Source organism: Alligator sinensis, unplaced genomic scaffold, assembly GCF_000455745.1.
Source record: "Alligator sinensis unplaced genomic scaffold, ASM45574v1 scaffold166_1, whole genome shotgun sequence".
Taxonomy (NCBI): domain Eukaryota; kingdom Metazoa; phylum Chordata; order Crocodylia; family Alligatoridae; genus Alligator; species Alligator sinensis.
In genome coordinates, this window is record NW_005842098.1 from 1,128,671 (window position 1) to 1,190,102 (window position 61,432).

Here is a 61,432-nt window from a genome sequence, read left to right on the forward strand (position 1 = left end):
GGCTAGTAAAGCGACCAAAACGCTGGCTTGCATCCATAGATGCTTCTCAAACAAATCCCGGGACGTCATTCTCCCCTTGTACTCGGACTTGGTGAGGCTGCAGCTGGAGTACTGCGTCCAGTTTTGGGCTCCACAATTCAAAAAGGATGTGGAGAAGCTTGAGAGAGTCCAGAGAAGAGCCACACGCATGATCAGAGGTCAGGGAAGCAGACCCTACGATGACAGGCTGAGAGCCCTGGGGCTCTTTAGCCTGGAAAAGCGCAGGCTCAGGGGTGATTTGATGGCCACCTACAAGTTTATCAGGGGTGACCACTAGTATCTGGGGGAACGTTTATTCACCAGAGCGCCCGAAGGGATGACAACTAGGTTGAATGGTCATAAACTACTACAAGATCGTTTCAGGCTGGACATAAGGAAAAATTTCTTTACTGTCCGAGCCCCCAAGGTCTGGAACAGCCTGCCACCGGAGGTGGTTCAAGCGCCTACATTGAACACCTTCAAGAGCGAACTGGATGCTTATCTTGCTGGGATCCTGTGACCCCAGCTGACTTCCTGCACTTTGGGCAGGGGGCTGGACTTGATGATCTTCCGAGGTCCCTTCCAGCCCTAATGTCTATGAAATCTATGAAATATATGAAATACAGCCAGGAACCTATGCGAGTGGTCAGACCTAGCTGTCTGCTCTTCCCAGGAAATGCCTGGGTAGTTTAGGTCACCCATGACAATAACATCCCTTGACCTAACCGCCTCCATAAGCTGACTGGAGAAGCCCTGGTCCAGCTCTTCCCCCTGGTTGGGTGGTCTGTAGTAGACACCCACCGTAAGGTCCCTTTCGCCACGCCCCCCTTGTAGTTTGACCCATAGCGTCTCTGCCCGACCCTCTTCTAACCCAAAGTTAATCCTGATGATGTGAGGTGCTCTTTGACATAGAATGTAACCCCTGACCTTTCCTCTCTGTCTTGTCTCTTCTATATAGGGTGTATCCCTGAATGCCCACCACCCAGTCGTAGGTAGGGTCCCACCAGGTTTCTGTGAGCCCTACTAAGTCTGGGTTCTTACTCGCAATCAGGAGGCACAGTTCCTCCTGCTTACTCCCCATACTATGAGCATTAGTGTAGAGGCACCTGAGGCCTCCTGAGGGTGCATGTGCCTCCCTCCCACTCCCAGGACAGCTGTGGCTGCCTACTCCCAAGACGTTGATGCTTACCTGGGCTTCCCTTCCTCGTGTCACCCTGCTTGCTGGTGAAGCATCCTCTCCACTCGAAGCGGCCCCTTCCCCCAGCAAAGCTAGTTTAAAGCCCGCCGTATGAGATCAGCCAACCTAGAGGAAAAGATATGTCTGCCCTTAGGGGAGAGGTGAAGCCCATCCCACCCCAGCATGCCCTCCTTACAAAAACGTGGGTCATTGTCAAAAAACCCGAAGCCTGCCTTGTGGCACCAGCTCTGAAGCCGCCAGTTAACCACGTCAATGCAGGCCTCATGACACCTACCCCGTCCACTTACTGGGAGAATGGAGGAAAATACCACCTGGGCTCCCGGCTTCTTCAGTTGGTGTCCCAAGGCCTTGTAGTCCTTCATGATATTATCCGGCTTGCCCTCAGATGCATCATTTGTACCCACACTGGCCACAACCAGTGAGTATAGTAGTCAGAGGGCTTGATTATTTTAGGGATGGTCTCTGTGATGTTGCTAATCCTCGCTCCGGGCATGCAGCAGACCTGCTGTGACCAGGGCTCTGAGCAACAAATTGGACCATCGGTTCCCCTCAGGATTCCCCTTTGTCCCATCATTTTTTAGCCCCTCATACTCTCCCCAGAAATCATGTCAGGATGTCCATTGTCAGTTTTGCATTCAATTCAGGGCAGCTTCATCCTCCACACTACCTAAAAAATAAAAGAGCACAGGTGATACTTTCCCTGTTTATAGGTCCTGTGCATGAACTTTGAGTCCAACTGTGGGGAAGGTTCAGTCCATACTTAGTACAAGAGGACTATTCATGGAAGTAAGCTAGAAGGCTCTAGCAAATCTCTGTTGATCATTTGCCAATGATTTTTTAAGGGCTTGTAACTTGGGCAGTTTTTATGGGGAAAACATAAGCCCCATGCCAGACAAAGAACATATTTCCCTAATCAATTTCACGTCCCTGTTCCAGTGCATTCAGATGCTGGAACTTCCAAATTATTTTTTTTAACATGGGAAAATAATGTATTTGTCCCTAGCTTCATTCTTCAAAAGGGTGGAACTATTTTGGCTGCAGTTTTTCAAAATAATTCTGTCTGGGGCAGATGTCCAGCATAGAAAGCATAGGCCAAAATGATTATAATTGGGAAAAGTTATAGGAAACTGAGAGCAGGGTCTTATAATGGGACATGTCAGACAACCTTGACATGCAATGCTAAAAGCCTTTCTCGTAATGTTAATGTAACATGTTAATGTAACGTGTGTAATATGTTATATGCATTGCATACAAAAATTTTAATAACTTATGTTTGGAAATAATTCAGGGAGTAAGACAATAGCAGAACTGGGGGCATCTGTGAAACCTTAATTTTGCCTTCCTGGTCAACTTGCCAACAGATTAGGGATGGTTGTGGTCAAAATACTGGACTGAAATTTAGAAAAAAATGGGGTTTTTCTCTACCTCATACTTTGTATGTGATGCTGAGCAAGTCATGTTGATCAAACTTTTCTGAAGTGCCCACTAATGAATTGTTTTTTAATTCTATTTTTTTAGCAGCATCCCAAAGTAGTGGACAACTTTCCAGATTTGGGGTTTCATCTATTTATAGCTTAGTCCCTCCCCTCCCTCTCCCACTCCCAAAATTGCTATAATAATATTTCTATGTCATTGGATGATTTGAAAATAAAAAGCCATTCATGTGTGGGAGCTGCTTAGATGTAATACTAATGGATGTAATAGCAGAAGAAAAAAACGGAAATAAAACATTCTATATTCAGTGCAGTGTTATGAGGGTGTTCAGTAAATAAGGCCACATAGCGAGTGATGAAGGTAAATAATGAACAGCTGCCTCATTCCTTGAACACTGTGCATCCTGTACACTGAATGAGATGGAGGTCCAGTGGAAAAAATAGTATGTGATCATGTACTGTAATTAAAATTATAAAGTATTCAGTATTTCTAGACTGCCCATTTGGTATACAACCAAAGGCAAATAATATATAACGTTTATTCTTGTCCCTCATGGGTTTAAGATCGAATTTACATGTAGAAAGGCATTTCCTGTCAGTTGTTGAATTTGGAATCATCCTATTCTGCAGCAGTTGCCAATGGAAACTGTTGATCTTTTGATACCTTTACATTATCTATAACTCCTTCCCAAGGTTCAAAAACTGGAATAAATGTGGGTGGTGTTTTGATTTTTATTTTTTTTCCCAAATGTGAATTACATTTCTGCAGTAGCCTTTTAAAAGGCAATAATTGTTTATGGAATTGAACATTAAAATAATGATAAACCTGATGCAAAGCATTTCCCAGTGGCTTTCTGATTCATAATGTAGACCTTTATCCTTTGAGCTAAAGTATAAATGTTATGAGCTGGTAGCAGCAGTAATCTGCTCCAGTGTACATATATATATCAACAGCCCCACTCAATAGGGGATGCAGCACTCACTTTGTCAGTGGGTTACACACTATTTTTAGACAGTGATGCAGTGCTAGAAATAAGGTTTTCTAGAATTTGTACTTAGATCATGAAGGGGAGTCTAGTCTAGCGATTAAAACAGGAATGAGAGACACTGTGCTGTGTTATTTTAGTAGTGCTTGGCATTTGTATTGTGCGTATTCATCTGTGGGTCTCTGAATACTTTGTGAATTTGAGTATGCAGAAGTAGGTCTATTTTGGTAGGCATAACCAAGCCTATAATTTTGGCAGATTCATTCTGAGAGGCAGACTTCATAAAACCTAGCTCTACAGTAGTATAGATCAGAATATTTGGGTTTCCAGCCAATAATACCTTCTACACCAAGGAGTATTTTGATGGAAGAGGTGGAAGATTATCTGGTTTGCCTGAATCTGAATTCACCGTGACTTGTCTTTTCAAACCAAAATCTGGCTGATGGCAGACAAAAGTAGAAACCAAGGGTACCTATGCAAATTCAGGGCAGGCATTTCCAAAGACACCGTAGCTTTTACTTAAAGTGCTTTAGGTACAGCACCCTAAAACTTAACAGAGATTCCATGGCTTAGTGTGAGTTTCCTGCTTGGCTAAAGTTCTGTAGAGTAGGAGGCAGGGGGTTCCAGACATTGCATAATGCAGCCTGAGGCCTTGGGCAAGTCCCAGTTAAATACATGCGCAATAAAGGCAAACTAGGTAGGCTGAGATGCACTACTGCAGTTCACCTTACATTTAAAACACATACAGCAAGATTTAATTAAGGCAACTTATACCAATTTAAAAACATTCTAAAATCACCCTCATGTATTAAGTGATGGTTTTAGAACACTTTAAATGGTAAAAAACCATCACACGTATAGGCATCCTAAATTCTCTTGCTTGCTCGTGATATTAGGAAAGCAAAAATAAACAGTTTTCCCCCTTACAGAGATCTCTCAAATACTCCTTATATTTTAAAAAAACTGAATATGGGCAGGAAAATTGAGTATACTCCCCCCTCCCACGTTTTCTTATGGTTAGCTTGAACATTTGTGTGCTAGCCACCCGCATGGTGCTAACTACCCACTGTCTCTGTCATGTGGTGTGTGAGATCTGATTCTGCAGCATGAAAAAGCATCAGGAAAGCAGACTTTCTTTTTAGTGCTATGAAAACAGAAATTAGTGAAGACCATATATACAGGTGCTGTAAATAAATAGTGTGCATTTACCATTAAAAGATAGTTGTAAATCTTTTAGTGGATACCTGGCAAAACATGACTGCTTTGATATTTTTTTTCTTTTTGGTTGCAGGGGGGGGGGGGGGGGGGGGGGCGGTTTACTGTGTACTTTTGAGATCTTCAATATGCATCTGAACTAGTTTTTCCAAACTTGGTTGATTAATCAAGATGCCCCCTCCCCTTATAGAGGTACAACATTAAAAAAATCACTCATTATTCACAGCTTTTGTTACCAGCTGTTTCATTTTGAAAACCAGGGCACTGATTTAGGTACCTACAATGTGTATTTGGGGACCAGAGTTTTGTAACCAATATATGAAAATGTTGATCTTGATCTTAAGAGGCTGAGAGAGGAGGGTCCTGTTTCCTTATGGCAATTGAATAGGGGTCATTTGTTGAGCTCAAGTAGACTTAGGTCACATGTTAATTTCTTAGCAATTATAAGGGATTGTGAAAGTAGGTGTTGGTCCTTCTTTTCTATGTTCACCTTTGTTTTTCTTCAGTGAAAGTAAGATTGGGATAAACATTCACTTTATTTTATATTTCATTTTAAAAACACTGGACAGCAGCAGCTGTCTAAAAGACATGAAATATATGTTATAAAGAAATAGTACTCTACTAAGAATATGTACTATCATCTGCATGGATTGTTCAGTCAATCCTGTTCAAGGCCTCCAAGAAACATTTATGAAATGTGATGTGTAAAACATCCTGGTGAGAAATATCAGTTATCTTCAATAATTTGCAGGTGAAAGTGTATCGGGTTCAAACCTCCAAATCCCAGATGCTTTTACTGAGCTGTAGGAATCTTGTAGGAAATTGTTAATCTTTTACTGACCTCTAGTGGCAATATATAAAACAGTGGTCTATAGATATGACCTTGATCAGATCAGAAAGTTGCACCATAGAAATCAGAGCCGGAAAAGACCTATTAGGTTCACACTGTTAGTTCAAAACCATTAGCTTCAAACTGAAGCCTTTGCACAATCCAGTACACTTTTCAGTAGTGTCAAGCAACTGTTTCTCGCTCTCTCTCTCTCTTTTTTTTCTTGTCACTGCCCTTGAGAAGCTATCATGCTGCCTAATCATAGAATCAGAGAAAAAGATGGTTGGAAGGGATCACAGGATGTCATTTAGTTCAGCCCCCTGCTCAAGGTGTTAGGTTTGACCTAGAAACCACTACACATAGCCCAAGCAAAAGTCTCTGTTCTGTAACTAATGCTCAATTGCAATGATAAGGAGAAGACAGTCTTAGATAAAGGAGACTTGAAAACAAAAACAGAATTAGTGGACTAGGGCAAAGAGCTGATTTAAATATTAAGATTCACACCCCTAGGTGGGGAGAAAGTATGCTAATGAAACATACGTGTATGGAAATGAGATACATAGCTAAAACACAGGTATAGAGACATGCTCAGTAAAGAACTCCTTGCGTCACTCCCTTATAACCAATTAGCAAACAAGAATGCTTATGAAGGTCCAATACTCCTGTATAAAAGATGCTCATAATTAAGAATCTGTGTGCTTGTTACGTGAAATTATTCCGCTTGCACCTTGTATTGCTAGCAATAAATCTTTATACTTTCACCCCTGGTATCTTTATTGGCTTTTGCATACCGGGCACGATCCCAGACTTGAGCTGGGGCTCAACAGTTTTTGGCGACCCAGATGGGACTGCCTTAGATAACTTTGCCCGGACTAGCTGGTGACCAGACACAGCTCTTCCTTATCAAATGTCAGGCGCGCCCCGGGATCTCTTTTCCCGGTGAGACTTTTGTTTCAGGGGGAGCTGGATTGCTGAGGCGGCAGTAGCCTAACGGTGCAAAGCCATAGAGTGAAAGTATCAGTAACAGGCACCTGGGTGAGAGGGTAGAAAGGGCATAAGGCCTACCGTCAGCACGCCTGCCTGGGATTATCTCTGTAAGTATTCTGTCTGGCCCGAGTCCAAGACCAGTGATTTTTCCCCTGTGAGGACGAGGACTAAGAACAGATCCCTGGATCCCAGGTAAGTCGGACGGTCAGGACCGGGAAGGCAGCCCTGAGATGGGTACTATTAACAGTAAGGTTAGGAAATGTACCCCCCTCTCTTGTGCATTGGGACATTGGGCAGAGTTTGGTGGAGATCCTATGACTAAGAAGAAAGCTAAATTCTTCTGTGAAACTGCATGGCCACGCTATCAGCTAGATGATCAAGAACATTGGCCTCCGGAGGGAAGTGTTAATTATAATACTATCTTACAATTGATTTTGTTCTGCCGGCAGAATGGTAAATGGGAGGAATTGATGTATGCGCAAGCGTTTATGTCTCTTTGTAGAAATAGAAAGGTTTTGGAGGAATGTGGACTGGGGGAGGGAGTTGGGGTCTGTGAGATGACTTTGGTAGCTAATAAATCCTGTCCTGGACTGTCCGGAGCCGGAGGCTCTTCCCCCTCTGCTGCCTTTACCATATTCTCTTCCTCTTCCTCCTCCTCCTCCTGATACATCGGATTCCTTGCTGGCATCTGCTCTTCCTGCTTCTTCCCCCCCACCCCCCGAGGCGGAGATTGAAAATACTCCCCGACCTAGGAATCTGGAACAGCACCAGCCCTGGCTGTCAGGTGTTTGGCAATCTCCAGATTCCCCGACTTCTCCTGATATAACCCCGGGAGGTGGGTGGAGAGTACAGTTAAGAGCAGACTCCGGGGTTAAGGGAAAACATCACAGGGAATCTGATCCTGGCCGTGGGAAGGGAAATGGGGTATTTCCCCTAAGAGAACAAGTGGTACCTGGGCCTCTAGAAGATGATGGGGAGCCAACCTACCGTCGAACCTTTGTGCACATTCCTTTCACTACATCAGATTTGTATAATTGGCGGAACAATACCCCCAGCTTGAGAGAAGGTACTGAAAAGGTACATAACCTGTTTAAAATGATTTTCAAAACCCATAACCCAACCTGGGCAGATGTTCAGTCTCTTTTAGATATCCTGTTGACACCAGAGGAGAGGAGAATGGTAGTGGGCAAAGCCCATGAGTACGTGGAAAAGGAGATTACTGCAGGGAACTTGCAAGGAAATAGGGACAATCATGTCCCCACCCAGGAGCCAGATTGGAAACCAGACCAAGATATGACCTCTATCCATGCCTATCGAGAATATATCCTCCAAGGATTGAGAGATGCTGTGAAAAAACCCCAGAATCTCAGTAAGGTGTATGAGGTCCGACAGGAGACAAATGAGACCCCGAGTGCTTTCTTGGAAAGAATTTACACTACTTTCAGACAATACACTCGTGAGAACCCGGAGGATACATCAAACGCTCGCATGGTAAATATGATTTTTATAGGTCAGAGTGCACCGGACATTAGAAAGAAATTGCAGAAGACAGACGGAGCAACAGGTATGCCTATTTCCCAACTAGTAGATATTGCTTACCAAGTATTTACTAACCGAGAAAGTGTTCAGGAAAAGCAACAGGACAAAAAAAGAGGAGAGAAAGATAAAAATGCAGGCAGCCCTACTGGCAGCTGCAATCACAAGAAAACCTAGAAATGAGGGATCCCGGAGACAGCCTCAGAGACGGGATCCATTAGAGAAAGATCAGTGTGCCTATTGCAAACAAAAAGGACATTGGAGGCGGGAATGCCCCCGTCGGAAAGTTGGGGAAGGTGAAAAGAAAAAAGAGGAGAGCAGTGGACTGTTTGCTTTTGGAAGGGATTCAGATTGAAGGACACCGGAGGCCCGGGAGGGAAAGATAACCCAGATCCCAGTGTCCCCTGATGAGCCTCTGGTTAAAATGCAACTAGGGGACAAAGATGAATTGGTAAATTTTCTCGTTGATACAGGTGCTGCCCATTCTGTCTTAACTCAAAAACTGAAACCTTTAAGTAAAAAGGCTGTGCCGGTGGTAGGGGTTACAGGGAAGGCAGTAACACGACCCTTTTTTACAGCCAATGACCTGTAATCTTGGGCAGACTGAAGTCACCCATCAATTTTTGTACATGCCAGACTGCCCTGTTCCCCTTTTAGGAAGAGACCTCCTCTGTAAACTGCATGCTATGTTGTCATTCCAGGATGGGCAAATGTTTTTAACAGTGCCTTCTGAAAAGGGGTGGCATTTGCAGGCTTGCCTTCTCGGCCTTCTCTGAGAGGAAAGTACACCGGATATCCCTCAAACCCTGCTCGATGCTGTTGTGCCATGGGTATGGGCAGGTCATCGACCCGGAAAGGCTAAAATGCTGACCCTGTAAAGATTCAACTTGTGCCAGGAGCCCAGCCTCCATGTGTGAAACAATATCCAATGCGGATGGAAGCCAGGAAAGGACTGAAGCCGTTAGTTGAACGGTTCCTGGAGTATGGCCTTCTCCGTGAATGCACATCAGCTTTTAACACACCCATCTTGCCTGTGAAGAAGCCTAAGAGTGATGAATATCGTTTCGTCCAAGACTTGAGAGCTGTAAATAAAGTGGTTGTGAGTATATACCCTGTGGTTCCTAACCCGTACACTCTGTTATCTGCCTTGAATCCAAATCATAACTGGTTTACGGTTATTGATTTAAAAGATGCTTTTTTCTGTATACCAGTAGAGAGGGGATCTCAGGAAATATTTGCATTTGAATGGGAAGACCCAGATACTAGCATCAAGACTCAGTTTTGCTGGACTGTCTTACCCCAAGGGTTTAAAAACAGCCCAACCCTATTCGGCACTGCATTAAGCAAGGATCTACGTAGGCTAAAACTGCCACCGTCCTGTGCTTTCTTGCAATACGTGGACGACTTGCTTTTAACAGCCACCACTGAAGCAAGCTGCTTGGAAGGAACAATTTGCCTCCTTAATTTTCTGGGACAGGAAGGATACCGGGTGTCCAAAAATAAAATGCAGCCCATATCCCAAAAGGTAATATACCTTGGATTTGAATTACAGCCTGGTCAGAGAGCCCTGTTGCCTGAAAGAAAAGAAGCTATATGCCGGCTAGCACCCCCAAAAACGAAGAGACAATTACGGGGCTTCTTAGGTACAGTAGGTTTTTGCAGGATTTGGATTCCAAATTTCGGGGTTATTGCAAAACCTCTGTATGGAGCTACACAAGGTGATAAAAAGGTGCTCGCCAGGAGAAGAATAGCAGGTGGATTTTACTGAGTTGCCCCGGCAACAAGAGATAAAATATCTCCTTGTCTTTGTGGACACTTTCTCTAATTGGGTTGAGTGCTTCCCATGTCGGACTGCCCAGGCCCGGGAGGTAGTCAAGACACTCCTACGAGAAATCATACCTCGCTTCGGACTTCCAAAAGGAATAGGGTCAGACAATGGCCCACATTTCATTGCACAAATTACTCAGAAGGTTTCTGAGTTCCTGGGAATCAGCTGGCATTTACACACCCCTTGGAGACCTCAGTCCAGTGGAAAGGTGGAACGTATGAATCAGACCTTAAAAAGACACCTTGCAAAGATTTGCCAAGAAGCTCGACTCAAATGGCCAGAGGCCCTACCCTTGGCCCTGTTACGAGTAAGGGTCGCACCACATTCTAAATTGGGATTAAGCCCGTTTGAAATAATGTATGGTAAGCCTTACCCTCTGAGTCTGCCCATGGGTACTGAACAACAGTTACATGTTTTAGGAGAGGGAATGATTAGAGAATATGTATGGTCCTTGGTTTCTGTTTTGTCTTCCATCCATCAGCAGGTACGGGACGTGCTGCAGACACAGGACCAGTATCCTGCCCTGGGAAATCGATTATTACCTGGGAGTTACGTCCTTGTGAAAGATTGGAACGAGGAACCACTTCGAGCCAGATGGAAAGGCCCATATAGGGTACTTCTAACGACCCCGACGGCCGCAAAGCTCGAAGGAATCAAGACTTGGATACATTCCAGTCGCCTAAAGCCGGTGGCTGGACCAGAACAAGAAGGAATCCCTGCAGACTCCGGGACCGGAGACAGAGAACAGTGGAAGGTGGAGCCAATAAGAGACTTGAAATTCCTATTCAAAAGAAAGGAACTTTGAATAATTTGACAATCTTTGATTAAGTTTTATAAGCCTTATTATGAAATTGTTCAAGGTTTTATTGTGGGGCACCCTGATCTGTCCACTCCTACTTATAGGAGGGGAAACCCTTTTACAACAAAAATTTGACCCTCAGGAAAATGTCTGGATTTATCTGGCCCGGGAAATTTTAAATAGAACGGACTTCTGCTTAGCGGGAGGGATCAATGCTCACCTGGTTTTTACCTCATGCTTAATCGCAGTACCAACCCCTTTAAAAATTTTACAAAATTATCCTATGCTGAAGAATGTAGAGAAGAAAAGTACATATCAGAATATATATAAGTGGGGGACTATTGTAAAAGAGAAGAATAGAGACATGTTTTCCGTACGGGTTCAGGCAACAGCTAATGCTTCTGAATGTTTCCTAATAGTTAATTGTACTAATAATTGCTTCAAATTGAACCAAGGTAGAAGAATCCTTTGTAACAAGACCAATCAAATATCCTATGTATACAATGTTCACCTGTCGTCTTATCTATCTTCAGACCTAAGGTGAATCAAATGATTTTACAAACGAAGAAAGCTGAGAATACTAGGTTTGTGTTGAAACAAATTGAGTGGAGCAATTATAATAAAAATAATTAAAAATGCTCCAGAGGGGGAAAATGTCAGGTTTGACCTAGAAACCACTACACATAGCCCAAGCAAAAGTCTCTGTTCTGTAACTAATGCTCAATTGCAATGATAAGGAGAAGACAGTCTTAGATAAAGGAGACTTGAAAACAAAAACAGAATTAGTGGACTAGGGCAAAGAGCTGATTTAAATATTAAGATTCACACCCCTAGGTGGGGAGAAAGTATGCTAATGAAACATACATGTATGGAAATGAGATACATAGCTAAAACACAGGTATAGAGACATGCTCAGTAAAGAACTCCTTGCGTCACTCCCTTATAACCAATTAGCAAACAAGAATGCTTATGAAGGTCCAATACTCCTGTATAAAAGATGCTCATAATTAAGAATCTGTGTGCTTGTTACGTGAAATTATTCCGCTTGCACCTTGTATTGCTAGCAATAAATCTTTATACTTTCACCCCTGGTATCTTTATTGGCTTTTGCATACCGGGCACGATCCCAGACTTGAGCTGGGGCTCAACAAAGGCAGGTTCATCCTTGCCTAAACCATCTAACAAATCTCAGCATTAGAAAATGTTTCCCCTGATGTTCAGACAATTTGCTTAATTTTATTCCATCATACTGGCTATATCCACTTTGATTATAGATTTCTGAAGTTTCCAACCTTGCCTTTCCTTTCTTATCTCCTCTCCTTGATTATGATCACTTCCAGGTACTTCATGATGTTTGTTCTGATCTCATTAGTCCAGTGATTCCCAAACTTTCTTAGGCAGTTGGCCATCATTATCCCTCAACATTTTTTGCAGACCACCATCAAGCCTTATCAAGCTTGTTATTGAAAAGGAAGGGGTAGGACACCGGGCTGTTGCCATGTGTGGACCAGTTGAAGACCACTGGTTGTGACTTTGGGGACTGCACTAGACATCTCTTCTGCCACCCTCCGTGGATCAAGCCCCACTATTACATTCAGTCCATCACCAGTGTGTGCAATCTAATTTGAAAGGTTTCCTTCATGATGTTGAGTAGTTGATCAGCAGTTCATCTTTCTGGTGGGCAGTGGAGTGGATTTTGAGGTCTGTATTAAACTGTGTATTTGGCAGACAGGACCTGACACATTTCAGAGACGGACTTGAGTACCTGTCTTCCTTGATTGGATTCCTTTTTCCCCCTGCAGCCCTCCTGTTTATACACTGCCTTTGAGCCCTTACTATTGCTGTCAGGGTGGCTTGAGTGTTTGATTTAACTGCTGTGTTGACAATCTACTGAGAAGCAGCTTGTCAGGGTGCATGGGTGAAACAGCCTCCCTCATTTTGAAGTCTCACTTCCTTCAAGCCCTTTCCCTCCAAAAGTCTGAAAAAACACATATTCAGATCACTATTACAGACTCTGCATTGCCTTGCCTCCACATACAACTGTACTGTAAATCTTTTGGCAGTAATTCTTTCATTCAACTCTGGGTGGTGAGTGCCTGTTGTAAGATGCTGAGTATCCTCTACTTCTGCTTATCTCGGTCAGACTTGCAAAGAACTCTGTCACTCATAAAGGGTGCTCTGTATCTCATGGGATGGAACTTTGTTTGTTTAACTAATTTGCATCTATTTGTGCACTGAGTGCTTGCTTACTGCAGTATGGAAACAATTTCATAATGTTGACTATAGACAGACATTGCACTGCTGTGGGACCAGTTATGCCACAACTTCTCCTACAATGGAGAAGTCTTGGGACTGGCATGTCCACACATTGCCCTTCCAATTGGGTTTAGAGTGGTTAAATGCACTGCAACCCTTCTGCCAGTAGGTGGCTAGATAGCACACATCCCAGCATGCCTTGCACTGGTAGAGTCTCGGCAGGTTCCCCTGACTTGTCAGCTCTGTTCAGAGCACTCACTGAATGTTCACATTATGGGTAGTGACATTTGTATGGGATGTTGGTGTGTATCAATGGGCAGCTAATGCTTCTAACCACCTGCCTGAATTTCAGCTGCATTTGTGTGGCCATTACTGACTGTGCCCCGTAGCTTCCATGACCATCAGTCTTTTTGGACCTGGATGTGGCTGTCAACTTGTGGCAGAGATGTAGTGAGTTCCTTCAGCACCTGGGATGGGTGAGAGGGAGGGGATTATGCAGACCACTGAAGGTGGGGGAGGACGGACAGGGTCTTACCTGCCCCTGCTCTCTGCACCCAAGTGGCAGCTGCTAATGCTGTGGATGCTGCTATAGCAGCATGTGCGCTTGGGCTGCTACTGCTGAGGGACAGGCTCACTGCACACCAGCTTCAGAAGCCCCCTGGTGCAGTACTCTGGTGCCCTGTATACTCCCCCTTCTGGCTCAGATATGCCACAGAGCATAGATCTGCCATGGCAAAGACTGAGATGATCTAGTTGGGAATGGTCCTGCATTGAGCAGGGGGTTGGATTAGATGACTTAACGTCCCTTCCAGCCTTCATTTTCTATGATTCTATTATTCTATGACTCAGTGGTGGGGGCAGGGGTGTCAGTCTGTTTGCCTCCTTGCCTCCCAGATGCACTACTTCATGACCGTCTGTGCCTGCCTGACTCCTATGGACAGGTGGCATTGGGCTGTTCCTGAGTGGCAAAGATTCTGGGGGTGAGAGGGATGAGTGATTTTGGTGCCCCTTCTAAGATGGTGCCTGGGGGCTGGTACCCTGCTCACCCCCCACGGTTATGCTACCAATCTGTGGACCTTGCTGGTCCAAGATCATAAACTCATAAGCAAGACTGATTGGAAAAGGAGATATTGGCATACTCTGGCTGCCATGATTTGTTCCATTCACTCCAAGGGTGTCAAAGCAGTACTTGCAGGTGAGAAATTCACATGTATACTTGGTGCCAAACAATAAGCAGTCTCTATCTACATCTGGCTCCTAATCCACAGGAGCAGCTACTACTGTGAAGATATTTTGGCCGCAGGTCAGCACACTGTGTTTAGGCAGAGTTGGGAGTGGTTCCAAACTGGGGAGTGGTGTTTCTGGGTCAATGCAACTGGTGGGAGTGATCATCATGGTCACTTTGGATGATGAGCAGTGTCACATGAACTTCTGTGTGTCCAGGAATATCTTCATGAAGATCTATGCTACTCCTGTCCCATACATATGGTGGCAGACAATGGCAATGCCAGTACCCTTAACCGTGGAGGATTGCGTTGCCATCTCTATATGAAAGCTCATGCCCCTGGACAGCCTCCAGTCTGTGACAAACCATTTTAGCATTGGCAAGTTGACAGCTGGAGAGGCAGTGCAGGAGATAGGTCTGGCAATTCATTGGGTGATGGCACCACGTGTGATAGCCTCACTGCCCTGGAAGGTCATGAATGGATTTGGCAGCCTTGAGTTCCCCAACTATGTGGGGCCATTGATGGTGCACACATAGCTATTCTTTTCCCCATGTACTGTGACCTTGAATTCATCAACTGGAAGGGCTATTTCTTGGTTGTGACTTATGCAGTGACTTATGTGGACCACCATGGCCATTTTACACATATAAATGCCAGTTGGTTGGTTGGGGTTCACCATTCCCTCCTCCCTGAGCTTATGGAGTGGAAGAAGTTTTCCCCTGGTGTGCTGGGCATCCAGAATGAGGGAGTGACTGTATCTTTGATACTAACTGAGAACTTTGCCTACCCGCTGCACCCCTGGCTGATGATACCCTTCACTGGATGCCCAGAAGTAGCTGTTTAACTGCCAGCTCAGCAGCTGCAGAATGCATGTAGAGTGTGCTTTTTGCTGTCTTAAGGCTCACTGGAGAGCACACAAATGGATGCCAGCCAGTACAACATACCCCAGTCCGCAGTCGCTGCATGTGCTGCACAGTATCTTCAAGGCCAAAGGAGAGACTCTACCCAAGCCCCTGCCAGTCAAAGTGGCATGGTCCCCAACTCCTTCAGGTGCTGTGCCTGCAAATGGTTAAATGGAGGCCGGTTGTCTGGCACTGCGTGTGCAAGATGCACTGGCAGATCACTTTGCCAGTCTCTGGGCAGAGGATCAGAACAGTGAATCGTAGAATGATGTAGTGTATACAATTAAATACTGTCAACAAACTCATGCCCCAGCATGGACAGAGGAGCATTGTGAAGAGGGGGTGTACATGGGAGGAACATTCAACCAGATGCTGAGCCATGCTTTTGGGGATATGGAAGTGAAGGAGCAAAGGAAGGGCATGAAAGCTTCGACTCTGCAAGATGGTGGGCTCCTTTGGACTTGGATGGAGGGAAGGGGGAGAGAAAGAAATGGGGAATGAGGAACAGCTTGGGCTTGCTGTGCATGGCTCCCCCCTGCCCTGCTTTTTTAATTGATTCTGGGCTGCCAAAGCAGCTCCTGGGTGGGAGGGAGGGAATGAGGAAAACAGCTGGTGCTGGGACAGGCAGGTGGCAGCACACTGAACAGCTGTTTTTTATTATTTTATTTATTTATTTATTGGCACTTTTCCTGCCCCCGAGCACTCCTGCCCCTACGTATGGTGAGTGCCACAGTCATAGGTTTGACAACAGGCAGCTCTTTTATTAAACAGCACAACAGAAATGTGAAAAGAGGAGGTCACCAGACCAGCAAACAAATGCAATGAAAAAAAACCCCAATAACCCTATAAACCTACACAGACAAAACCCATCACTTATGCCCCCATGCCCCCATGAATGTGAGCATGCCTTGAGTCTAGCACAGCCATAGCATGAGAAGAGCTATGTCCCCAGATGGTGGCAGCTGCCTCTGGACACCTGTTCAGGTCATGGGTTACACATGCCTGATGCCTGGGGGTGCTCCCTTTCCTACCCAGGGAGACCCCTGTGGGACACTGAAACCAGGTAGCAGCAAGCTTGTTGCCTGTTTTATTGCACCATTAATTGGTTGTTTGTGTAGCTAGGTTACAACTTAATGCAGAGTGGCCAGAATTATTCACCTTAGGAGCCACATCCAATCCTCCACTGTTCAAGAGCCGGAGAGCTGGGTGAGAGGGGCTCTGAACAACCCAGAGTGGAGGTGACCCCCCCTCTCCCCTGCACTGCCAAGCTGCTCCGGCTTTCCCCATAGGGAGTGTGCCCTGGGGTAAGCGCTGTGGCTGCAGCCCCCACCCCGGCAGCCAGGCATCTGGGCAGGCAGTCCTGGAGGGAGAGAAGGAGGGACAAGGGTAGGCCCAAGGCACGCTCTCCATGGGGAAAGCCAGGGCAGCAGGATGTACTGAGCTGTGCTGTCCCCCACAGCTGCCTCAGGGAGAAGTGGGCGAGGCTTCAGCCAATTTCCGGAGAGCCATAAGTACCGTGCCGGTGAGCCACACGCAGCTCCTGAGCCGCAGTTTGGCCACTGTGGACTTAAGGTATGATTAGCTGGTCAGTCACACCTTAAGTGTAGTGTGCAGATAGGGCTTTAGGCTATTAAGCATATTCTGTTGCCTTAGGACCTCCTAATGCCCCTTGTCTATAAGCACAGGATGCGGGCATCTGGGCCAGTGTCACACTGATCCATGTTACCCCGCAGGGGAGGCAGAACAGAGGTCTTTGCTACTCAACATCATGAAGGAAACCTTTCAAATTAGATTGCACACAGTGGTGATGGACTGAATGTAATAGTGGGGCTTGATCCACGGAGGGTGGCAGAAGAGATGTCTAGTGCAGTCCCCAAGGTCACAACGTGTGGTCTTCAACTGGTCCACACATGGCAACAGCCCAGTGTCCTACCACTTCCTTTTCAATAACAAGCTTGATAAGGCTTGATGGTGGTCTGCAAAAAATGTTGAGGGATAATGATGGCCAACTGTCTAAGAAAGTTTGGAAACCACTGGACTAATGAGATCAGAACAAACATCATGAAGTACCTGGAAGTGATCATAATCAAGGAGAGGAGATAAGAAAGGAAAGGCTAGGTTGGACACCTCAGAAATCTAGAAGTGTACTGCAAGAGAGGGTGGTGTGTGGTAACTTTGATTATAGAGACGGCAGAAATATTCCAGTAGTAATTGCCCTGCGTGTTTGGCTCTTCTTTGGAATGTCAGGGAATGCCTGGTGGTGTATCTAACTACCCGATACTACCATCTTGCATGGTCCAGTGCTAAAGGGGTGTGAACGATTTCTCTCTAGCTTAACTGTCAGCCAATAACTCACAAAGGCTGCAGACAAGCAGTCACTGCATTGCTCAAAATGCACAGCTTGACAATGCAAAGGGAGCAAGTAAGCCCCCTTCCCTGCCTACTCTTGCTTTGAGGGGATGGGCCAACCACTTCTATGAAGAGCCCACAAACTTGCAAGCTGGATGTAGTGTGCTGAAGGATCGTGGTAGAAAGGGCCCATAAACCTTTTAGCGGTGGGGGGTCTGCTGCTTCATGTGAATCACAACACCTCCTTCCTGCCTCCCCCTCACCCACTGTGAGTGGACACAGGAGCTCCCCAGCCAACCCCTTGACTTATATCTCCTTCTGTGAAATGGCCCTGGATTGCACAAACTGAGGTTGTTAGGTTGGGAAACCAGAGGGAGCTTGGACTGACTTCTGGGGCAAACATCAGCATTTAGAAGAGTCCAGGACAGTACAACCAATGAGTGGCCACATACAGGGGAACCTAAATTGCCATGGTTATCTGCACTGACCAACCAAATGACTAACCTGTTAATTTAAAAGCTACTTGTTTTCTCCTTTCTCCTTCCTTAGTTTGCAATGCACTGCTTGTAATAAAGTGCCTTTATCTATCCCTGATGAATTGTTTGAATGGGGGTGAAGGTCACTGCAGCAACTTTCTCAGGGTGGGATCTAGGATGAAAAGTTGAAGGTGCTGGCAAAGGTTGGAAGCAGGGGAGTATTGAATCAGCTTAACATCTGAGCATGAAGCCAGGACTAGTGCCTTATCTTGAGCTGTGGATGTGAGGTCAGGTGCAGCAGGGAGGGTCCCTATTGCTGTACATCGGTCTATGGTGGTTTTGCTAGGGCAGAGGTTTTTAGACTTTTTGAGCTGTGCCCCACTTCGAGTTACAGTTTTGTTCATGTCACCCCCCTCACCCCAAAGGAGCAGTGCAGCCAGGCACAGGCTGCCTCTTATCTTAGGAGACAGCATGGCTCAGCTTGGCAGGGCAGGCTCCACCTTCCATGGCTCCAGTGCTCCGCTGCAGGTCTAGGCTACACGCCCACTACATTGGACTCCTGGAGGTGCAACAGCTTGCTGGCGGAGCCTGCCTGGGGTTCCCTGCCCCTGCATGCCCCTGCAAGGCTGCAGCAGCTCCAGCTCCTTGCAAACTTCTTGCCTGCGCCCCACTGCACTGCGCCTGCCCAGTGTTCCTTCACCCTCCACCCCCCAAGGGGGTGCACCACATAGTTTGAAAACCACTGTGCTAGGGGGATGGATGAGGCATTAAGTGGAAATTCACTTAAATGGCATCAGTCATTGTCTCCCTAAACTAGGACCCACAACACGGTGATGGATCAGTGACCATTATGAATGCACCTCCAAAAGACCATGGTAGTTCTATTAATAGCCCACTTTGACTAAAGTGGTACCTATTAGCACACCATACTTGCATGAGGGAAGGGAGGCATAGCAGGGAAGTCTGTAAGTGTGGCCACAGATCCAAACCACAGTTCCGCAAGGCACAAGGACTTGTTCACAGTGCAGCATTTAGATTGAGGGGCCATGGTGGAGGGAGGATGGCTGGAGCCGGCTGGTTAGGAAGATGGAGGACCCCAGTGGTTGGTGTGTGCAGTGCAGGCTGCAATGCTGATCTCAGGTGACTGGCAAGCACAAAATGATTGGCAGGTCATCATACAGGGCAATTAATAGGTGGGGATAGCTACTTGGGGCCTGTCACCTCTAGGCTGTAGAATCCTTTAATTAGGGTCACAATGGCTGCACAGAGTTCAAGAGGGCTCAGGATTGAGGCCAAATGGCGCATTGTGGGATGCCCTGAGGATTGACCCGCTCAGAGGTGCCAAGTAAGTGGGGGCCCGTGGGCCTTGGCCCCCCTCGGAGAGAGGGTAGTCACCTGAAACGCATATAATGTTCCAATGTCCATCATCTTAGCTCCACCCCCCGCGCCCCCCGCAGCAAAAACAGAAGTTGGCGCCTATGGACCAGCTTGCTTGTCCCAGGAAAATCATTCAGATGTTCTTCATAGTAGAGTGGGACAAACAGTTAATACTTCTTATCCTGTGAACTTGTTTGAGTTTTGTCTTGCAACAAGGAGATCTGAATGCTTGCAGTGTCCTCAACGTTAAGTACTTTCCACAAACCTTAAAAATTCTCTGTCTGCTTGATGACAGTATAAGTGGGCATTTAGCCTGCAGTAATATCATAGAGGCAACTGAAAGCCACTTTGCTAAGTGTAAAAATCCTCAGTTGTGGAATTGTATTAAAAATGTTGTTTCTCATGCTGCCTAATGAAATTGAGAAATTGTATTTTTGGGATAAAATTGAGCCAAGAACCCCCCAAGTTTGACTCCCATCCAAACCCCAAGTCCTGAATATGAGCCAAGTAGATCAGATCAGCTGATTTTTATCATCTTGTAAATCAGTTGTAATGAGCACATTCCAGAATCTCACTTGAGGCAGATGTTTGCTGGGGAAACTTTTTCCTCATGGATTGATCTCCCTTCTTTCCTCTCCCTTCTCACAGATATCCTTATCCACATGCAAAGCTCATAAAACTTAGAGCAGTTGTACAAGAAGAAGGCAGTCGTTTACAACCACATACAGTAGGTTGAAGAGAAAAGCAAGCCGTTTTGTAAGCACTGTAACAAATGGCGAGATGTATATTTAGACCAGATACCCACAAACCTTGGGATGCTTCTGCAACATAGAATTTGTTGTACTGCATGAGATCACTGGTGCATCCTGGTATCATGTCTCTAACAAAATCTGGGAAGCTGAACAACCCACAGGAATGGAACTTGCCAATTGTGTAGTACTCAAAAAAGGTGTGGGAGTAGCATACCTTTCTGATTCTTCAAGCAATCACCCTGCACCCTGACTGCTTCTATTATCTTAGTTGGCATGGCTGCCTATGTAAACAGTAATAAGATTATGGAACCTGCTTTAAAAAACCCATGCAGGTACAGTATATACCTCTAACACTTATGGAAATGCATTCCAGAGACTGGGTGTGCTTTGCATGGAGTGATATTTCATTTCTTCCTGTTCTACTTTGTCTCCTCTGAGTGATCCTAGAGTTAAACTGAGCCCAGTTGTCATTCCACTGGAGAATGGAGTTACTCTAAGGATGAATCTGGCCCTTAACCTTTAAATCCCTTCCCATACAGCAGCCCCTTTTGCCTTCCATCATTTGTACTGCCCTTTCCTGCCCCTTTTCTAGTTTTGCTGTTATCTTGTCTACGAGGTGAGTGAAATTTGCTCGTGGTAATATAGTGAACACAGACCATCATCTTATGTAAGGGCACTGTCCTATTTTCTGTGTTATTTTCAATCCCTTGCCTAATACAGCTTAGCATCTGAGGGGTTTTGGGGACTGCCACAGCACATTGAGCAGGCACCTTCAATCGACCTGTCAACAGCGGCCCCTGGATCTCTTCCGTGATAATTTACAAATAATTCAGAACCAATCAGCATGTATAAGCACTAGGAATTATTTCTTCCCAAGTGCTTTCCCTGACACGCGTCGAGGAGGGATGTCATTTGCTACTGTTCCCTGCTTAGCTACAGCTCATTTTTAGATCTTCTTGTAGCTTCTCACAATCTTTCCTATTGTCAACTAATCAAATACTTCTTGGTCTCTCTGCCTTGAACTTAATACAGATAATGAAACATAATGATCATTGTACTGATCCCCAGGAAGGCCCATCAGGCTTAGTTTTTTCCATTCTCAGAATTTGGATTGTTTGTCCCTACTTGTTCCTGACTAGCTCTCACATCAATTTTCAATCCACAAGAGGGCTTCACTCTAGTCCCTTTGTGAGATGTTATCAGAAGAACTGCAGAATGGCACATGATTGTCATTCCCTCTGGCTGATTTATTGCAATTTGGTATCTTGAATTAGTACTTCATTTTTCTTATTAAATACCTCCATCTTCTAGAAATGCCTCACTTTTACTTCCTGTAGATTTTGTTTCAAATGTTTGTGTAAGGGATGTTCCTTCATCTTCTGCAGGGAAATCTGAAGAAAATAAATCACTTTGCCTGTTCTCCATCTCCTTATTCTCTTTGATTGCCTCATAGCAATTTACCAATATCCTTGGGTCTTCCTTTCTCTGTTTTAAAAGTTTTCCTATTATTTGTCCTGGTACGCTTAGCTTTTAAGGCTGATTTTGTGTTAGCTCCTCTTAAAGCCTGTTTCTAAGCCCACTGAAATCAATGGAAGAACTCACATTGACTTTTGGTGGGCTTTTATATTTTTTATTAACTTCCCTTGGGGATTGATTCTCATTTAAGACAGGTTGCTTTTGTAGACTACATGCAGTCTTGATTGCTTCTTACCTTTTAAGCTTCCTTTTCTGAGTGTACAAGGTGCATTATACCTAATCAGTATTCAGGGAGGGCCTTTCCTTTTGGGTCTTAATTTCCTAAACATAGTAGGACCAAAGGCAAAATAATAAGAGTTCATCAGGGGGTCAGGTGTTCTGAATGCAGATCATCCCTTCTAGACTGGGTTATATTGTACTGTCTTTGGTTTAAACCAAATCAACACTGTTTGGCCAAAGCTATACCTACCTGCATTTGGTCTGTGCTGCCTGAGAAACAATAAATTCAGAAATAGAGTCCAAACAGTAGTAGTTTCTGTTACCTCCTATCTAGTCTTCTAAGCAATAAAACACCCTGTCTGTCTCTCTCTTCTTCCTTCTCACTGTAACTCACCCAGTTGTCTTGAAAGTTCAAACACATTCATTTGAAAGAGTTAACTCACAGCTGGAAGAGATTCCTGAGATGTCTCTGAACCTTAGCTGGAAATTAATTTCAGAACTTTCAGCTGTTTTCTAGTTTGGCAAGGGATACTAGTAGGAGAAGGCACAACAAGGCTTCAAGGACCTTTCCAGGAACAGGAAAAGACCATGCCCATCTTGTCACATTGCATGCATTTCACCAAGTTGTTTCTAAGACCTTGCTGTGATGTCTCAGCTACTTTATAGTTGGGTAGTTGAAGTCATACGCCATTAAAGTTTAGTATTGTGCTGCTGTCTGTTGATAAGGTTTTCCAAAGTACCCCTGCTGAGAGTGTGGGATTTTAATTTCATGGCTAATTTGATTGGCAACATTTTCTATCAAACTGACTACCCACGGCCCCGATCCTGAATGTGTGAGCCCAGAGTGGCTGTCACCTCGCAGGGTCATGTTTCATGTTTTCTGTAACTCATCCTCTAGGTCCTTATCTTACCTTCTAATAAATCAAAGAAGTTTAAGGTAGAAAAACCTTGTCAGTTATCTGACCAGACTCATAAATTAAAGGTGTAGGGTTATGTCTTCACAATGTTGGCATTGGGATTTTGATCCCACTGACGCATATGGCTAGACTCAGGCATATGCAGAGTGGGAATTTGTCCTGAACCAAGTTCCTAGAGTCATGTGATTGTTATAATTTTGGGAAGTAAAGTGTGAAAATTGAAAGGGAACCTAACTATAGTGTTGGTATCAGCCTGAGCTTGCAGAAAGCCTGACATGATATCCCTGAAAGTAATCCTACTCATGCCCCAAAGAGAAAGCTTATATATAGACCATCAAAACCATCTGGTAAAGTGAACCATCTCAAATACTTAAAAACATCAAACCAAAAATCTGTATTATAAATGGAATTGGTGTGTATTTTTATATCCCTAAAGTTAGAAACATTTATTTCAAAATATTTACAATTAGTGTATATGCAATAAACTTAGTATGTTATAGAAACAGAATACAGTACTAAAATATGTCCATCAAATTGACAAAGCCTTGGTAGAAAAAGAATGAAAAGAATGTAACAAAGAAATAGCAAGAGAAAATACTGTTGTTGCTAAATCTGCATCCATAAATTCTTGATGTTTCCTAACTTTTATTTGTGGGCATCATCAAAGTGAACCTTGACCTCTTGACACTCTTGTAAATAGACCATGGAGTTTATTTTTTTAGAAAAGGACAGAAATATGTGGATTGGATACCTTGATGTAGTGTGGCATAAAAGTGGTTTACATTTCCTTGCAGACTTTCATGTGGGGATCTCAGTTTACTAACATTGATTTATAAAGCTACTCAACACCCCTGTTTGGTAAATGTTTTTATGTATATGCCTACTTTTAGGAAATCATAGGTGCAAAAGTGTGAAGTGGCTGAGACTATGTCTGCATTGTAAATGTTCCATGCCCATCAGCGGTGCCCTCAAACACACCATACTGCTCCATGCACACTGCCATCCAGAGCAGAAGTACTTTAGCTGCATCTACCTGGTGCTCAGGACAGGCTAATTAATGCTTCTGAGTGATAATTTTTTAGGATGTTACTGCCTACAAGTGCCTTGACTTGCCAGGGTCACACAGCTGGTGACAGCACTGGAACAGAATTTAGGAGTCCTGACTGGCATGATTTCTGCTCTTATCACAAAATGTCTTTCTATGAAGAGATCAGTGGGTTGTTGATAAATACCTCATCTTGTGCTACAAATGAAAATAAAATTGATAACCTACAGATTGTTATAATGGCGAAAAGATGAAATTCCGTGAGCCTAAGTTTGTTTCTTCAGTGATCTGAGTGGAAAGCCTTTTCTGTCCTATTGAGTATATAGCATGTGCATTACAGTTCTAGCAGGACGGGGCTACACAAGGGGGGGGGGGGCTCCCTGAGGCCTTCATATAGATGCTATTTTATAAAGTTACACAGAAAAGGATAATGGACACATTTATGTGACTCCTTGGGATGTATACTATTGAGCTATAACTGCATCCTCTGTAATTAAAAGCTTTGCCTGACTCCTTTCTCCCTTCTCTTTCTTTTCCCCTCATGTCCTATATGTTTTCATCCCCCACACTACCTCTTATCCCAATGTGTCTCTGAATCATTCATGGGAATTACAGTCTTTATCTTAATGAGGAAACAGGAAGGTGATGAAATTGCTGTTTAAATTTTTTTAAAACTTGAATTTTGTCTAATTTCAGTTAGCCTACTCTCAGAAATGTCTCTCTTATTTTATTTTTTTAAATAAAAAATGTAACAAAAGGCCTGTGCCAGTGTTTCCATGGGAAAAGAAGTCTTAAACCTCACCATTCCACCCACAATTCACACTAAGAAGTAACAGGAAGGGGACTGAGAAGGGAAAAGATGCAGCATTCATTTTCTTGGTATCCTACCGAGTCAGTGATGCAGTCTGATGGTTCCTTAAAGTTCAGCATGACTTTGCGAGCAAGGATAACAGTGGCTGGTTACTTGCTGTTCATCTGTAGCTTTATGACCAAGGAATCCATGATGCACTGGGCAGACCAGAGCTGTTTTTCTCTCTAGTGGATTAATTTCTGTGATTTTCTTTTATTTTGATTGTAGTAGCTGTTTTGTCATTGTTTTATTGGCCAAACAGTTCTCCCAGCAGAGTGACTTCTTCTCCTCCCCATCCCTAATTTCCAGCCCACCACCCTTAGCTCGTGTCATCCTTATTTCTTCCTAAGGACAAGGTAGAGGATGCCAATGATGAAGCTGAAGCAAAAGCAGATCCAGGCCAGGATGAAGCAGTAGCCATGATGAGACGACACGTAATAGCCTGAGTACTGGGAAGTGAAGATGGAGGCTCCAATCAAAATGCACAGCCCTATGGGGTGGAAAAAAGAAGGAAATGGAAGATGCTTTAAAAACTGCAGGACATCTGAATACTATATTGAGAAGTGCTAGAGCTACCTGGTTAGATGTTAGTCCATGTTTCCTATGAAATGGCTGCCTGCATATTTCAAAGGAAAGTTCTGAGACATTTTTTCTGTGTCCAAGGAGATCACAGGCTGATCTGAAATTGTGAGGCTACTCAAGAATACTGAACTCAGTGTGCAAGCATTTCTGTTTGTACTGACTCTTGGATAACACAGGCCACACCCTATATCACCAAGCTGGCAATCCTATTCCACCTTGCTAAACCATTACTAGGAGAGGTGGGTGGATCTGTGTCCTCATGACTTTTTGTAACTTGTCATATGGTGAAGGCATTTTGCAGAAGTAGATATTTTCAGTATTTTAGCAGGGGTATGAGCAGGGTCAAATAAGTAGATACCTCACAGGTGGATTAGGATCTGGTGCCAACAGCTGACAAGAGGAATTTATTAATTTACAATGGGGGGCTCTGGACAACTAACAACTCCAATATTTGGCTTTGCTTGTACAGTCTTATGTAACAAGAATCTGATACAGAGCCAACTGAGTCGTAGAAGAGATTCCTGTTACTTTAACAGGTTTTGGACTAGAGATCATCTTTTGCTTATTATTTATATATGGTAGGGCAGGTCTGCATAACTTCCTGGAGTAATAAGTCCATCTGATATTTGTAATCAACATGTACAACTGTACACATGTACATACACAACGTAGGTATTTAAAGTTGGTTTGGAAATGGTATTTTCTATTTAAATAAAGAATTGAACCCCCCCCCTTGCATTTCATGAAAAACTTTAAACCTTTTCATTTTAGAAAAAACTAAACGTTTTTAATTTGAGAAATAAATATGTATTTTAATTTTTTTTTTAGCCTAAAACTAGATTTCAAATGAAGTGGACATCTGCCGGCCCTCCCCACAAAAAACTAATCTTATCAAACTATGTCACTTTCTATTGAAAAAAATCAGAACATTTCTGATGAGAAAAATGTTCTGATCTGATCTGCTCTGAAGGATGTATATGGACTGCCTACAGGGTCCATTTTCTCTTTACCATTGCTGTGCAGTGCAGTAGCTGATGCTCTGCATTATTCACAATCACTGCCCAGCTGTTTTAAGTCAGTAAAGTAGATAGGTACATGTGGCAGGGCACTGGTTGTGCTGCCACTTTAAGGTCCTGGAGCTGGCAGCTGGCAGGTGCCTGATGGGAGCAGCATTTTGAGATCTGGGGCTGCCCATATAAACAGGGCAGCTCTGCTACTGGAGGCCAGGCAACAACATCGCCTGGCTGGAGGGCTGCTAGTGTCATCTGGAGGTAAGGGAGGAGCTGTAGGGGATGGTTTGGAGGCTCCTGGTCCTGGGCATGACCTAAAACTGCACCCTGCCAGGGGTGGATGGCCTGGTGGGGCTCTCAGTGGCGCGGGACCCCCAGGAAATGCCAGGCCAGTGACCACCCTGGTGAAAGGCAGGTCGGGGTGCCTTAACCCCTAGCCCCCACCACTGGGTGGGTTACCCCTTTGTTTGTAGGGCCCAGAGGGCAGACCCCAGGGGAGAGAGAGGGGCTAGAGACTCAGACCTGATTGAGAGAGTAGCCCTGACTGGCCCATGCTGGGGCCAGGGCCAGAAGGCTCAAAGGGCCAGGGGCCCACTGCGAGGGACACCCAGAGCTGAGGGCCTGGGGTTCTGACTGGCCTGGAGGTGGGCCAGGGCTGGTAGCCAAAGGTCCTGGAGGGGACCACACCCGAGAGGGAAAAATAGTTTCAGGGAGCTAGATAGCCTGAATGAAGGTGGGGTAGGCCACCTGCATGCAGGGATCTTGGAGGGGTCCTGATAGGAGGATTCTGGGGCCTAGTGTGGGGCCGGTGATGATGAGAACAGCTAGATGCCATCTGCAAGGCTTGGGCTGCGGTGTAGGGGAGGACAGGAGCTGCAGATAGCGCCCCCTGGCATCAGGGCAGGAAATGGGCAGCCTCCTGCTTATTAACATCCATTAATTAATTCTATCATCAAGGCGTGGCGGGTGAGGAGGCGGGCGGGTCCCACAGGCACAGGGAGGCGGGCCACAGTGAGAGTGGCCCTGAGCAGGCCCCCTGTTACAGTATAGATTCTCAACAATCTTTGATCACTTAATTTCTGTTTATTTTAGTGAAGATGAAGTGTCTAAATACCTCTTGAGAACATGGTTCCAGTTTTAGTTCACTGATATCCTTTTGGTCAGATAAGACACCCAAAATAACTGAAGAAACAAGCTAGAGACTAAGGCAGGATTAATTGTCATATGATGAGAGGGTGTGCATGCATACACATACACACACATTCATTTTTAAGTGTTTATGTAATCTGGTGCAGAGAGAATGAAGTGGACTTACAGCAAACCAGCATGGTGGCTCCAGCGATGTAGAAGCGTTTCCCTTTCTCCAGGGTGAAGAGCTGCACAACGAACATGACCAGTGAGACAAAGGAGAAGATGATGGCCAAGATCATGAAGGCTTGCACTGCTTTCATGGAGTCTATCAATGCATAAAGAAGAAATCATGAGCATTTTAGGGCACTTTCAGTGTCATGATGGACCAAAGTTCTTCAAATAATACAGGTCATATCAAGACCCAAGGAAAATGTCTCTTGTGCCTACATACCCTGAGTATGGATCACATTTTGCATGCAGTGCCCATGCATGCATTGTAGCCAGAGTCCCACTGTCCCATTGTCTTTTACTGAACTGACCAGCCAGACCTGAAAGAACAAAAAAGCTGTCAGATTCATCACTCTTGCTGCACTGACCACAATTGCTACAGTCTTACCAGGTTCAAAAATAAGGTACAATGGTTACCAGAGACTCTGTTAGATATTGAGAGGGCATCTGGGAAATGTTACAATGCACTGTAAGTAGGACATTTAATCAGTAATGGATCTGCTCTTCAGGAATTGGAATGAGTGGACCAATTAATGTTGGAAGAGCTAATTAAGTCATGCCACATAGTGGCTTCCATTGTCACAATAAAGCTGTGATGTGGTTGGCATTGGTATGCCCTCCCTTTGAAGTGCTATGGTTCTTTGGATGCATGTGTGCCAACCTCTTTTTGGTAGTGGCCCTCTGTCACTGTCTCTTTTTGGGAGTGGCACTCTGTCACTGACAGTACACAGCTTTATAGTTCTGCTGATACAGAAATGTGTGGCATACCCTCTAGAGCAGTGGTTCTTAGCCTTCAGACCAGGCCTGCAGTCTCCACATGGGCCCAGAAATTTGGCAGCAGGGGAGCAGCGACAGCATTAATTGCTTCTCCCCTTCTGCCAAATTTCTGGGCCTCTGTGGGGGACCTATGGGTCAAATGATGTGGCCCTGTGTGCTAGTTCGCATCAGCATATGGTTGGGCCAGTGTGTGGAGCCTCTCCATAGTTGTGTCTGATGTGCAGGGTTGGACTGAGTCACTACATCACACCCACACACTGACCTTATGCTGGATCCAGCTGGTGGACCAACCACTGCCACTCATCTGGTTTGTGGATTGGCCCTGTGTCACTAATCCAGCCTGGGAGGCCAGATGCCTGAACACCACTGCTCTAGGCACTGGGCTGCAGGGCGAACTGAGAACTTGTGGTGGAGTCTTGTGATATTTTAGCTGTGTTTTCCTTTTGTTCTAGGTTTTGGGGTCAGCCCCTAAATATGACTTGGGGCTGTTAGTGAAGACTATTCACTCAGTTGTGAGTTGCCACCAGGGGTCAGCATAGCCAAAGTCATAGAGCTGCTCTGTGTTACCTAAATGTGTTGCACAGCTTGTGTAGACAATGTTTTCAAAAGACCAGAGACTTCATCAAACTCATTGGTTTGGAATTTTAAAATGGAGGCCTGTGGCTTTGCCTCCTGTTTGCTGTAAAATGCACCAGGGCCAGCAATTCACACTGCACAGTACACTAACAACAGACTTTTGCTTAACTACAAATGAACCTGTCTGTAAATTGTAAGCCTGGGCAGGGACACATTTTACTGTATGTCTGCAGTGTGTAGCATAAAATGTCCTCAGTTTAGCTGAATCCTACAGGTACTAATGGACTCCACTGGTGATTAAATGTTTCAGTGGTATGGAATAGGATTGTATTCTAAGGATTATACATGTTTTTTAGGGTCTGGCTTGTTATGAGAGAGTGTCAGGAAGAAATTTTTTATATGGTACAGTATTGTAGAGTGACTTCATGGATTCTTCTGGGCATCTAGAATTAATAATTAACAGTATATCCAACTAGATGATATCCTGGGCTGACTCAAGAGGGCAGACAGCAAATTACTTGGTTCAAGGAACTGTTGGGTTGTGATATGCAAGGAATTTGATTACTAAACAAAATCACATGCTGATTTATGCCACACTGACAGAATTTGTTCTTTATCCAAGTCTCTTATTTTCACCTAAATGAATATAGTTTGTTTTCCTTTGCAGCTTGGTTAGCAAGAGCACATTGGAAATAAACACCTACCGGCCAGCATCTCAGCACAGTGAGATTTTCTGTCAGATATTTCCAACCCGCAACATGCTCTGCTATCAATCCTATAGTATTTGTACTGCTTTGAGTTACTTCCACCTTGGCCCAACCATTTATAGTCCTGAATGCATAGCAATGCTTGTTCTTTCTGTGTCACAGGTGCTTTTGGACCACATGCACTCTAAGGGATTCTGAATGCTTAGTTACCAGCTGCTTTGAAGCAGGTAGGAGTTAAATTGCATGATGATGCACATAACTAATATTTTAACCTAGACTGGCAATAATCTTCATTTTGACCTATCCTTCTCATGTTGGATATGTATATGCCTTGCCCTATAATTAACTGATAGAATCCTGTCCTCAGCAGTATCCACCAACCTCACTGATTTCATGGACTTTCATGAAGGGGTGGGAGATCAGAATTTGGTCAACAAATATGCCTCTTCCTTAGATATGGGTGGTAAAATCAATCATGGATCATCTATAAGTGCTTTAACTGGTCAGACCATGAGTCTGGACATCCTTTGGAAGTGCTGTAAGACCTTATTTGGGCAGGCATTTAGCAAACATAAGTAGGTTGGGATATTGTTTAGGGGATTTCTGTCATGTTTGTATTCTTGTTGCCTTCTAAGTTATTTTGTTCTCTTGTTGGTTCTCCTGTTTTATAAACTATTTTCTTCTCTTTGTAAGTTACCCTGAGCATTTGTTGGAAAGGTCATTGTATAAATTGAATGAATGAATATCCAGATTCTCTCTTTTTTTTTTTAAATGAGTTGTCGTTTTGTGTAGTTGTATGTACAATGACCTCATGTGGCCTGTTTTCCATATTTGTGGGGATAGGTTTTGGAAAGTGGAACCTTATAGTAAGTTTATAGGTCTTTTGTATATATCTCACATTGTAAAGTATTTTCTGTCTGGCAGGGAGCAGTCCTTATTTGGGTTGTGCACAGGGTCTTAACAAATAGATGATAATTAATTGTACCAAGAAGTATATTTACTCTTGCCAAAACAACTCCTGAGAGCACTCTATCATTCCCGAAACAGACAAACATGGGAGACCTTATATAATTGTATAGCAGACTGTCTGCTAGATGGGGTGATAAATACCACCTCACAACTATCATCCATTAATTTCACTTGCTCAGCTAGTTCCTGAGTGGAGAGTGTTACAGGTGTTGCCTATTCTAAGACATGGGGAGTAGAAACCTCACCTTGAAGCTACCTTGTTTCAGTTCAAGGGTAGGAAATCCTATTCTTATGGTGATACTTAAATACTTTCAGAAGTAGGAACCTGAAGCTAACACTTAAAGCAAAGTGGCTTGATTATTCCCCCCCCCCCAGGGATGTATTTATTTCATTAGTATAAAATTGGAGCAAGCCCATGGTAAATCAGGCTCCTTATGTTTTCTGACTACCATCTCTCCCCTGTTGTGGTTGTTAACCTTCTGAGAGGTTGTGTCCTAAGACTATGGGTCTTGCTACACAAAGGATGACCCATTTCAATGGTATATGGAGATATGGAGTTATGACTATGGAAGGACTGAGTTCAGAGCCTGACAGTTTTGTTCAGAGGCAGAATTACTTACGTTGGAGATAGTAGAGACAAAGAGCATGATCACAGTGGCAATATGGATCACAAAGATACCAGCCAGTAATACCAACATCTTGGCTCCTTGCTGCGTGTGTGGACTGTCTTAAGAAGATTCTAGAGGGGAAAATGTATTGGAGTTAAAAATAAAGGTAGGTGCTGGATCACAGTACATTAATACAATAAATAACCCCTACGTGCAAGAAAACTGTCAAATTTGTCATAAAATCATCTGGAAGTATGGTGGCAGAAAAAAAAATCTAAAAATACTATTGAATCCTGTAAATGAATTGCCAAGTGTAGATATTGTAGTTGGGGTAACTGGTTTCAGAGGAAAAATAAAGCACTTGATGACACCAAAACTAGGTTGAATGTACATGTTACCATTACTAAGGTTTGTAGCTATATACTAGTAAGTTAAAATGATATATTCCAGTCTTGCACTTCAGAAAAGTGAGTTATTTGTCTATTGCAACCATAGAAGCAGGACAGATTTCCTCTTCCTCAGCCCCTAGTATATAATTCAGCCTTTCCCAGTTGATCTTATGCATTCTGGGTGGTTTGAGTTGAGGGATTTGTCCTTGTCTGATCTATCAGATGTTGGGCAGGGCTGTAGATGGCATGCATGACTATACAGACTAATGGTCTTTTTCTCTATGTTGAGAGACGATGTCACACTGGAAGGGTCACTGAGATGTTTCAGGGAAGTGGAAAATAATACTACATTGGTTTGTGGTGAGAGGTACCCTGGTTTCTTTTTTAAATGCAGCTCAGTTTATTACTACATTAAGACGCTGCTACTTGTTTCTCTGCTTCTATCCATCTTGCTTCTATGGTTGCAATAGACCAGCTTTATTCCTGTCTGTGCAGGAGAACTTTCTTTCCTGGAGAGTTTCTTGTCATTAATGGGCATAATTGTAAAAGTAAAGATATTTTAGGGACTTTCATTGGGTGGCTTTGATCCTACTACTAAACAAAACATTCTATTTTTTCTGAAATAATGAAGTATGAGGATCTGAGGCCTTGTGTTGACTTGCTCCCACAAGTCTGGGGACTGAAAAGCATTAGGGTTTTAGCTCTCAGCTACCAAGAGGACACTTACCAGCATGTAGAAATAAGAATCACGGAAATTAGATGGAATAAATTAGACAAACCTGACAGTCTCTATTTCCCCTGGCCACTAATAGCCTGCTCTTTTGGGTGTATAGGTGATTAAAGAATTGAGCAAAATAAATTTCTTGTCATCAGTGTCGCTGATGGTTGAGGAACACAGTGAAACACCTGGATTTATTTTTGTTGGTTATTTTAGGTCAGGTAAATTAGGTGCAGAATGCAACTGGTGAATGGCGCCAATGCAACATAATGCTAGAATTATGAGGTGTGTGTAGAAGTGCTTCATGCACATTTTTATAGAGCTGTAATGTAGAGCACTTTTTATAGCACTAAAAAGTTACAGTGCTCTTAAACATTGCAGAACTGCAGTGTTCGCTAGGCGGGTAGCGAGCTCGGAGTCTCCCTGCAGTTTCCAGGCTCAGCGGCAGGGTGTGCTCTGCAACCTCCTGGGGCTTCTCCCCTGGTCAGAAATGTGACCAGCATACAGCAGTTATTTAAAGCACTGTAGGTTGCTAAAATGCTGTAAAATACAGCGCTTCAAATTTAATATGTCATTCAACAAGGGTTAATTTAAAGCACTGTACCCATTTTAAAGTACTGTCATGACTTAACAGAAGTATATGGCTTTACAATAAAGCGCTTTAAAATGGTGAAAAAAGCAACTTCTGTACAGACGTGTATTTAGTAATATCTTTTATGCAAACTGTAACAAAAGGCTTTTTTTAGTCATGCAAATGGCATATGTTACTCATTTACCACCTTCTCCTCCCCTTTCCCTTCTCCTAATTGCAACTCTTTGTGTGAAAGAGCTGCCTTTAAAGTCTTCTAGCTGTTAGTTAGCTTATGATGATGATACAGTTTTCCCAAACCTACAGAAGGCTGCCAGGATTTCCCACTGGCTTGCTGTTTGGCTGAAGCCAGTGTTAGCTGATCACCAAAAAAAAATTTCTGAATTAAGACAACAGAGGAGACAGCCACACATGATTGTTCTTTAAGGGCACTTGTACATGTGACAGTGATAGTTTTCTTTGGGACTTTGTGCTGTGCAGTCTCCAAGAACTAAGTCACTTCTAGAATTGGAGGGTTTGAAGGGACTTAAAAGATCTAGCTTAACCTCCTAAATAGGTACAGGTTTGCTGTTCCTAAACCATCCCACACACATGTCTATCCAGCCTTTTCTTGAAAATCTCTAGGAAAGACTATTCTACAACTTCCTTGAGCAGAAATAGAACTCAGGCCCCTTTGTTCCCAGTTGGTACCATAGCCATGGGACTATACTGAGTTAAAGTACAACCACCGTCCCCCCCCTCTCCCCCCCCCAATCTCTAGGGAATGCTTCTGAATAGCTGAGGGGTGGAGAATGGCATTCCATTTTGACTGAACTACCTGCTTTTCTTCCCCTTTCAATAGAACAGAAAGTGCCTTGATTGAAAAGAAGATGCTCTTTCTATTTTTTCAAGTGAGACGTGCATTCTCATTTCTAGGGTGGTGTCATATTATAGGAGCAACAGAACATATTGCATGCAAATTTCTTGCTGTTTTCCCAATCTGGTTGCAACTGAGATTGAAGTTCTTTAGGGTTTTTATTGGACCATGATTCTGTCCCAGCCTTCCTAAGACTACCAGTTTTTCCACTGATGGAAAATCATTCAAAACTCTAATTATATTTAATCATACAGTTGTTCAATACAGCTTGTCCTTTTCAGGGCTTCCTATCACTAGTCATTGGAGGCGGGCAGCATGTCCAATAACCAGGGGTTGTGGAAAGTTCAGGGAGCTCCAGCAGAGACCACTGTTGGCCTTATTGATTGATTGATTGATTGATTGATTTATTAAAGAAATTTCAATCTCTGAGCCAAGATAACCTGACTGAATAGAGGAACTCTTTCAAGATACCAACCTTGCAGGTGAGGGGAAGTGAACTTATCTGTTTGCTAATCACCTTGAGTAGCTTGAGATGGAAAAGGGGCTGAGTAGCTTGAGATGCAAAAGGGAGCCTCCCTCTACAAGGGTCATCAATGCCCAGGAATAATAGCTAAAGCACCTTTCATCAGAGAAAGTGCTAATGAAGCATTTGAGGACCTATCTATTCAGGGACCACTTCACCTACTGCTGAAATTCAGCCAGTTCAGGGGGAGAACACAGCTGCAAATCAGTAACATGTAGTACACTCAAGTTCAAGACAGGAATACGTACAATTGAACCTACAGGCACATGTTTATATAGTCAGAATGTAACTGCCCAATACATCCTCTGTAGTGTAAATAATCACATAATATGCTTTGGGATCCTTCTGGATGAAAAATAATAGAGAGGAGTCAATCATTACCTTTGGTCTAGTTTTAGCATAGCCTTCTATATCAAATGTATAGTACTACATAAAAATATGGTATAGAGAAAATGAATGATATGATAATGTAGTAGTTTTATATGATTCATATCAGGTAGGTTTTTTTAATAGTTCCTTCTGTCTTAACTATGCATATAATTGATTGAGAAGGGCTAAGAGTGTGACCACTGGAGATGGTTAGAAAATATTTTGAGGTTTCCCTACCCTTTTCTTTGCAGAAATTTGAGGTGGTTTGGTAGAAAAAAATTAGTTGGAACTATTTTAGCCAAAACCTGAAAGTTTTCTATTTTCAACTGCTGCAGCTGTGCCTTGTGGGAGTTGCAGTTTTGTTGATTTTATATGTCCTCTCTGAGCTGGATATCTGGTTTAGGGCTGTTCCTCGAATAACATGCCACATCTCTAGGTAGGTTCATTATGGGAGACAGTTTGACTGTGAAGCCTGGGTTATAGAGGAAGATACAACCTTACAGTCAGCATAGATCAAGAGCTCTGACTTCAGCAAATCAATAGCACCAGAAAATAGGTGGTCTAAAAAGTTACAAACACTAAATGACACCCAGTGCCATGGCAAGGGGAAAAGTGATCAGGGCGACTGCCCCAGGCACCGAAGCAAAGGGGCACCAACAGGTGCTGCCCAGCCAGGGTGGGGGGGCAGGACGTGGGATGGAGCCGCAAGATGGAGCCACAAGTGGCTTGTTTGGGGGGGGCGTGGGGACAGGGGGAGGGCAGCTCCTGCCACTGCGGACACTCCTGGGCAAGCATGGGGGGGGCTGTGCCCCTCAGATCTGTGTATGGGGTGAGGGCAGGCTGCCACTGCAGGCTTTGCCCTGGGTGCTAAACTTCCTTGCCACGGCACTGATGACACCAGAGACCTGTGGTCTGCCTGTTGTTTCGGATCCATCTTGGGACTTAGAGGCCTTATTGACTCCAGGAGTTTTGAAGCCATTGTGGTCAGGCAGTATGGCCCAAAACCTTAAGCTTGTGCTCTTGTCTCAGTTTACCAATGAGGTGCTTTTTATAAAGATGTGGGTGAACAGTAACTCTTGGGTATCTCTTGGGAGTGTGACTTTTGCATGTGTGTGAATGTGAAGAGACTTTTGGAATCTTTGAATTATGGAAGTAATTGAAAGGACTTCATACACGTGCACGTTGTGCATATGACTGCTAGAAGGGATATACCAACCATCTACAGATAATTGATGGATGAAAACATACAGGAAGACAAGGCATTGTATAGACTAGCTGGAAGTAATGGAATGAAACTGAGCAAATGAAACACTTTGTCTGAAGATCAGGAAACATTTTTTCTTCCTCACAAAGGAAGAGGTGGAAGCCCTATGGCTTGAGTCACTTTTTACTGGACTTGACACATTACTGCAGAATATTCTCTAGGGAGCAATTCTTTACTGGCTTGGGTGAAAGGAGAAACGGAAAAGATGACCCAGTAGAGTTTTCCAGTTTTAATAACTATATGATTCATCTGAGTGGCAAATCTCACAGCACTGAAGGCAAAGGCTGGGAAACTGTCATTTTTTTCAGGAAAAACAGCCTTGGAGTGCTTTGGTAATTCATGTGACAAGATCAACAGAAACTCCAAAGCTCTCTTGGTAGTAGGAAGGGGCAAAAGCAGCTGCCTGAGGTTTGGCAGCCTGCCAAAAGCTACTGCTGGAAGAACATAGCATATCTTCTTGCACTTCAGACATGCAAAGGGGAGGGGCTGAGCATCTACTGATGGAATGAGAGAGGTGGAGGAAAAGGAGAAACTAGAGTGAATGAGAGTCTCAGAAATGTTGCCATGGTTTACTGTATGTATATATGTATGTGTGTGCATGTCTACCTGTACACACATGCATAACATATAAATGTTTGGGTGCTCCTGGAATTCCCATTGAAATAACAAAAAAGAAATATTTGATTAAGAGCAGGAAAAAAGTGTGGTTAGAAATGAAAGGCCAATATGCTGATGACTAGGAGGAGCCAACCAACTTATTGGTGTGCATATGAACCACATAACTCTACATATGTAGCACTGGGAGCTTTTTTATGTGCAAAAATGTTGGACAAAATGTTTTCATGAATAGGAAATTTGCTACGTAGGTTGGACGGGCCCAAATTATTCATGAGTTTGGATCAAATTTAATTAACAGTTTTGGCTGGAAAAAGAATGGGGGAAATAGTCTGGAAAATGTCAAATGACATTGTAAAGTGAAATGCTCATTTTCAGAAATGGCAAAACATTTTGCTTCAGCATTGCTAGGAAACCTTTTTACTTTTTGGAATGGCCTTATTTGTTTGTAATTGATCTAAATTGAAAGAAGAAATGTTAGAAGATTTGAATAATCCCAAATTTGAGTTTGGGCTGACTTAAAAAAAAATCTTTTTATTTTCACCGAGGGAGGGGGAAGAGGGGAGAAAATTTTCTATTTTGTTTTGACCAGAATGGATTTATTTTTTCCCCAGTTGAACTGCAAAATTCCTTGTTTGCTCTGGTTTGTTTTGCTTATTTGTAGGTCTGCAGGACTTCTGTGTGGGTGATATTGCTTGTTTTTGTATGCATAAGTGTCTTTGGGATTTGCCTCTATCATTGCACGTACACAGAAAATTGTTTAAAATCACAACCACGGTCCTCCTGAAACATCTTTTTCACAGTCTTTGACAAGCAAGTTCCTGCCTCCAGACACAACAACTTCCCTAAGATTTTCCATTTCTGTGGCAACCTGAACTCAAAAATAAACACATGGGTCCAGATCAAGTGACCTTTCCTTTTCCCCCTAAAATTTCTTCAGTAAACTTGCCAGGATAGACATTGTGCCTCCCAAAGGATCCTCAGGTTTGAAAACCAGCTAAGAACAGATTGTGCAAACTTAAGTGGTTGGTTTGTTTTTTTTAATACCATGCCATAATACAAGAATAAAGCAGATACAATTAAAAGAATGGCTATTGAATTAAGAACAGACAGAGTGGATTCTGTCTGTGCAGGGCGTAGTTCTACTGTGCTTCTCACTGCTGAGGGAGGACCATCAAGTGTACTGCCCTGGGATTTACCAGGGCAGGGCAGATTTCTAATTATGAGTAGTATATCAAGTTATGTTAGATAAGGGTAATTAAATCTCATGTTAAAGGGCATGAATTGATATACACACAGGTCAGGAAATAACTTGTTTACGTGTGCTGTTATAGCAGTGCATGGCTAGCGGCTGCTGGATTCAAGATACCAGTCAGGATGGCTCAGTGGTTTGTTTGGGCAAAGCTAAAACTCTACTCTCGGATATTTAGTTTAAAATCCAGATAGCAAAATGGATTATTTTAGCAATGTGTGGCGATGGCTGCAGTTCCACCTCAGCAAATCCTTGACCCTCCTGCATATTTAGCTTGCAATCCATTCCTTTTTCTCAATTGCTTTCCTCCTCCAAGAGGCTTATCCTGTCCCTTAGGAGAAAGATAGCCCGTTGTTGACAAGTGCTTGGACATTGGAATCTAAACTTGTTGCATTAACAACACCCAAGCATACTCTAGCCCTTGTGAGCAACAGAGGGAAGCAAAGAGGCTTGCCCTGGGTTTCTGCTAAACAGAAGGTATGTCCTTAATGCTAAAATTGCTGCAAAATGGGCCTCCAACAAGCCATAACTAGAGCTTGAAATTAAAAGAGGGCACAGCCAGTGGATTGTAGAACAATCCTTAGAAACACTGATGTAACTGAAGACTGAAGTAATGATGTTGAGGAAGTTAAAGTCCATTGGTTTTGTAGTAACTCGGGCATATTATGGTTCACAGTCTTTGACAAGCAAGTTCCTGCCTCCAAAATAAGATTTGGGTGTAGAGTGGGAAAGGAGGTTAGGAGACTGAATTCTCTTGACCTGTGTATAAACCCAACCCACCATGGGTGTGCCAGATGTTGCCTTATAAAGGCAGCTGCTTCCGGATGCCCTTTACTAAAGTGCTGCAGCATGCTCCAGGGAATCACAATGACTAGAGCAATTGTGGCCAGGATTTCTCATATGCTGGTTAGCAATTTGTATATTGGTTTGTTATAATAAATGAAATGAAGCACCTACCAGCATGTCTTACTGCATTTTGTAGAAACCCTCCCTGAAGCTGCTGTCTTATCTGTTTGTGTTCTTTGTGGTGGCGGTCACAGCAGAAAACATTGTGGAATTCTCTGTGCCCTAGTGGGGACTGTCAGGTAGCCTTGGTGGTGATGTGCGTCAGGAAAAGGCCAGTTAGCGCTCTTTATTTGTCTGTCTGAGCACTTGACTTGTGTGAAAGTTTTGTGGAGAAAATTAGGAATCTATCTTGAAATGTTGAGATGGGAAGTACCTACCTAACTTCTGGCAGTGGTAAGTGAATCACTTGATTTCCCGCCCCCCGTTCATCTTGTTGATATCAAACTGGGAAAGCAAGAAACTAGTTCCTTTAGTCTTCTTTGCATTAGTCACTGCATGACAGCAGAAGCAAGAAAGGAGGTAGGAAATTACCCCCCCCCCCCCAAGATTTATCCTGTTGCCTTAGAATAATCTTAAAATTGAGTAATAAAGACAATTTAACCTAAAGCCAACAGGCACCATGAAGGAAGAGGATAGGGTTGGGGAGACAGTGTTGTCACAGGAGCCACTACCTCTTGGTCTGGGGAAATATGGGCATGCTAGCATTGAAGTTCTGGCTGTGTGTCAGGCTATGCTGCAGGAAGCCAGGAAGAACTTGGAGTGGGCATGGCAAAGTTGGAAACAGCACTTTAGTTCTGAATTTCCTTTCATTTGGTCAGTTAAATGAAGATCCCTGTGGTGTGTGCTTCATCAAGATCCCAAAGAATATCTAGTAATATCAGTGAAAGTTTGAAAAATAGTCCTAAACACAACCAAGGTACCATGTCAAACCAGCCAATAGCGACAGACCTTTATCATCATGCAGTCCTGTCATTTAGGAATGGGCAACCAAAGCCCCCAGATTTAGACCCCTTCCATGCACAGCTTTGACTGCCTCCGAAGTGGTAGTGTCAGCCATCTGTGTAGTGTACCCTCCCTTGCCTTCCCCTCCAATTTGGAGGATTCTCTCTGGAGCGTACAAATGTCCACCCTTGGTTTTTCAAGGCCTTTCAATAGGTGGGGTTCAAGCACTTTTTTAAGGGTTTTTGTGTGAACAAAACCTGAGGACTATTTCCTAATCGCACACAACTGGTATGGTTTTGTCAGGGAGAAACTGCACCAAGTACCTGAAGGACCTCTGACACAGCGAAGGCCAAACTGACTACAACAGGGCTGTTTGTGTGAATGAAGCAAGTGGGATTCATTCCTCTGTCCCTGATTTTTCCCTTCTTTCAAGTTTCTTAGTTTTAGAGGCACACTGCCCCAGTGAAAAGTAAGCAGAACAAAGATGTTTGAGACTCTACTTCCAACTCTGCCTGTGACTTTGGGCAAGTCACTTCCCCATCTTTGCCTCTGTTTCCCTGGTCTCCTTTTGTCTGTTCAGACTGTAAACTCTGTGGGGAGTGGGCTCTCTCTGACTATATGTATACATAATGCCCACCATAATGGCCCTTCAGTCCTGCCTGGGGTCCTAGGAACTGCAACAATAATGACAGCCCCTCTGAGACATCACAGCTTAGTGTTGTACTGCTGTGCCGACTGGGCCATTACTCTGGGGTAGGACAGTAGGATAGAGGAAAGTGCATTAAATATAGCAAGGCTGTTCTGCATTAGAGGTTATTTGGAAATAAGCTGAATATAAGCACAAGAAAGCAGTCTGCAGCTCCAGGATTAATGTGCCCCACCCTCTGGCATTTGTACAAGGAGCTGGGTAGGGCACAGAGGGGAAATCCAGTCAGTGTAAAACCCTATTTTTTATATGTCTTGAATGTCTGTGTGGGGGGCACCTAATTTGATTGAGACAAACCCTCCTGCCACTGAAGACTTAACTTTTTCTATTTTGTTTTTTTAAACCAATATAAAATCAGAGCTTTGACACACCCCAAATCATGAGGGAGATTTGAAAACCACAGTCAAGTATCTTATCTGAGGTAAGCTTGTATAAGCTAATGCAAAGCTGAAATGCTAGTGCTGATTTCATAGAGAAAAGCTGCAGCTCTCAGACAGTCTCACATAAGAAAAAATGTAGCAGCTCCCTTAGTTCAAATTGCCTGGGTGGGGTTCCACTGTCTCTCTCACATTTTTCCATGCTTGAGGCAAGAATATAATAGTGGTGTAGCAAGCAGTGTGCAGTTGGAGCCAAACCCTGCAGCTCCTTCTAATACAGTCTCTGCCCTAAGCATAGCAGAATTTCAATGCAAAATATAAAAAAGGATAAGTATCTATTGTTAGTGAGCTCCATAATTCATATTCTGAAATAGAGGGTATTGTAGAAATTTAAAAAAGGGAAAGGCAGAGCTACTAGGTCAAAAGAATGAATCTTATTGAATAGAAAAAGCAGTTGCTGAAGATTTTCAGAATTCTTACCCTGGTAGAGGAGGCTGGCTCCTTTGAAGCAGGACCTTGCTTTGCTGTAGCCTAATCTGGTCGCACGAAACAGCAGTAAAGAGAGTTCCCTGCTTGCTGGGTTATAAGTTTCCAGTGGTGGTGTGTCAGGACGTGTGGTGGGGTGGTGTCTTCTCACTGACTTTTAAAGGAGTTTCTATGAATCAGCCTAACTTTAAAGAAAAAAAAATTAATAAGCTACGCCCTGTTTTCTTGGCAGCAAGTCAAAAGTTACTGGGAGGAAACCAGCAATTCAAAGAGATCGCTTGTAGGATTCTGTCTGACTCAGTGCAGTACAGAGACCACAGCCTGGAAAAAAGAATGACACTAATCCAGTTGAGTAATAGGAGGCCCATAAACAGCATCTGTTTATAAAACTGACATCTAGTTACCATTAAAAAAAAAATGTATAGTTACAATGTAACAACAAAACTTAAACAATACAAGTCTTTCAAACAAACAATCAAATGCCCCGGTATAGGCCGTGGTGATGGTGGTATGAGTCATATTGCACACCCCAACCTTCCACCAGACTCTGGGGAAGGAGGCATTATCCATAGAATTGGGGGGGGAAGGATTTTGGTTTGTTCCTGTGAAATGGACTGGATGAGCCTTGCAGGAAGGTACCCTACAGCAGAGATCCCTTCAGCGGTTACTCTGCTGGTGATGGCTGTCTCCAGATGAAAAAGACAGAGCAGATGGGAATGAGAAATGAAGTCAAGAGACACGGAGATTAACTGTATTGGAAGGTCAATAGTCCTGTCATTTTGAAGGCATCTAAAAAGTCAGAGATAGTTCGCTTTCCCATAAAACCAGCTGTTGTAGCTGCCTTGTGGTATAACTGGCTGCTACATAGTCAGGATTGGAAAAGGGTGTGCCCTGCCTGATGGTGAAGGAGAAAGAGTAGGAAACTCAACCAATAATTGCTTTATTACAATGGGCTCCACACTGTGTGGGGGGGGGAACGGGACCCTTTTCTTCAGGGACCATTTTGGCATCTGCAGAGAGTAGAAAGGTGAGGCATAGACACAGACAAGATAAGGCCTGTGTACACTGTATTATTATTTTTTGTAAAAGGAAAACTGGTACTCTTTGATCTGAGGACATGAAAAAGATCTTGCTGTTTGTCAGACTGGTCCCTTTGTCTGGCGATTTTGTCTTGTTTATGGACAAGTTTTGGAGCAAAACACCCTGTTTAATCTGGGCAGCACTTAGACAGAAGAGAAAACTATTTACGTGTTCTGAGTACAGCTCTGTTCCAATCAAAATCCCTTGGACAATTCCCATTAGCTTCAATGGAGACAGGATTTTGATTTCTAGCTACAGAATAAGATATTTGCCGGTGCTTAGGTATCTGCCATGAAGCAGCTTGATCATGTGCTCATCCCATGATTTCTCTAAGACACGTGTTGAAACAGTTTGCCTAAAATACACAGCAGTAGTGAAGAAGTGGTTCATGAGCAATAGTGGGCAGAGAGATGTGTAATGTACAAAACATTATTTGCACAGATAAACTGCTTTGGTATCATATAAATTTCCGTGTCAGCTCGGTCCATCTGACCATCCCATCCAGTGTCCTGTGTCAGCATGTGGCTAGTACCAGATGCTTCAGAAGAAGAAAGAATTCCTTCATAGCAGGTAATTATGGAATAACCTTGACACAGGAGAAAGTTTTCTTCCTTCCCCTTGAGTTTCTTCCTTCCCTTTGAGTTGGACATCTTGAAATGTGGCTACCAGAATAGAGAAATTTAATCAGACAGGCAATGAGCAGTACATCATGGGATGAGGGTTATTTGAGCCAGTGAGGTAATTATCTTGGCAATCCCTCACAATCAAGAATGGTTGTCTTCCATGATTGTCTTATCACGTGTCCAAAGATGGCTGATGAGGCCTATCTGGGATCGACAGACTCTACTGCAGCTTAGACATGTGTTTCTGTCTGGGGTGGGTGATGCTGGATTCTTTATTTGGTCCAAGAGGGTAGTTCCCTCAGTGATTGCAATCTTCATTGGCATTGCACCTGTCATGATAGACCTGAGGATGGGCATTGTGGTGGTTAGGCTAGCTTATAGCAAGTCCAATCTGAACAGTCATGTGAGTGACTTTGTGCTATTGGGAGTGGTTTTGTATGTGAACACACTGATGTTCCAGGCAAGTCAGGAGGTCTGCATTGTGGTTGGCAAATCTCATGAATGCAGACAGTATTGAGTTTCTACTGAGAGGAAGTGGCAATTTCTTTTCAGATGTATCCATTGATAGGTTGGCTTGTCTTTCTAAACTGGGAAAATAAGAGGAAAAAAAATTCCTTCTTCCAGACTAGATTAAAAAGCAACATAACATTTTAAGACTATGAAATAATATGTGTTTTTAAGCTTGTTAATAATGTATGCAATTCACTGCTGCAGGTTATTAACTTAATACATGTTATATATGTGTGGGTGGGTATAAGTAAATAGTAATAGTTTACGTAACAATACTAGCATTTACAGTGAAATTAGCTAGGATAAATATTAAGATTTGGCCAGCCTAACTAAAAAAGAGAAATTGATTATTAGGGGTGGAGAGCAGATGACTAATTATGCCTCCATAGGGTTGGAAGGAGAAAGGAATGTTCAAACTCTGTGAAGCATCCAAAACTGGTTGGTTGTGAAGGGTGAGATACTAACTAGACTATATACACTGAAGGGATATTTTAATGTGTTCTTATGGTGCAAGGTTCTATTTTGAACACAGGTTTATATTTGAGTTACATATATCCAAACCACATGCTAAAATTTATCAGACCTCACTGTGACAGAAATTCAGCGGGTAAAATATGGGGAGCTTGGGTGTACTGCTTTTATTGACAAAAACATGTATTGGGTATATATTAATTAGGTTTGTATCACTTACTACCATTGTGTATCCAATCATTCTCTCTTATGCATATTCACAAATCACAGTTTGTTGCATCACGATATATTGCTGTGGGAGGTATAAGAGATCAGCAAAACAATTAACTCCAGGCAATTTACTATACTTTACAATACTTGCCATTGCTCGGTGTGGGTGGAGTCTAGCCTGACTTTGGGTGTTGATTTTTTTTTTTTTAATGTTTCATACTATTGTTGATGTATATGTACACCCTGGGGAAATGCATGTGACATGATAATTTGTAGAAGCATATGATGCATTTCAGAACCATGTGATAAACTGCATGTCATTCATGGCCCTTCAGGCCTTGGAATAAGAGCTTTCATTTACGCCACTGAAAATTATAGAGTCCCCATTTTCCTGTGGAAAATGATGAGCACTTTTTATAGCTCTACCTGGTTCCAAAGTATCAAGTATTTGTTACCATGAGTGTGTTATGGTATTTTAGGTAGCATTAATTGCTTTCTCAAATACAGTAGTAGTAATCTTCCTTTCTACCAGAGGCCTATGCAATTTGACTCCTGGCGCTATGGCAGCTTGACTTTACAGTATGAGGCCTATGAAATAAAATAATAGCACATACCATCCTTTCATAATGTGTTCTATTTTTACTTCTTTATATAGCATCAGTGATGCAACATGTGTTTTCAAGACATTAAGCAATAGATGGCCCCAGGTTCTCATGAGCCATGAGTATTTCCTTAAGCTACATGTGGGGTAAAATCTTTACATATGCCTATGTCCCATTTTCAAACATAATTTAACACTTAGGGTTCTAAGTCCTGCTGACCTTTTAAAAATGGGACTTAGGTGCTTTTGAGACCGTCACCTGACATTTATAGAATTCTTGTGGGCGTAGTATGGTATGAGGCATTTACTGACACGACCAGCACTCACTTATGACTTCATCGCTCATAAAATACGGCCATGCCAGACTCAGGCCAAAACTGCTAAAAAGGAAAATAGGTCGCCAATAAGTAGATCCTGTCCTCAGTCATTCTGAGGGTTGTCAGAATTTGAAAACTTCCCAGAATGTGAAAACTCATGCTCCTTTATCCTGGTATCTGAAGGGGGCATTATAATTCCCCCATTAGACTGGGAGGATTGACATCTTGCACTGCCTTGGAGAATGGTGACTCTCTCACATTAGGTTGGCTTTCTTGTGGTGTTGATATTGGCCGGTGTATTATGGTTTGGAATCAGACTGGTGGATTTTGACAGACTGACATCAGATAGGGTAAATTCTAATGCTTTCATGTCTGACTTTTAGGGATTAGACTCAACTCATCATATTGGCCCATTATAAATCACAAACACTGAACTCAGGATGATGATCCTCCTCAACGGGCTGAAACATTGCTAGATTGGAGGAGTACAGTGCTCTCAGATGGAGATTTTTGACTCTGGGACTGGCAGATTAAGTGCTTGTGATAATGAAGGTGTAACAAAATGATGTCTGAATAGGCACATTGCAGCTTTTCCCATTGCACTGCTTAAAACTGATTGAAAAAGTGGGAAGGTCACCAGGGTGAGGTGTGGTGGGATACTGAATCACTCCCAAATGTCAGTGCTCTCCCTCTGTGCCCCTATCTACTTCTGCTACCTGCTTCTCTCTTTTGAGCTCATCCTTTTGACACTGAAAACTTCCCATTTGAAGAACCTCAGTAGGTGTGCTCCAGAGACAGCATTTGCATTGACTCTTGCATGTGGACCAACACTCTCTCAGAATGTCACATCCCCACTATCAAAGGGATAGGGGATAGAGTCTGTCCTTCCTCTTGCTGGAGCCCTTCTCTCCCCTGTTTTTTGCAGAAAAGCTTGGTTCTCTTCACTGCTTTGTCCTGGCCTTAAAAATGTTTCTGCCTGTGCTGATTTACCCTTTTCCTGGATGCTGTATTTTTCAGTGCATGCTTATGAATGTGTTAAAGATAACTGACAATATACTTATGTCTAAAGAGATGTCTTTTGAATTGTAACAGTTTTGGGACTGCTGCCTAAAAATGAGCCTCTACATGTGTCTTCCAGCTCTTGTTATTGCTGGTGCCTTGGGAAGGCAAGCAGAGGCTCTACTGCATTCCAGAGGGTGTGGTACTCATCGTTTACATCAAAGCATTGTCCTCCCTTTTTTCTTGGAAGCTTTACAGAGGCAGAATTGCTGTCCTGTGAGAAAAACAGGCAAGAGTTGTTCTCAGTGATGTCGAGTCAAGTAGCAACATGGTTTCTGAATGTTAGTGCTTGAATGTTAAATTTAGGCAAAGAGCTTTAGAAGCATTAATCCCTTGGAGACTCGAGGAAGGGTGCTGTAATACCTGAAAGCCTGCCTATGTCTATACCAACCTGGCAGTTGGTTCAATAAAAGATATCACCCATGAGCATTCTTGCCTTTTGCATAAGTATTAATGGGCAGCCTAATGCACAATCTGAAGCAGGGTCAGTGACTTGCCCAAGGCCTGAGAAGGATGTTCCTTTAAAGCAGGGGCGGGCAATTATTTTGGGCAGAGGACCACTTACTGAGTTTTTGCAAGCCATTGAGGGCTGTGTGACAGGCAGCCCAGGGCAGAGAAATAGTAATTTTCTAAATTTTTTAGGGGCCCTGTGGGCCAGATAGAATGGCCTGGCGGGCCGCATCTAGCCCCCGGGTCGCATTTCGCCCACCCCTGCTCTAAAGCAATAGGATCAGTGCTCTGGAGCCACACAGATTTTAGGCTTATGCTCAAGCCACCATTTTACTTGCACGTTAATATAGCTTTATCTCCCTGCACCCCGTGCCCCCCTGAAAAGATATGCTTGACTGATGGGCCTTTCCTTCACCAACCCAATGCCAGCCAGGTGTTTTGAAGGGAAAAGGATAGTGATAAAGAAGAACACATTCTACTTCTCAAGAGCAGGCCACTGTCTGAGGCTGAATAATAGACTAGGTGGATGTACAGTTTGTTCTTGTATTGATAAATTTAATCAGTACTGTATGTTCTCAGGCTAATGGGCACTGCATCTGAAAGAACTAGGAGATTTAGTGTGAATTGTCCATCATTATTTTCCTTTCATCTGATAATTGCTAATGGTATAGAAACTCCACCGTGGGTTGTGATCTTGTTTTGTACATGAAGATGACAGGGATAGACCCTGGCCTTCACATAAACTGATGTGGACTTACTAGATGCCATTCTTCCTTCTGAGCTGGTTCTGCTCCAGTAGGTTACTAGTTGGTGTGTCTTTGTCAGCTGTAACCTTGACATCTTGGGGATCTGTAAGTTTAAAATTTAGCCCTGTACTTGTAGAGAGAAATCTAGAGGTAGTCCATGAGAATAAACTGCACTTGGCTCTCCTTCGCTGAACGTTTTCCCTTTTAGCCACAGGCTCATTTACACTGAGAAACATCCAAGTGTCAGGGGCTCTACAAACATGTTGGAAGATATGATCCTGATCTACAAAGAAAACAGGCGAATGGCGGGAAAAAAGGATACTGCATACAGGCAAACTGAACAAGCTGATCATAGCTACATATCCAGTTAGTTCTATGCCTAGTTTTGTTATAATATATTAAGGAAGAGTTTAGGATTTTGTTGTGGTGGTTATTGTTTGGTCACCTTTGCTTTGGGGGTTAGTGATTTGGACTGAAGTCATGGGAGGGCAGAGAATGCTAGGGAAGAAAAGGGATGTGTGAATGGGACAGGTAGAGGGGAAAGGAGTAGGAAGGGAGAAGGAGAATAGCAACGGACATAATGGGGCAGAAGAGTAAAGTAGGGCCTCTTGAAAGGCTGCGCTGGAGGAGTGGGCAAAGCAGGTGGAATGACCAATAGCAGTACAGTAACTGGGGAGGGGGACTGAATCCAGTCTAAATGTTAATGCTGAGTGAACTATGGTGGCAAGAGAATGGGAAGGCTCTTCTTTGCTGTTCTAGCTCACCACATGGCAGGAGAGGGAGATCTCAGTTGCCATGTAATTGTTTTAAAATAGAGATGGGGGGGAGAGAATGAATGTTTGAAATATATATAGATGCTGCCCTCTTCAAGATGAAAACATCACCATATAACACACTATGGACCAAGTTCTGACTTCATTCACATTGGTGCAAGTCTGGAAAAAAATTGCCTTGAGTTCAGTGAAGTAGCTGTAGTTTTACATTAGCATTCACACAAGCACCTCTTTTTCAGACCCTTCCCCCCCCCCGCACACACAAAAGTTGGGAGGGATTGTGGGTGGGGGAGATGATTTTCAATACCTTCCAAAAATGGAATGAGGGCTGGGTTCTTAGGTTAGTATCTCTCCCCATTGTAGCTCCCCCCCTCTCTGCCTGCCGCTCCTGCCCTCCCTCCTATGTCAAAAATACCAGATGTCTTTTCTCTGTTATGCATGTATGCATGTGTGTATGTACACACACACACACACACACACACACGTACACACTCTTCATGTTTCAAATATTTCTCCCTTTGCAATCTGCTGTCACCATATTCATGGCTCCCTGGGCTTTTAGGCAGGATATGGGCGGGAAATAACAACATAAGATCGAACTGGAAAAATGCAACCATATGATCTGGGGGAAAATGAACCAAAATTCAGCTATTTAATACAAGAGAGACTCTGGAACTTGAAAAACAGTAAAGCAGACAGACTTATGGAGATAATAGACATGAAATTGGATATAAGCTTGCAATGTGATAAAGCAGTTAGATGGGGGAAAAAGCCAATGTAATTTTAAGTTGTTGATGCCGTACATCAGCAAACTCCATGGACATATTTTGCCACCGGGGAAGCCTCATCATTGGTAGCACCTGGAAACAATATAGATCTCCATCACTGGGGAGTCCTACTTCAAAATCAATGTCATGGTATGGTGTGAAGTAATACTCTCATCAGTGCTGTGAGAGTGATGGCTGCTGCCTTGGGCTGTGACATCTCCAGATGAGATCACACTTTTAAACTTTATAAACATAATTCACCCACACAGCTCCAATAGGGGTTGTAATAGTTGAAACTGGAGTATAGACTTAGTGAGGGGGCTATTACCATGTTGTCCAGCTTTGCTTTGAGAAAGGTTAGATGAAATGGTGGCTATACAGTCTGAGCTTTGCCTACATTATGGCTTCTGCTGGAGCCAACAGTGATCAAACTTCTCTGATGGGACCTGAAGTCTATGGAAAAGCTTATTTAATATCACAGGGAAGCAACAAAATCATGGGGACAAAGGGAACCAAGTTATGAAAAAAGATGAAAAGAAGTGTACATGTGTAATTTTGCCATGTGATGAGAACCCCAGGGGAGTAGGAGAGGCTACTTAGGATAGTCCAAAGAAATATTCACTAATGCGTGGATGTGAAACGAGAATTTTAAAGCAACGCTGTCAAAATGACAGCCTGTGGGCCACATGCAGCCTGTGAAGAGTTAAGTTGCACCCCTCAGGCTTCTGCAATACCAGCCAGTCTCCAGGTTCTCCCTCTGTCCTCTGTCTATGGCTTCCTGCCTCTTTCCCAGGGGGTGGGGCTGGGCAACATAGATTCACAGATGTTAGGGTCAGAAGGGACCTCAACAGATCATCGAGTCCGACCCCCTGCATAGGCAGGAAAGAGTGCTGGGTTTGATGACCCCAGCTAGATGCCTATCTAACCTCCTCTTGAAGACCCCCAGGGTAGGGGAGAGCACCACCTCCCTTGGGAGCCCGTTCCAGACTTTGGCCACTCTAACTGTGAAGAAGTTCATCCTAATGCCTAGTCTAAATCTGCTCTCTGCTAGCTTATGGCCATTATTTCTTGTAACCCCCAGGGGCGCCTTGGTGAGTAAAGCCTCACCAATTCCCTTCTGTGCCCCCATAATGAACTTATAGGCAGCCACAAGGTTGCCTATATGGGAACATGGGAAGCTGAGGGTGAGCCTGGAGCTGCACATGGGGTGGGGGATCATGCCCACACAGTGCAGTGGTGGGGCACCTGGTACAGTGGTGGGGAAGGGGACATCTGTGCAGGTGTGTGGGTTTGGGAGTAGCATCTGCATAGCATGCAGCCTGGTGGCTTGTGAATTACCTAGTGCAGCCCATGTGGTACATGGCCCCTGTAGCCTTAGGAGTTGGGCAGCCCTGTTTTAAAGCATGCCCTGACTTTTTAGAATATTACTGGACCAGGCAAAGGGTAACAAACTGTAGGGAACAATCCTACATTGCCTATGTAGGTACATCAGGGTGCTGCAGGGATGGTGACAAGATGGTCTTCCAGGCCACTGGTACATCCAGTTTCTATCATAAGGACAAAAGGATCCTGCTCACAGACAGATGTTTGGACCCCACAGTCAAGGACTGTGTTAAAATGGGACTAAGTGAAATGTACTGGTACTACAGAAAGATAGAAGAGGACGACGGGAAAGAAATGGCAGACTTCATCTGGTGGAGATGGGGCTGGCATAGACGTTTTCAGGGTTAGCCTCTCTGAAGAGGGCAGTGGGTGGGGGTATGAGTAGGTGGAGTTTTGCAAAAAAGAAAAAAAAAGACAAAAGGATCCCATGCAAGTGCCACAGTTCCCTATTGGGATAGTTGCTAGAGGGACTGTGTGGTTTAAGCACTTTTGTGTCAGGAGGGCAGCTTGTAGAAGGGCTATTCCTGAACTTATCTGTGGAGTTCCTTTTTCTTATAGAGCAACCACCTCAAAGAAAGGGAGGCGGGGGGAGTGGGGGGCAGGAATTCATGCCCAGCTCCTCTTGGATGACTCCATGCACTAGGAACCACTGCCTGACTCTGGCTGAGGGTCTTTTGAGGGACACAGGATCTGTTCATGCTGGACAGACACAGATGGTGGATACGTTGTGCTGTGCTGGAGCACGTGTGCTGTCACCAATGCAGGGTGGTGACCAATGCTCTTTACTTTTGCCAACTCCTCTCTGCTTTGTTGCATCCACCTGGAATCTTTTGATTTACTTTTAGACTGCAAGGTCCTCAAAGCAGGGAGTGCCTTTGCTTTGTGCTTGTGCAGTGGCTGCCACAGTGAGACCCTGATTGATGACTGTGAGGCCCCTAGCTGTACAGCTAATAAAATAAATAGTAATAATAGACAGAGAAAAGAGAGAGGCAGGGAACTGCTTTTCTGCCTGCAGGGCACACAGCGGCATTTTAGCTGTCTTGCCAGTAGACTGTTGCTGCGTGGTTTTCCTGCTGTTTCTGCCATCTCCATTCAGGGTAAACAGGAACTGTGTGAATATTTTTGTAAATAAAAATGCCCAGAAGCTGCATCTCTAGCCTCCTCCTTTCTGGGAAGCTGATCCATGCATAGCTCCAAAACCAGCAGAGTTTGGCAGAGTGGCTGCGCTGTGGTCTCAGGATTCCCACTGGAGGCTACTGCTGTCCCACTCAAACTCGGCAGCTGCAAGTGGTTTGCATGCACTCTTGGGTGCAGTCCCTGGGAGTACACAACATCCTCCCAAAACACATGGGAGGATAGTGGTGGCTGATTTATCAGCACAAGAAAATTCATAGGAGTAGTTCTCTGAGGATTCAAACCAGGACTTTACAGCAGTTTTTGAGGTAGGCTGCTGATCTGCCCATCCTTCACCAAGGACTGTGTGTAACATGTACAGTCTAGCCCTTAGTGTGAGATTAGCTTCAGTGAGTTCCAGTTCTGATTTAAACTCTCTGCTGTATTGAGGGAGGGAGTGGAAGGGAGCCAACATACAGTTCTGGATAACGGGAGCCTTTGAGGCAGAGACAAAGGAGCTCTTGTTTTCTGTCACTTCCTGGTGACTGGTGCACTGTTGATTGCACAATTTCAGTGGCAGAGAAAAAAAGACCTCCAAATTCCACTTCTCCCAGAAATGTAAAAGGCATTTTAGGTGAAGTGTCTCTATGATGACCTGACAAGCTGGCATGTGAGCAAACAGGTTGGTGAAAGCACTGTAGGGAGGGATCTGGCTGTGTGCCCAGAGGGGGATGAGTGAATTTATTTGGCAAATTGACATAGGGCACAGACAGAAATGACAATTTTCACCTGATCTAGCCACAGAAAGCAATTTATAGCCATGACCAAACACAAGTGAACCCGTTAGAATATGACCAGTCCGGTGAAAATCTGATCCCTCATTGCATGAGGGGCCAGATGAAGACATTTCAGATCATCTTCTGTAACTTCTGTCTGTGCTGCCTACCAGCCCCCAGCTCTTTTCAGAATGGGAGGGGGGAAAGGGAGCAGAGGGATTTCTGTCTAGGGGTTTTTCAGCCCTTGCTGGAGGGTGAGGTGGGTGTATTGGAGTTCCCTCCCCCCCCAAAGTGGGGTGGTCCAATTCACCCACCCCATCCCCCAGAGCCAGCTAGGGAACCCCTAGAACGAGCTACCTCTGCTCCTTCCCCCCTCCCATTCCAAAAACTCTGTAACCTTTCAGGGAGGAGGGGGCATTGCTAGGGGAAATTGGCTACAGGCTTGCAGCCAGCAGCTAGATTCCCCTCCCCCTGGAACCAAAATAGATTTCATAGATACAGTAAACTTTTAGTTGTTATAGGAGATCAGTGTAAATCAGAATGCTCCCTGCAAAGTGTTCTCAGTTACAGTGGGGAGCTTCGCTTCTGTCTGCACTCACAGGGTGCGTCCAGATGAGCATGGTCATGTGTTATGTGGCACTACAAACACATTTGCAGTACCACATACTGCACAGTCTGGTGTTCTGTCCGCTGCTCTATTTTTTTTCTGCAAGTTTTTTGACCCCTGGATAAAAAACACGGTTGGGGGGGGTGGGGGAACAGAGCAGTACACGCTTGGGCAGTATGTGCTGCTGAAAAGTGGAGCCGGGCTGCCCAGGACCCCAGGTAAGGCTGGTGGGGGCCGCCTTTTACTGGGCCCCGACCTTTCTACCGTACCACATACTGCACAGTCTGGTGTTCTGTCCGCTGCTCTATTTTTTTTCTGCAAGTTTTTTGACCCCTGGATAAAAAACACGGTTGGGGGGGGTGGGGGAACAGAGCAGTACACGCTTGGGCAGTATGTGCTGCTGAAAAGTGGAGCCGGGCTGCCCAGGACCCCAGGTAAGGCTGGTGGGCCCAGCATTGTGCTGGCCCCAGCCTTTCCTACCGCTCTTGAGGTAAGTTGCCATGCACCAAAGTGGCTGTGGCATGGGCATTCCCCAGGGACAAGTAGCTATGGTGCAAGGTGCACCACTGCTACTTGTCCCCAGGGAACCAAATATCCATGCACATCTGGATGTGCCCATAGTGGCCAGGTACAGACATTACATGTCTACTGGTTTAAGTGATCAGAAACTGGTTTACACCCATAACAGAACAGAAGTTTGGCACACAGACTGGTTTAAAAATGGTGGAACCTAGTCTAAGATTTGCCCTTGCCCCTGCCAAAGGGTAAATGTGTGTTATGTTCATTACCGATCTAAACTATGCCGCTTACAGAAAACCGTGTGACTTGGATCGATTTCACCTTGGGCTTTTTGAACATCTGTACCTAGCCAGTGCATCCTAGGTTTCTATTTCGGGGTGTACTTGATACTTTTGTGGTTAAGTCATTAATTTGTTTATTACTGTTTCAGGATTTAGCTTCATGGAGAGGCTAGGAATGCAAGAGGGTGTGAGAGAAACTCCTGCCCAAGAAATGTAGAGGTATTTGAATTCCTGCAATACTTTCCTATTTGCTGCACCTTGGTGTGGCAACTTCTCACCTTGGAGAAGGTGTTTTGCCTGAAGTTCTAGGTTGTGTGATGTAATCGCAGTGGTTATTCACAATTGCAAAATAAAAGGGAGAAATGCCTCACTCTTATCCTTGGTCCAAATTCCAGCAGGAGGAGTTTGGGGGACTAAATATGGTGGAGATGCAATGTCTTTGAAAAACTCAATGCAACTTGCCCAGTAAAGTTTCTTTACAATTCAACTAGCTCCCCTGGACTCCTTTCTCCCTCAGACTGGCTTCCCAGGGGATCCTGCTAGGGCAGCACGAAGCACCATTGTTTCATTTCAACATCCATTCCACCGTTTTGAAGGGACAGTGTTTTGTTTTGTCGGGGAGTGCACAAGGGGGCTGCAGCTGGGTGGGGAGGTGAGCGGGGGGCACCAGTTCCAGGTGGGACAAGCAGGCTGAGCTTCTTCTTACCAGGGCGAATATCCAGGGGCTCGCACCCCCGGGAGGACTGCTGGGCTGTGCCAGACTCCTCCCAGGGGTGTGAGCCCCCGTATCTCTGCCAGATGACAGAAGGCTCAGGCTGCCACCTGGAACTGGAGCTGGGTGCAGCCTGCATCCAGTGCCAGGGAAGATTGCTGCTGCCGCTGGTCCTAGGTGACAGCGGCAACCTCCTGTCATCCAGTGCACAGATCCGGGAGCTTGCAATCCCGGGAGGAGTCCGGCACATTACTACAGCCCTCCTGGTGGTGCAGGCCCCTAGATCTGCATGCCAGATGATGGGAGGCTGCTGCTGCCACCTGGGACAGGCGCTGAAGTCAAGTAAGCCCTACTTCGAAACTCAAAATGTTTCAAAACTTTCAAAACATTTCAAGTGCCCTTGTTTTGTTTCAAAACTGTTTCGAAGCCTTTTGTTTTGTTTTGATTTTGCTGTTTTGAGCTTGAAATGCATTGAAACAACTTTGAAATGAAACACCCGGTGAAATTTTGCACAGCCCTACTGCCCATCAGTTCCCTGAGGGAATCAAAATCTGCTTTCTGAAGTCCAAGGTCCTTACTGTGCTGCTCTCCTTTCTTTGTTTTGTCAGGATCCTGAAATCAATCATCTTGTGGTCATTACTGCCCAAGTTGCCATCCACTTCTACGTCCCCCAAGAATACCACAATACGAGTGTCTTAATGACATATGAATGGGGCATGTTAGTGAAGATGAGGAAATACTGTGCTGCAAGTCTTAAAATTAGAGAGGAAAAAACCAAAACACTTGTGGCATTTCTTGTTTAGATCTTCAGTGAAAGTGATGGCGTTAGCACTTCCCAAAATGGAACAGGGCTAGATTCTGTTCTTATAAAACATGAACAATTTTCTTGAGAAACTTGATTCTCAGCATGCATGCACAGAAATATAGCCTATTAGCTACATGTCATGTCCAGGCAAAACAACTTGGATTTTGATTATGGAATGCTCAGAATAAACTGTAGACTGGATTATTCACAGACTTAATTTGGAATGAAATTTGTCCCTGGGGGATTTAAGTGGTACCTGGATCTGGTCCTAGCTCTCTGCCCAGGGCTAAATTATTTTGGTGAACAATCTTAGATTCTGAATGATATAAACTATTTCCAGACCATTTCTGCAGAGCAGAAGAATATTGGCTACAAAATATGCAGTGAGCTGTACTAGCTACAAGCCTACATAAACACCATTGTTGTTGCTTAACACAGTTTCAGTTATAATGTGGTCACAGTCATATCCGCCTGAGAAGTATCTCGGGGGGGATTTCAGAACGTAGGATTTGATTTAGAGGTACTGGTTATTGGGGGCATGAACTTTCCGTAAGGAAAATTCCTTCCTTGTTGCTCCCCTGGCTTACTGGGCCCAGCCCATTTTTAAGTTTTTGAGGTTGAATTTCTGATGTCTGATGTGCAATTTAACATACTAATCAACACGCAATGGAATATTATTTTAAAGACAAAACTCATCCTGAATGATTTAGCTCTAGTGCTGCTATTCTTTTGGTTCCTCTCTCTCCTTTAGTCTCTATTCTGTCTGCTCCCACTCCCTCTCTTCTTGGTGAACAATGTTTTTCCATGTCTTTTATGAGACACACACATGGCATTTTTCAACCCCCGCTCCCCCACTGGAGAAGAGTCCGCATCTGCAGGCTATTTGCATCTGGAAGAAGAGCTCTTTTGACATTCCAGTGCTTTGTAATCCAATCTCCTCACCTTTCTGTCCAACTAAACTGACTAGAAAAAGGCATGTTGAAAGCGTTCAGGAAAGAATTCTTGTCCTAGGAGTGATCAGCAGAAATTATAGTACCTGTAATCCTTGTACTTCATCTTTATTTCCCCTGTGCAGCTCTTTGTGTGTTAGTTCTAAGTGCTCAACCCATATGTTCTGAAAGATTTATATGATAACTCCTCTACCCCCCGCCCCCAAAAACAATGGATATGGCTGTCCCATGTGGTTGTGCAGCAGGCATTTGTTATACAGGTGCAAGTTGAATCAAACTCTCTCAGATATTGTTTGCAGCTACACCCATGAAAGCTGTGTAGGTTATAAACTCTTTAGAACACAGACTTCTCCTTGCCATGACCTTTTGTGCAAGATCTTGGTCAGATAACTTTTGGTCTGTAATTGGCACCCCTTGATGTTAATGCAATACAAGTAATAATTGACCCTGTGATAAGCAATAGTATCAGGACTAGTTGATTCTTGGGCCTTCCTCAATTGTGGGGCATGCATGACCTTCCAAAAACTGAAGTATGGTTAAGGGCAGATTATCCATGTAAGCCTGATCCTGCATCACAATCCTTTCATGCTACAAACTTGTTCCTATGTAAAATACAGTTAGCTTCAAGGTTCTGATATCACTAGCAGTTTTCCAGTTTGCATAATAGCAACCTTTCCTATCTAAACTGGTTGCCATTGCTGTGGGCAATCTGCTAAGTTGTGAGCCTCTGGAAGCCATCAGTCTAGGGCTGTACCAGTATCACCATCGAGTAAATGATGCTATTGATACTGAATTTCTACCATGCTAAATGGCTGCTGCTCACATGGCAAACTTTTGTGAATTTGGTGGTTTACCACATTCTGCACTGGTATAATTTTGGAGTATTCCCTCCTTAACTACCTTTTCTCTAGAAGAAAGTTTTATTATGAAAAAGAACCTCAAATGTCTGTATCAAACATGAAAAAGTAAGCATTCAGAAGTACAGGCCTTTGATAGAGTAAGACATTGTCCTCTCTCCCTTTTCGAGGCAATGACATGATACAGTCTGCAGATCTAACATGCTATGGCAGTAAATAAGGTACCTGGTCTCTCTGGCATGTGGCCCCATCAGTGCTAAATCTTTATATACCAAAAACAAGATCTTCTATAATTGTTGTGGTGACATTTTATCAGAGTTCAGAGGGCTGGCATGGTTGTACCCACTTTGAGTCCTATTCTGTGAGGTTGAGCCATCAAGTGAGCACTCTTAATATTTGTATTATGATCCTAAAAACCAGGACTCCATTATGCCACGCACTGGCATATTATACAATACAGAGAATCTCTGCTGCAAATATATTACAATCTGATGTGCAGCAGTTTGCATTAGCTGGACTATGCAATGCCAGCCCCCATTGCAATAGTCTAGTTTGGCAGTTGTTGAAATTTGGATCATGGCATAGAATTATGATAGAATTAGGATTATAGAGACACAGTGTAATAGTTCACATGACTAGAGGTACTGCCATAGATGGGTATAGTTTGTTCAGGAATGATAGGCGGGGGGGAGGGGAGGAGGAGGTATTGCCCTGTATTTACAGGCAACGTACACATATTCAGAAATGCAGTATGAAGTGGAAGGTGGGCCTGTTGAAAGGTTCTAGGTATAGGTCAGAGAAGAGTGCAGCAGGAGGTATGTTATGGTGGGCATCTACTACAGGTTTCCCTTGCTTTATGTGGGTTTTGTATGTGTAAATTCGCTCTTATGCAATGACCTTTTTATACAAAAAATTTGTTATATGTGAGGTAAATGCACTCATATGCAGTTGGTGTGGTGGAAGCCCTTAGTCAGCTGTTTTGTGAGGTGCACTGTGGGAATGACATGCACCAAAATATAGTCTCCTGTGTGACTATCTGTGCTCCCCGCTCATTGTCTGTGACACGTGTTTCTGTAGTTGCCATCCCTATTGTGGTAGTGCCCTGTACTTGTGTGTCCTGTCTGCTGTTGATGCGTACCAAAATTGTCTTGTAAAAGTGGTAGAAATGGGTCTGGGGCCAGTACAGTCATGGTCTTGGAATGTATCCCTATTTGTTACACTGTAAAGTGGGTTCCCAAGTGGGTTCCCTTTATGCAAATTTGAGTTATTCACCATTTTCCAGGAATGCATGTACAGCATAAAGCGAGGGAAACCTGTATAGGCCTCCAAAGCAGGAGGAGGAGGTAGATGAAGCTTTCTGTAAACAGTTGACAAGCTTTCAAATCACAGGACTTAATTTTCATAGATGACCAATTATCAGGATATCTGCTGAAGGGAAGCACAGCAGTGCACAAGCAGTTCAGCAGATTCTTGGAGTATGTTGGGGATATTTTTCCTCCAACATACAGATGGTATACAGGCCAACTAGGTGGGAAGCTCTTCTTGACTTTCTGCTCAGAAACAGGGAGGAATTGGTTGAGCATGTGAAGATGGAAGATAACTTGGGTGGCACTGACTATGAAATGATAGACTTCAAAAACCTAAGGAAAGGAAGAAAAGAGAGAAGTGAAACAAGAACACTGGACTTCATAAAAGCAGACTTTAACAAACTCAGGGAGCTGGTGGGCAGGATCCCATGGGAGGCAACTCTGAGGAGAAAGGCATCCAGGTGACCTAGTTGTACATTAAGGAGGCCCTCTTAAGGGCACAAGAGCAAACTACCCTGATACAACAGAAGAATGGGAAGTCCAATGAGAGATCAGCCTAGCTAGAAAGCAATCTCTTCAATGAGCTGAAACTCAAAAAGGAATCCTGTAAAAATGTAAAGTGGGTCATAGTATTAGGGAAGAATGTAAGGGTATTGCATGGGCATGTGGAGAGAAAATTAGGAAGGCCAAGGCATGATTTGAGCTCCAGCTAGCAAGAGACATAAAAGGCAATAAAAAGGAACCTACGAGTATGTCAAAAGTAAGAGGAAGACCAGAGAAACTATAGGGCCCTTATGGAATGTGGAAGGAAATCTAGTTATGGATGATGCAGTGAAGGTTGATGCCTTCTTTTCTTAATGCCTTTGTTACTTCAGTTTTCACAAGTAAGGGGTAGCTACCAGATGATGAGTAGGGCTTCCAGCAAAGATAAGGAAAGAGACAAGCAGCCTAGAGTACTGGCAGAACAGGTTAGGGATTACTTAGAGAAACTAGACACTTCCAAGTTGGCAGGCCCGGATGGGATGCACCTAGGGTACAGAAGAACCCAATGGAAGTAATTTTGGAGCTATTGGCTATCCTTTTTGAGAACTCATGGAAGTCAGCTGAGGTCTTGGATGACTGGAAAAGGGCAAATATAGAGCCCATCCTTAAGAAAGGGAAGAAGGAGGATCTGGGGAACCATAGACCAATCAGCCTGATCTCTCTACCTAGAAAGACCATGGAGTAGGTACTCCAGAAATTCATTGTAAAGCACCTAGAGGGAAATAAGGTGCTTGGGAACAGTCACCATGGATTCACCAAGAGCAAGTTGTGCCCTACCAACCTTATTTCCTTCTATGATAAAGTGGCAGTGATGGGGTGATAAACAGTGGACAACTTCTGTGGATGGGGGAGAGGATGTGATATAACTTGACTTTAGGAGGGCTTTTGACACTGTCTCTCACAACATTTTAACTAACAAGCTAAGCAAATACAGACTAGATGAAAGTACTATAAGGTGGATACATAAATGGTTGAATCATCAAACTGAGTGAGCAGTCATCAGTGGCTCAATGTACCCTTTGGGAGGATGTATCAAGTGAGTTTCCCCAGGGGTCTGTCCTGGATCTGGTATTGTTGAATATCTTCATTAATGGTTTGGCTGGTGGGATCAAGTGCACACTTAGCAAATTTATAGATGACACCAAGTTGAAAGGAGTTGCAGATACTCTGCAAAGTAGAACTAGGAACCAGTATGACCTGGATAAACTGGAGAAATGGTCTGAGATCAGTCAGATGAGATTCAACAAGGACTAGTGCTAAGTCCTGCTCTTGGGATGGAATAATTGAATCACAGATATAGACTGGGGAATGAATGGCTAGGCTGCATACTGCAGAAAAGGACCTGGGTGTTACAGTAGACTGTGAGCTGGATATGAGCCAACCATGTGCTCTTGCTGGGGGGAAAAAAAAAAAAAAAAAAAGCTAATAACCACATCCTGGGTGGTATTAACAGGAATGGTACTTGCAAATCAAGGGAATTGATTCTTCTCCTCTATTCAGCACTAGTAAGACTTCAACTGGAATCTGTGACCAGTTTTGGGCTCTACACTTCAAGAAAGATGCATACAGCTTGGAAAGAGTCCTTTTCAGAGCAGTTAAAATGGTTAGGGGCCTGGGAGGCAAGACTTATACAGAAATATTGAAAGACCTAGTGTTATTTAGCCAGGAAGGAGAAGGCTTAGGTAGGGGGAGATGGGGGGCAGGGAGCGAGTGGCAATTTGATAACAGACCTCAAATACCTGAAGGACAATTATAGAGAGCATGGAGATGGGCTTTTCTTTGTGGTTGTAGGGGATATGACTAGGAGCAATAGCTCCAAGTGCAGTGGAGGAAATTTAGGTTGGAGATGAGGAGGAACTTCTGACTATGAGAGTGGTCAACAATTGGAACAGGCTACCTAGAGAAATTGTGGAATCTCCATCCTTGGAAGCTTTGAAGAGTAAGTTAGACAGACACTTGCCTAGGATGGTTTTAGGGATGTTTCCTTGAGCAGGGGACTGGACTAGATGACCTCAGGAGGTTCCTTCCGGCCCTACTTTCTATGATTCCTATGATCCTATAGCACAAAATAAATGAGAGAAACTAAACCAGGGAAAGTCATTTAGAATGTTCATATTCTTCTGTATGAATGATTTAGGAGTTCTTGTAAGTGTGTGATTACTGATCTTCACATCAGGGGCTTAGTTATCCTATCAGATTAAAGTAAATGGAAATGGTATTTGCCTGGATCTGCTGTATTTACCAGACCTCTCTAGACTATGGCACTTTTGCTTCAGCATATAGACACTTGGGGCATGTCAACGTATGCAGGGGTGTGTGCTTGCAGCGCCACAAATAGCAGTGGCACAAATTTGTGCCAGGATTTGTGCCTCAGTGCACATGCCTGAACATGCACTTTGCTGCACGATAAATTGTGCCAGTTTGGGCAAACTGCCCTTGTCCAGTTCCTCCCAGCCCTTCAGCCAGGGGAAACTGGAAGCGGGAGGCCAGTACCTGTGCTTGCCTCAGTAATATAAAAAAGGTGTCCTGGTGAGTAGCTCAGCGTTATTTGCCTTCAGGAGCTTCTCAGCCCTGGCCAGTTGGTATCTGGGGACACTAGCCCCCTGTGTGAGCTGGACTGCTGCAGCAGCCCTGGCCTAGAGTGGACCCTGCACCCTGTAGCCACTGCAGCAGGTTGGCAGTGGAGACTGCCACCTGGCTGAGACCCACTGCCACCTGCAACAGCATCCTTTCTCTTGAACCTGTGTCCCCATGGCTGGCAGTTTTCTGAACACCAGC

At 44.0% G+C, this 61,432-nt stretch overlaps 1 protein-coding gene across 1 annotated transcript; it reads right to left on the reverse strand.

The window, feature by feature from the left end:
• Positions 1–23,167: 23,167 nt before the first annotated feature.
• On the reverse strand, positions 23,168–41,391 carry EMP1 (epithelial membrane protein 1). Its single transcript, XM_014520229.2, has 5 exons — positions 41,189–41,391; positions 31,275–31,393; positions 27,849–27,945; positions 27,582–27,722; positions 23,168–25,164 (listed from the first exon to the last, which is right to left on the reverse strand). Exons 2-5 carry the CDS (start codon positions 31,350–31,352, stop codon positions 25,010–25,012), a joined length of 471 nt encoding a protein of 156 aa, XP_014375715.1. The 5' UTR covers positions 31,353–31,393; positions 41,189–41,391; the 3' UTR covers positions 23,168–25,009.
• Between the last annotated feature and the right edge of the window lie 20,041 nt (positions 41,392–61,432).

Bases quoted from the DNA above. Each gene is read 5' to 3' on its own strand.
- EMP1 (XM_014520229.2), bottom strand. From the start codon at position 31,352: ATGTTGGTATTACTGGCTGGTATCTTTGTGATCCATATTGCCACTGTG. The intron at 27,723-27,848 runs GTATGTAGGCAC...ATGCATTGATAG, and splicing joins AAATGTGATCCATACTCAGG to ACTCCATGAAAGCAGTGCAA. The intron at 25,165-27,581 runs GTAAGTCCACTT...TCCACCCCATAG, and splicing joins AGCCACCATGCTGGTTTGCT to GGCTGTGCATTTTGATTGGA.